This window comes from Oryza glaberrima, chromosome 11 (genome assembly GCF_000147395.1).
Source record: "Oryza glaberrima chromosome 11, OglaRS2, whole genome shotgun sequence".
Lineage (NCBI taxonomy): Eukaryota > Viridiplantae > Streptophyta > Magnoliopsida > Poales > Poaceae > Oryza > Oryza glaberrima.
In genome coordinates, this window is record NC_068336.1 from 13151923 (window position 1) to 13223254 (window position 71332).

General features: G+C 40.3%; 5 protein-coding genes and 1 pseudogene across 8 annotated transcripts in view; 4 read left to right on the forward strand and 2 right to left on the reverse strand.

Annotated features, from left to right (window-relative positions):
* The first annotated feature begins 10922 nt into the window (after positions 1-10922).
* Positions 10923-14822, forward strand: LOC127753716 (mitochondrial dicarboxylate/tricarboxylate transporter DTC-like). Its single transcript, XM_052279141.1, has 6 exons — positions 10923-11194; positions 12140-12223; positions 12486-12547; positions 13399-13760; positions 14181-14395; positions 14489-14822. The coding sequence occupies exons 1-6, from the start codon at positions 11042-11044 to the stop codon at positions 14543-14545; spliced, it is 933 nt and encodes a 310-aa protein (XP_052135101.1). The 5' UTR covers positions 10923-11041; the 3' UTR covers positions 14546-14822.
* Positions 14823-25545: 10723 nt separating this feature from the next.
* Positions 25546-33865, forward strand: LOC127755383 (very-long-chain 3-oxoacyl-CoA reductase-like protein At1g24470). The gene is made up of 3 exons (XM_052281051.1): positions 25546-26466; positions 31534-31603; positions 33171-33865. Exons 1-3 carry the CDS (start codon positions 25781-25783, stop codon positions 33432-33434), a joined length of 1020 nt encoding a protein of 339 aa, XP_052137011.1. The 5' UTR covers positions 25546-25780; the 3' UTR covers positions 33435-33865.
* Positions 33866-39073: 5208 nt separating this feature from the next.
* LOC127753945 (protein RETICULATA-RELATED 1, chloroplastic-like) lies at positions 39074-40905 on the reverse strand (annotated as a pseudogene).
* Positions 40906-41033: 128 nt separating this feature from the next.
* LOC127753943 (serine carboxypeptidase-like 7) lies at positions 41034-48949 on the reverse strand. Of its 2 annotated transcripts, XM_052279395.1 has the most exons (13): positions 48707-48949; positions 48458-48603; positions 48192-48391; positions 48003-48105; positions 47875-47912; positions 47700-47801; positions 47499-47582; positions 43872-44021; positions 42566-42637; positions 42341-42462; positions 41912-42025; positions 41740-41785; positions 41034-41315 (listed from the first exon to the last, which is right to left on the reverse strand). In XM_052279395.1, exons 1-13 carry the CDS (start codon positions 48883-48885, stop codon positions 41232-41234), a joined length of 1440 nt encoding a protein of 479 aa, XP_052135355.1. In that variant the 5' UTR covers positions 48886-48949; the 3' UTR covers positions 41034-41231. The 2 variants fall into 2 exon arrangements, with proteins under 2 accessions (XP_052135355.1, XP_052135356.1); XM_052279396.1 differs by lacking the exon at positions 42566-42637.
* A 6595-nt stretch (positions 48950-55544) lies between these two features.
* On the forward strand, positions 55545-60504 carry LOC127753940 (pentatricopeptide repeat-containing protein At2g35030, mitochondrial). 3 transcript variants are annotated; one of them, XM_052279392.1, is made up of 3 exons: positions 55545-57951; positions 59283-59670; positions 60350-60504. In XM_052279392.1, the coding sequence occupies exon 1, from the start codon at positions 55702-55704 to the stop codon at positions 57568-57570; it is 1869 nt and encodes a 622-aa protein (XP_052135352.1). In that variant the 5' UTR covers positions 55545-55701; the 3' UTR covers positions 57571-57951; positions 59283-59670; positions 60350-60504. The 3 variants fall into 3 exon arrangements, with proteins under 3 accessions (XP_052135352.1, XP_052135351.1, XP_052135353.1); XM_052279391.1 differs by having other exon boundaries at positions 59283-60504; XM_052279393.1 differs by having other exon boundaries at positions 55545-57765; positions 59283-60504.
* Positions 60505-65672: 5168 nt separating this feature from the next.
* LOC127753942 (signal peptide peptidase-like 2) overlaps positions 65673-71332 on the forward strand; it is a 15792-nt gene continuing 10132 nt past the window's right edge. The window contains exons 1-6 of the mRNA XM_052279394.1: positions 65673-65893; positions 68118-68276; positions 68374-68485; positions 68570-68689; positions 70290-70447; positions 71082-71258. Of these exons, the coding sequence (XP_052135354.1) occupies positions 65741-65893; positions 68118-68276; positions 68374-68485; positions 68570-68689; positions 70290-70447; positions 71082-71258 (879 nt within the window). The 5' untranslated portion in view covers positions 65673-65740. The remainder of the gene's footprint in view (positions 65894-68117; positions 68277-68373; positions 68486-68569; positions 68690-70289; positions 70448-71081; positions 71259-71332) is intronic.

Consider the following 71332-nt stretch of genomic DNA (forward strand, 5'->3'; position numbering starts at 1 on the left):
TATAACCCGACCCGATCAAAATCATCGTCATCCAATAAATTAATCTTTTAGGATTCACATAGCTTCGAGATATCACTGCCAAAAATCCGATTATTCTACGCCTCGATCGCCGGGGGAGGGGAAAAATCGGTCGCTCCCCCCCCCGATGCGCGCGCATGTGTGCCCTGGGCCCCACGATGTGTCCCTATCTACCTACTATGTGTCCCCACCACATACTCCGTTGCAACAAATCATCCACATATTTTGGAAACCCTCCACTAAGGGAATTCGTTTCATTTTTTGTTCCACCAATAATATTTCACCTAGTGTACTCACAATTTTTCACTATGTATAGGTCAAATGTTGCAGTGAACTGAAACATTCTTTTGCAACAAATACCGATATATTTTGGAAACCCTTTATTAAGGGAATTTGTTTTATTTTTTGTTCAACAAAAAAATGTTTCACCTAGTGTACTCACAATGTTTCACTATGTATAGATCTAATGTTACAGTGAACTGAAACATTCTTTTGCTATTTACTGAAACATTGTTTTTATAAAAGGTAAAACAACGACCGGTTTAAAGGATTGAAACATTTTCGATTTATTTAGTGAAACAATTCCGATATACTTGGTGAAACAGCGTGCAACATTTAAAAATAATTCAATAATAAGCTAAAAAAATTCATCGGAATATGTCCATGTGTGGTTTTGTTTTAAAAATTTAATTGTAACGAATTTAATGGTGTAATCGGATCATGATTTGGATAAATAATTTAAGAGAAAAAATAATTTGAAGTGTTTTTCCACATATGCATCATGCTGATATCAGCATATCAGCATGACATCAGCATGACATCAGCGCTCGATTTTTCCACTCCATCTGGCGCCCGACGCCTAGACCCCTCCCCCAAAATCCTCTAACGATAACCGGAGTGGACGGATTGTTGCCGGGAAAGACATCCGAGTTCGTTGCGCTACAGTGCAGAGAGTCATGATTCCCGCATAACGATGGGCCCAGCAGCACGATACGGATCGGGGTTGTCATCGCGTATGACATCCTTAACAAATCAAGTACCAGATACATATAAGCATGCTGGCTTAGAGCGGGTACAATAACCGGCGATAACAACACCCCGTAAGATTTTTTTGTGACGTGGAGGAGAGATAATTGAAGAGAGAGAACGAGCGGGCGCCCGGCTCCACGCGCGACTCGAGGTCGTGGGCCCGCTGCTCGCAGCCATGGCGCCCACATGCCCTCATCACATGAGTCCGTCCGCCCTCATCGGCGAGGTCGTCGCCTGCGGCTGCCGTCGGGGTCGTCGCCGTCTTCCGCGTCCGAATCGACCGTCGCCGTCTTCCGGCTTGGCCGCCCTGTCTTCGGCGTTCACCGTCGTCCAGATCGACCGCCGCCGTCTTCCGCGTCCGCCACACGGCCACCGGCTTCCGCGTCCGTTGCACAGCCACCGTCGTCTGCCTCGGCCGCCTCCGCCTTCCTCGTTAGCCGTCGCCTGAATCGGCCGCAGCCGTCTTCCGCGTCCGCCGCACGGCCACCGTCGTCCGCCGTCGCCCGAATCAGCCACTGCTGTCGTCCGGCTGGGCCGCCCCCGTCTTCCGCGTCCGTCGCACGGCCACCGTCGTCCGCCTCGGCCGTCTCCGTCTTCCTCGTCAACCGTCGCTCGAATCGGCCGCCGTCGTCTTCTGCGTCCGCCAACGCGGCCACCGCCTTCGTCTCGCTTGTCTCCCGTGTTATCTGCACGCCCGACGTCCGGCCCGACCAGGCGACCACCGCCATCTCTTGTGTCTGCGCATGGGCTTCCTCGTCATGCACGGCCGCCGGTGTCAACCGCATCCGCCGCATGGCCGCCGCCATTTCCTGCGTCCACACCGCCGCCGAGCATCACCTTCACTCAACCGGAGTCAGCCATGTAAAGAAGTGAAGACAGGCAAGGAAGGGGAAAGGAAGGAGAAAGCAAAAGGTTGGAGAAAATGATGGGTCCCACTAAAATAATAAAATATTTATGTACATATTAGCTACACTTTTACTATAGATATGACATGTCCAATTTTTTAAGTTAACAGCAGACTATATTATTGCCCTTGCTCTTACGCACGGGCACGGTACTGCTCCGAGTCTGTATCAGTAATAACAGAATAATCAACACGTCTCTACTATGCATGAAGCTTGGACAGACACGTGCACACACAGCCATGCACCAAGCTAGAGAGGACTACATTCGGAGTACATCAATTTCCAATGTCACATACAAATCGACAGATGTATTTCGAATCGGTAAATCTAATTAGATAGGTCTTCCCAATTAGTCCTAACCAGATATATTTACGTGCTAGTGTTTTAGTGTTTTAGAAGTTTTGGTTGCTATTAATTCATTGAGCAAGTAGGAGAAATAATCCTATCATCTATGCTTCAAATAATATTTTCTCTTAAATTACTCATCCGATTTACAATCCAATTACACCGTTGTGTTCGTAATAATTAAATCTTTACAACAAGATCTCACATGATTATATTTTGATGAAAAATCACAAAGTACTTTTTCTTAGACATATAAAAGTAAATTTAGTAAAATCTAAAAGTAATGTACATATATTATAGAAGTAACTTATAACAAAAGAGAGTAACTTTAATTAATGCCTTTTTTCATTGAACAAATTATCATATATATATATATGTGTGTGTGTATATATGAGTTATTTTTAGATTTGATTAAAATACTTCCTATACATTCATAAATGCTCTGAGGTGATTACTTTTATTATTTTTTTAGTTAATTCCATAATTTGTGCTGATTAATTTAATTTCTAGATAGAGTCGTGTTTTTATCTCTACAACGGATTTACTTCAAATGACATTCTAAAGTTACCTTCGTTTTGTTCTAAGTTACTTCTATAATATATGTAAATTAATTTTACGTTTTACTGAATTTACTTTTATATATCTAAGAAGTAACTTAGTGAAATCTAAAAGTAGTTTAGACATATCATAAAAGTAATTTATGATTTTTCATCAAAATATAATCATGTGAGATCTTGTTGTAAAGATTTAATTTTTACGAACACAACGGTGTAATCGAATCGTAGATCGGATGAGTAGTTTAAGAGAAAATTGTATTTGAAGTATAGTTGGATGGTGCCTCTTATAGATGGAGTGGTTAGCTGTGTAGTTACGTCCATTTCGTATTAGGTTTTTAAATTAATTAATCTATATCCGGCATATATCAATAAAGTTACACAACATATTAAATACAATTTAACGGAGCAGTAACTTAATTATTAAATTTACCTAAAGCATATTTCATACAAATATCTATTGTGCGAGCGTTTCATGTATTAGGCTAACTATGGTCTAATACTGGGGGCTCTCTATTTCTTCTATATAAATCATGCTTGTTGCTGGTATTTCTTATGGTCATAGATAAATCCACAAACGAACGGATGCCGCTTTAGCATTTTACTTAGGAGTATTCCGGGAGTATTATATTTTTTATATATTCGTAATTATGCTATAATTACTTTATCATAGTCTAAACAGGGGTTAAGATGATAATGGTAGTTTAGGTAGTGTGACACGTAGGAGATTCATCTCAAATAAAGATACACTAGACGGTGGAGAAGGACTAAAGAGACCTAAGATTCATACGTACTTCGTTATTACTAATATTTATTTACACTTAACACATACATGCTTACAAGGTTAGAATTTAGTTCTAAGTACCTAGGTACTACCGAGAGACCATTGGTAGTCTACTAGCATGGTTACGTCATACTTGGATGTGGAGGAATACAAAGGATGGATAGGGCTTTCATCACCTGCCACCTATCTCACTTTCCGTGGGGCATACCGCATCCAATGATATTTAACTAACCTGAGCACCATGCTTATATTAATAAATAATGTCACTAATTCCCCTGGAACTCCAACCCTTCAAATGAATAAGTTTGAACTACTGCAACCCGTTATGATCATTGGACCATTACTGTAGCATAAATTGACTAGCCTAATTAGATGAAGCATATAAATAAAGTATGAACTATTTATAAAACACATAACCAATAGGAAGTATATGAACTATGAACACTAATAGGTAAACAAAATAATTCCTTTATTTCAACTATAGTCTTACAAGAAGAGTGAAGTACTAAAGACATACCCGAATCTCCAAGAGAATCAGGTGAAGCATATAAATAAAGTATGAACTATTTATAAAACACATAACCAGTAAGAAGTATATGAACTATGAACACTAATAAGTCCTTTATTTCAACTATAGTCTTACAGAAGAGTAAAGTACTAAACACATACCCGAATCTCCGAGAGGACTAGAGTACCGAAGACTACTCTAAGGCTAACTCCACTATTACTCGAGAGAATACAAGATATGGAATGAGAGAATGGCTCTTTGATGTGTGTATTGTGAAGTGAGAAACTCTCATCATTAAATAGTCCTGTAATGATGGTTGTATGGTGGTTGGAAGGTGGAGATGTGGGGAGCTGATGGCGGTTCAGCCGAACAAGGGGTCCGGCCAACCCCTGGGCGCCACCTTTCTCCACTGCCTTTCACGAAAGGCTGCTAGGTGCGTCTCTGTAGCGATTGAGGATGGTTTGGCTCCACTTTAGATCAGTTTCATATGACTTGTGGGCCCATCAATCTGTGTACTCGCACATGATTCGCCAGAGGTGTGTTTATTTCCATGCTTGCTCTTTTCTCCTTCACTTTAGTGTATAATCTTTGCATACATAGTAATTCGCCAGGACAAATGAAACTACATTATTTATAACTAATATACGTGGATGAAGTGTTAGTTCTCCTTTTATTTATTGAAGTAGTTGATGGTCGAATCGGTACTTAATGGCCATCAACAATACCCCAAACTAAACCTTTGCTCGTACTCGAGTAAAGATAAACTAGGTTGTTGATCAGGAGTTTCTACCCTGTTTTATGTCACAATATTGCCATGACTAGAATATGTCTTTCTATATATAATTTGAATAAGTTGATAATAGTACTTTTACCTCTCTTACCTTATTTCCCATGGGGCTTTTAGCTTCTCCTTGTCTTACTCTTTATTCAACTTTCTTTCCGGAGGGTTTCACAAATTATGCAAATAAAACCCAAAGTTTCTCAAATGATTCTCGCATATCGTTCAATGCGTATAATTACTTACCAGGGCATAGTATTGCCTCCTTTTTTTTATTCTATCTCTAAAATGTTTATATGTGGAGCTCAAGGTGGGAGAAAATAACGAGACAATACTTGTATTACATATATTGCAAAATCAAAAATAGGATCTAATGAGAAAACAAATTATACAATCTTATTGAAAGTGCATCTAGGACCCCTCATTTATTTTGGTGTTAATGACAACACAATTAGAGGGTAACTAATGCTTTTTGTTGAGATGTATGCTAGGATGAAAAAGGAGTGGATGTCAACACAATAAGTATTGCGGCATCTTTTGTGGTAATTGTCTTCTAATCCATGTATATCTTGTGTTCTTGAGTATTAGGATGCCGTACTATTAAGAGGGATGCCATCTGCATATAATTGGTAGAACACTAGTGCTCAAAATCATTTATTTGAAGTGTTCCTGTTTTATGTCTGTCGGACTATCCGATGTTGATCAGACTATCCGATGCTCAAACTATCCGAAATTTCACAGAACTTTGCTCACTGTCTTCGGTCTGAGTGTTGGCTAAAAAAATATCGGACTATCCGATATAAGGTCGGACTATCCGATACGTCAGACTATCTGAAATTTCTCAGAACTTCACTCTCTGTTTTGAATTGCTTTTTATTCCTTTTGAGTGAGTTTTAAATCAGACTATCCGATGTGATCGGAGTATCCGATGATCCAGATACTCCGAAATTCAATGGAACTTGAGTCTCTGTGAGAGGATGAAATTCTTGGTTCAAAAATAACGGAATATCCGATATGACATCGGACTATCCGATCGATCGGATTGTCCGAAATTCTCCAGAATTTCGTTCTCTGTCTCTGGCCTGCTTGGGGGTCAAAAACATCGGACTATCCGATGTCACCTCGGACTTTCCGAGGTGGGATGAAAAGATTCTCTCCCAACGGCCACATTTTGGGGGCTTCTATAAATACCCCCCACCTAACCCTTTTCTAGGGTTACCCAACTCATTCATTCACATTCACTTTGGGTTGAGCTTGGTGCTAAAGTGCTTTGGATCTTTGAGCTCTCTCTCCCTCTCTCAAATCCCTCTTTGTTCTTTGTGTAGTGGATCTTGGTGGTTGCGGATTTGGTGTTTGAGGGCCTAGTGTGTGTTTCACTCGATCTTGAGCACTAGGGTTTGACCAAGAGTTGTATGGTGTTTGTTACTCTTGGAGGTTGAGGACTCCTAGACGGCTAGGTGTCACTCCCGAGCCACCGATCTACGTGTGGTTGGCTGGGAGAAGTTTGTGAAGGCCAGATCTCGCCTCCACAAGGAAAGAGATACCCCTTAGTGGAAGGAGGAGTGCTTAGTGCAACCTCTTGAGGAAAGGGTTAGCAAAGACCCGGCTCTTAGTGAGCTCCTCAATGGAGAGTAGAATCCCCTCAAGGATTTGAACTCCAGGAACAACTCGGTGAACTTCATTGTTGGTGATATCTCTTCTCCTATTATTTAGCTTTGCTTTTGTGCCGCTTTAGATCTAGTCGCTGTTTGCGCCATACTCTTGTTTGTGCACTAGATCTACTTGTAGTCTTCCTTTAGTGGATCAGACAGTCTGATCCGACATCAGACTATCTGATATTTTCGGATAGTCTGACTGTGGATCAGACTTTCCGACCCTAACTCAGTTTTATCTTCCGCATAAAGTTTTAAATTAGCCTATTCACCCCCCTCTAGGCCTAATTGACCCTTTCACTTATTAAGATGTACAAGTGTGGCTATATGGTGGAAGATGGTATGTGGTTAGCGTGAGCACAAATTTCCTGGAAACCGAACCGAGCCGAGCCAAACGGAGATAATGGTTTTTTGGGGGGTATCGTTCTCTTTTAGGTGTTGTTTTTTACATAGATCGGAGTTCGGTGTTCGGCTCGGTGTTTAGAAGGTGGAACCTGAACATACCGTATAATCCTAATCCAAACTAGGCTGCAATCTTCCTTGTTCTCTTTCTAATTCAAGCCCACACCACTATTAAGGTCCATCTACTACAATTTTTCACAGCCCACATATAGGAAGTCCACGGCTGCTAGCCCATCTAGCCGCAGTCGCTGAAGCCATTGCACCCAGGCCATCGCGATCCAACGCTAGCACGCTCCCCTCTGCACAGAAAGAGCTAATTGGCAACCAGTCGCGCGCACCCTCCCCGCGTGACTGAACACGTATCGCGCGCGGAGGGCGCTGTCGGCGCCCGTGCGAGTGAATTTTTTTTTTGGTTTTTCTGTTTTAGTTTTTTTTCGTTTCTCTTCCTTTCTGTTTTGGTTTTTCCGGTTTTTTTCTCTTCCTTTTTTTGGTTTTTTAAGATGTACGTATGCAAAGTTTATATTTGTATGTATACCAAATTTTGTATTTGTACGTATACCAAATTTTGTATTTGTACGCATACAAAGTTTGTATTCGTATTTTTTTTCTCTCGGTTTTTAATATATACATATACAAAGTTTGTATATGCATATGTAAAGTTTATATACACATATGCAAAGTTTGTATACATGTATATCTTTTATACGTTAATATTTTGGTACACATAAAAATTATATATACTTTGTATACACATGTAAAAAATTTATATTTTATCAATATAAAGTTTATATAAAGTATATACATATGTATATATACACGTATAGTATTGTTATAGTAGTAGTACTACTACTGTAGTAGTACTAGTAGCAGCAGCGCACGCCAGTAGTAGTAGCAGGAGCAGAGCAGCACTAGCGGCGGTAGGAGCAGTAGGAGTAGGAGTAGTAGTACTACTAGAAGAGCAGTATAGCACCAGCGGTAGTAGGAGCGAACTCAGGGGCGGAGCTAGAGAAAAGACGAGGGGTTCCTACTTTTCTTTACGTAATAATGACAACTACAGTTATAGAACGATATTATCCTAAATAGTTGTATATCAATAAATATAAGCATTATTTCTTCATTTGAAGATAATATACCATAAGAAATACATAAAAAAGAGTTAAAAAATACGTACCCTAATGAAGAAATCAACTAATAATATTTGTGAAGTTGATAATGGTTCAACCATTGACAAAGACCTCCATTAACAAAATCATATGAATATATCATGCGAATGTCAACGTCTTCATTCCTCCATAGGACAATGACTTTGAAAATATAGTTTAATTCTCAACAGAAAATAAGTTATGAAATGATTTGGTACAAAATAAAACAAATTTCTTCATATTGTTCGTACTATCCGGTGCTATATAGCAATCTATTAAGACCAAATAAAAATTTTCAAGTTTATTTTGGCACAAAACTATAAACTAAGGATAAGAAAAATTGAGAGAAAGAGTTCACTTATTCAGTTGCTCTCAGGGCAAGTACTATAATGCTCCATATACTACCCCTAAATGTACCACATTGGATTGAGTGATGAGGTGGAGGAGAGAAGTGAGGAGAGAGATAGTGAACCACCCCTAAATGAAAAGGCAACCTCTACACAAATTTCAAGAGGGATGTGAGAGTATAAGAGACATTGGTATTTGTGTACTAGAGGAGACATAGTGTATAGGTTGCCTCTTAATTTATGAGTGAATGATGTGGATAAATTTAAATGTGGTAGTCCTATCTACCATAACACTTGCCCTCAGCTAGTGCTGCTGGCTGCAATTTTTGTGGGGCTCAGAGTAGATCGGTAAGCTAGGGCGAGCCGGCAGCCGGCAAGCTCCAGCTATTGGCCGTTGCTAGCTTGCAGCTTGCTGCCGTCCTCCTCCAGTCCTCCTCCTCCTGCCCCTGTCATCTATCTCTATATGCCTCTATAGTTGCAAGCCCTAGCCTGATCAGTGCAAAAAATTGGAAAAAAGAGGCAACCTACCAGGGAGAGGCTTTACACATGAGAAATTTCCCCGATTGGGGCTGCCGGGCTAGGTCCCCGGCGAGGCAAGGGCGACCTCCAGGGAGAGGCGACAGGTCAGACCAGAGCGAGGAGAGAGATTGGGCGTTGAGGCGACTCAGGCGAGAAAATCGAAACTACCGCTTTGATATCACGCGAGGCTTCGATGGGAAGCGTCGCCGCATCAGCCGCGCCTATGCGCTAGGCGTTTCAGTGTCTCCCACTGCGTAATTTTTGGTTTTGGGGCTTTCTTCCGGTTGGGCCTTTCAAATTTGGGCCGGACGAGAGGAGAGGGGTTCCCTGTGTTGGGCTAGGGTGGTGCCTCCATGCTGTAGATATAAGGGTAACAAGGTATTTTAAATATTGGGCCGGGTTCCTGGGCACCCCCTGGTTCATTGGGCTCTGCCCCTGAGCGAACTGGTCGCGCGCCCACACTCCCGCGCGACCAGTTGCTCATTAGGAGCGCCCTGCAACCATCAGCCCTTCGCTCGGTTTTACCGAGAACCGAGCCGAAGTGGTTTGGCTTGTTTTGGTCGGTTTGTTTGTTAGGTAGGTACAATAACACACTATAAGCCAGCTATAAACACATATCGAGTAGATGAAATAAGAGAGATAAGCAGCGGGATACAGATTTGTAGCCAGCTGCAGCACGGGCTCTAAGACATAATGTGTGAATGACAGGTGGGACCGGGTATTAATAGTATAGTACATATTTATAGGTAACTATTGTATGAATTAGCTACTAAATTGGCTATAGACGATTTGGAACTAGTAATTGACTATACTACTAAACTTGCTCTTATATTTGAAAATTTCGGTTCGCAACTACCAAAAAGGAGACCACGACTACGAGGAGAGTGCGCACTCGATTGTCATATCAAGTGACCTCACTCTCCAAAGTCTAGATTGACTCATGTTTTTACCCCTAGAACGGATTTACTTCTAATATCGTGACAACTTAATTCCATTTGTGCTAAATTACTTTTATGACTTATGTAAATTACTTTTATGTTTTATTGAATTTTCTTTCATAAATGTCTAAAAAGTAATTTTAAAATGCATACATATTTTTTATTAGAATATAATCATTTGAGATCTTGTTATAAAGATTTTGTTGCAATGAATACAACAGTCCAACCAGATAGGGAATCGGATAAGTATTTTAACAGAAAATTCTATAAGAAGTAAAAAAGACATGTATGACCTGATAGCAAATTGTAGATGTATAGTACTAGTTCTCTCACATATGATCGGTGTTACTTGATAGGAAAAAAAAACGAGAGCGCTGTCGATTTAGATTTTACGTATCGAAAACTGACCTTTTTCAAACAAAAAACACCGAACTAAGAAAACTATAAAAACCGAACGCCCACTGGTACTACTTTGCCATAGATTCTTTTTATTCCTAATTGGACATATGACTATTTTTGTTCAAACTATATTTCTCTCATGCTGCATAAGAACATTGGTGAACATACACTCCTTTTCTCCTTTTTCTTTTTATTTTCTTCTCATAATGTTTGAGAATATTTTATATTTCTTTTTTTTATATCACAGCCATCTCATTTACTAAATATTAGGAGAGACATTTTGACTGACGTGAATGGTGTATTTAGTTGGTGGATATAATGTAGAGACAAAACATTAACCGTAAGTACGAACACACGTACCAACATCAAACTTTTATTTGAACAATAAAACACAAACTTTCTTCCTAAGATGACGAAACATTCAATGGTGTGTGGACGGCTGCACGCAGCACGCGGATGATACAGACCATGCAGAGAATGATCCTACCAAGAAAAATGAGAGACGAGAAAAACGTCGCGGAAAAAGATTAAAAAAAAAGAAGAATACTTTAATATTATTCGTGGCTCTCCTCGGCATTGCGAGCACAACGGTATCCCATGGATTGGACACGCGTCTCTCTCGCCTCCTTCCCACTCCCACCACCACCACTGCCTCTTCCTCTTCTCCGGGAGGCCCAAACTGCAGCAGCGCGCGGCACAGGAGAGCGAGGAGGAGGAGGAGATGGCGGAGGCGAAGCAGCAGCAGCAGCAGCAGCCGCAGGCGGCGACGGCGGCGGCGGCGAGCGGGGTGTGGAAGACGGTGAAGCCCTTCGCCAACGGCGGCGCCTCCGGGATGCTCGCCACCTGCGTCATCCAGCCCATCGACATGGTCAAGGTACGAACGCCGCCCCACGGGCTGGGGCTCCCTGCCTCCGCTGGAGGTTTGGTGTGAGGGTTCGCGGGGCTAGTTGGTGCGCTAGGCTTGTGCGGAATGGCTTCTAAGGGAAACATGAGCGGTGTGCGGATGAGCTGTTTGATGCATTGCCGACGTCTCCATCTGTTGAACATTTTTGTTTCATTGCTTGGTTAGAGACAGGATTCTTAACGATTTTCGTACTGGAATCGGGAGTGTGATATTGAGTTACTGATTGTCTCTCAGGTATTTTCTATTTGTTCCTGATGTACCCGCGACGAATGGCTGTCGATTTGAGGAATTTTATCGTTTGGGTTCAGTTTTTGCATTCGTTAGTATAGAAGGTTTTCCCTCTTCAAGATTTTAGTGCTGGCCCCGAATGCTAGTTCGACTGTTTAGCTCAACATCGAGAAGATGATGTCTTGTAATATTTTTCATGGCTGAGGAGTTAGCACAGTTGGAAAGGAGGTCCCTTGTAGTTGTACATCTCGTGGGAGATTCCTTACTCCCTCGAGGCCTCGATTCGGATAAGAATGTCATTTTGGAGTTTTTAAATTCAGTAAGACATAGCTTTGGCTGCTTAATTCTTTTTCATAAATCTAAAATAGTTACGCTAGTGTAATATTATAATGTTTCCTCATAACAAACTTGACCATGTCATTTTTTCAAACTTATGTTATAAACAAATTTTATGGTCAAAGTCAATTTATGTGGACTACACGGCCTCTAAAACAGCATTATTCCGTGGCCGGAGGGGGTACTATTATTACTGCCAAGACCTTCTAACCTTCATTGGTTGCTTTCGTTGAGACCTTCTTGCTCTGAATTAGCAGTTGAATCTGGGTTTGCAGCTGAGCTCACGTTTGTGGGACAATGTTTTTCTATTTTATGATCCAAGCAGTTACTGATTTGTTGATGCTTGTGCAGGTGAGGATCCAGTTGGGTGAGGGCTCGGCGGCTTCTGTCACCAAGAAAATGCTTGCAAATGAGGGAATTAGTGCCTTCTACAAGGTTCGTTGTCTTGAGGCCGTGGTTTAAAAATTCCAGTATTTGCGTTGTGCACTAACCCAGTACTGTAGCATGTTACACACGTACGGAACCTGCAGTTACATCATCTGGATGGAACCCCGTAGTCTTGTACCACTTGACTATTACATGGTCTCCATAATTGTCCTTTGACTGCTAATATCTATTGTAACATAGTTCTAAATTATTCTAAATCATCAGCTTTCTTGTCACTCAAACTGTTATTGCTTAAATTCTTTGTGTCCAGGGCTTGTCTGCTGGTTTGCTCAGGCAAGCAACATACACAACCGCTCGTCTCGGATCCTTTAGGTTTGTACGTACTACTTAGCCCATTATATCTTTTGCTAGTAAGTTAAAGTGACTGTCAAATAATTAACAGCTTTGACTTGACATCCTGTTCTTTTCAGCTGAATAATAAATCAGCAGTATGCAATATTATCTTGTATTGAAATGAAAACCTGTGGTTTTGGTTGATAAAATACAACAGCAAAGTGCAATACTATCTTGGATCTTATAACTGTCCTGTAGATGCATATATTTGTTTTTGAAGCAATGACACTTCATACCTAGCAAACTCAGCCTAAGTGCATTACCGCCCGATACCCCTACTAGCAGGTATTCAGCTAAAGAGTATCAAACAAACCAAGTGTAGTGCACCTCTGAAGGACTCCTCTTGTAGTAACCATTTAATCTATCGATGGTTTTGTTTCAGGATTATGTCATGTTGAACAGTTTGTCAAGCAGGGTCACTAATGTAGATAAAGTTACATTGCCTTAATTCTGTAAGTTGCAGCAAAATATAACTGTTGGATTCTTGAGAGAATCAATAATAGAACCTTCTGTCCTGTTGTCGGGAGGTGTTTAACCTCCTACCCAGCTGGATTCAATGTCCTAGTACAAGTGTCGGTGCCCATCAACTCTTGTTGTGAATAATAGAAGTAACCTTTGGCAAATTTTCAAGAAAGAATGCTGCAATAGTCAAGTTTTCTGACATTGCTCTATGCCAAGCAGGAAAGGTTAACTGTTAGGCTTTACCATAACCATGAATATCAATCTGGAAAGTCACTTATGCAATGTTTTCAGCTGTTTTGATCTGATCTTCCCTTCCTATACTTTGGTTGTGTTATTTGGTTGAGTTTCTTCACACTGTATTCCCTCAGGGTTCTAACAAACAAAGCGGTTGAAGCAAATGATGGGAAGCCACTGCCTCTAGTCCAGAAAGCTGGTATTGGTCTCACCGCAGGAGCAATTGGAGCCTGTGTTGGTAGTCCTGCGGATTTGGCACTCATTAGGATGCAGGCTGATTCAACGTTGCCAGCAGCCCAAAGTCGCAATTATAAGAATGCTTTTCATGCACTTTATCGTATTGCTGCTGATGAAGGTGTTCTAGCACTTTGGAAGGGCGCAGGTCCAACTGTAGTGAGAGCTATGTCGCTAAATATGGGCATGCTTGCCTCCTATGATCAGAGTGTGGAGTTATTTAGAGACACACTTGGTGCTGGAGAAGTCACTACTGTACTTGGTAAGATAATACTCATTTGAATTTCGGTTTCATGCAATCTTTCTGATTTACCTGTTCTCTATCAAGCATTTCTCAAGCGTTTGAGGATGTGGATCCAGAGTGACTTAATGCTTGCAACTTTCTATAGGTCGACTTCCAGACATATATATCAACTTGTGGGCACAAAAGAACAAAGTTGATCAATTAAAAATTTCAGATGTCTTCATATAGTTCCACTAATATTTTTATATTTTGTTCATGATCTCTACCTTTGTTATGCTCTTTGGACTTAAACTCTACTTACCTGTTGAAAATAAGCACATGATAGTAGGCCTGCTAAAAGTCTCCTATCATGTGCTTAGTGTGTGCAACAAATGTGTTGAGTAGTGCCAACCTAAATATTATTTGCATGTCAAAATTGATTTTATATTTTGATTGCAGGGGCCAGTGCTGTTTCAGGGTTATGTGCGTCTGCTTGCAGTTTACCCTTTGATTATGTGAAGACACAGATTCAAAAGATGCAGCCTGATGCCTCCGGGAAGTATCCATACACTGGGTCTCTTGATTGTGCCATGAAGACCTTGAAGAGTGGAGGCCCATTTAAGTTCTACACTGGCTTTCCTGTGTACTGTGTCAGGATTGCACCACATGCCATGGTAATGCAATTATCACACATTTCTTCCTTGCTTAGCAGAAAACATCACATCTGCATGTTCTACCATTCTTAACTAATGACATCTTTTGTGCAGATGACTTGGATATTCCTAAATGAGATCCAGAAGCTCGAGAAGCGTTTAGGCCTCTAAGAGCTGGTTGGTTCGGTCATGCTGTCCTTACCTAAGACATAACAACAGTCCAGGTGTACATAGTCGAGCAATTGCTTCTGATAAACAAAATCTTTAGCCTATATGCTTCCTTGGTGCTTTGAGCCATTGACACCAAATGATCACCTCATTTATTGTTCTTTGGATCATTTCTTGGTAAATTTTGGGCTTACATACTGTTGTCAGTTTAACACGACTACCAAGTACCATGAGAACAATACGTTGTTGAATGTTGATTACTGGTTTGCCATTTGTTTGACACTGTTATTACGTTGCTTTATCTAATCTTTTCTTTAGTTTTGTTGAGAGAGAGAGAGAGAGAGAGAGAGAGAGAGTTGCTTGATTTTGTTTTTTGTTCTGTCGTGCACTGAAAGGAAGCATGAATATAGCAGTAAATCCTTACAAAATATAATCATTTGTGATTTGATATGATCGGTCGTTCTTTGTCTCCACATATGTAGGTTTATTCTCCAATTCACCATGGACCTTATATGCCCATGAAAGCTTAACGCAACCCATCTATTGTGTTAGGTATTACATTTAGGTGCTATCTGAGAATTCCATTCGGTTCAGACACCCACATCCATAAATTTTGTGCTATTTCCATTTCCAAGCGCCCTCTAAATCATCATATCATTTTACTTTTAGGTACGTGAATTACCTAAAACTTAACAAATCACATGGATGAGGGTTGCGGCAAGGAGACCCGCTCTCGCCACTCCTCTTCATCCTTGCGATCGTCCCGTTGCAACGGCTGCTTGACAACGCCACGGATTTGAAGCTGCTTAGTAAGCTGGGAGGTCGATCTGCACGCCTTCGAATCTTGCTTTATGCAGACGGTGCAACAGTTTTCATCAAACCTGTCAAAAGTGAAGTGCAAGCTTTCTTCAACCTGCTATGCAAACTCGGCCAAGCAACTAGTCTCTCCACCAACATTCAGAAATCCCAGGTAAAAGTAATCAGATGTGAGAGCATAGATCTGAATAACGTGCTACAGAAAACACTAGTCTTGAGAGCATCCCTGCCAATGACATACCTAGGGCTACCTCTTGCTGTCGGTCGTTGCGTAAGTTGTACTTACAACCTCTTTTCGAAAAAAACCTCGGGTAGAATGGCAACTTGGCGCGGGAGAAACATGAGGCTAGCCGGACGCACTACGTTGGTCAAGTCAATGCTCTCCTCGCAGCCCGTTTACCTTTTGACATCAATAAAGGTCACTAAGGAATCTCTAGAAGTGCTTGACAAGCAGAGAAAGAGCTTCCTCTGGGTGGGTATGGGCAACATAACGGGTGGAAAATGCAAATCAAATGGAAAAGAACATGCTCGCCAACAACCTATGGTGGCCTTTCATTACCATTGGGGATGGGTCCACAACCCGATTCTGGGATTTAGTCGGGATGAATGGGCTATGACCAAAAGATGCCATGCCGCAAGCATATGCAATATCCAAACGAATAAACAGAACCTTGTGGGATGTGATCGCGGATAATACTTGGTGCACGGCCTAAACCTCACAACCAGACAACCTATGGAGCTCTGTTAGTCGAGCTACTGGTTTAGTTACTCATAGATATGATTGTACCATGTATTATGTTTAAATTAATAATAAAGTGTTCCTTGAAATAGATAATTCATTGTTGACCAATGAGTGTGTGACTTATTCCTGAGAATCTTTATGTGATATTACTTGTTATTTTCATAAGATCAATGAGTGTCTATCATATATGGAAAAATATGATTCCAACATCAGCATAGGTATTAATTGATAATCTTGTCTCATGTGTATAATATAGAGATGCCAAATCGTCCACAAGTTGTAGACCATATTATTGGATACACAGAACATAAGACATTCTAAGGATTATAAATTGTCATCGGTTGATCTCAAGTAGTTTTGGTGTAGAATCCTTGTAGCTCAAAGTAAGTCACTTCATGTGTAGTGACTTACTTTGGGGCTACCAAATGCACTCCGTAATTGGTAGTTAGGGTTTTTCATGAAGTATGTAGTGGGATGTGAATAAATGGCCCCTCGATTTTATAGACTTCGAAAATGCATGGTCATTGTCACGTCCTGATAAATTCATTCCAAATTAAAAATCATTTTCTAAAAGTAATAATATAATTTATTAAAATCCTAAAAGAAATTGGCAACATTAAAATGCGTACAAGAAACATGCGAATGTGGTCCGGAGTATTTTTCTTAAATTCTCCATGATCTAAAAAGAGCCCTCAATTTTTACTTGAATAATTTCTACCGTCAATATTACCCAATTAATGAAGACTGGAGCTCCGCGTTTTCTGGAAGGGTGGTGAGGTGATTGTGAGGCGATCTTGGTGATCGGGCTCCTCTCCGGTGATGGTGAGCCTAGGGCCGCTGGGAGGGTGGGACTTCTCCCTGGATGATCACATTGGGGATGAGGTCCTCTCCAGGTTCCATTCTCCGGTGCATTTTTCCCAGTTTTTCTCTCGTCGTCCGTTCATCCTAGTGGTGGATTTCCCTCGTTCTTCATTCCGTTTATGTTCTTCATCTGCTGCTCTTGCTTTGCGTGCTTGCATTGGTGGTTCTCCGGGTGATCTTCATGTTAATCACCTCTCTGGAAGGTGTTATAGTTTCTTATTGTGTTCAAAGAAAGTTGGGCTTTGGGTTTACACCCTCCAATCTTTCTCCTGCAAAGATTATGAAGCTCAGTTTTTCCTTTGGAGAGACAGTGATCCAAATTGGCGCAAAGAGTATGAGATTTGGTCAACTGATTTGGAGGCAAAGTGGACCGTAGTCCAACGAAAGAAAAAAAAGATGTCACAGGTTTTTAACCACAAATCAGGAATCTGTGTACTCAGCAACATTTTAGTAGCAAAAAAACTTTTTTTTTCAAATCAAATCAAAGTAAAGTTTCGTGAGCTCTGAGCGATGTTTGAAAAGATAATCAAAGTAATATCAAAGTAGAAAAATCATAAAAAAATAAGATGAAATATTGCCACCCATTGTAGGTGTAGTAGGTGCTGGTCCCCGCACGACCGAAGGATTTTCTTAGAGCTCACTCTAGTGTTCGAAAGGGCAATTCTCTTATTCCGGTTAAGTTTGTTTTTGATTGGCTTTCTTCTTCTTTTCCGGCGAGCACCGTCGGTGGTAAGGGTCTCAATCATTCTGCTGTCGACGGCGTGATTCATGCAGGCGGGGTTAATGCAGGATCATCAACTATTTCAATTTCAAAGTCTAATTTCAAGGGAGTGATTGCTGCTGGTTCTTCGGATAAGTCTAAAGGTAAGGGCATGGTTTTTGCTGACTCTGTTGATAATTCAAATTCAAAAGTGTTGAATCCGCCTTCCTCTGAAAAGAAAGCAAACCCCACTGGGCCTCCTTGTCCCAAGTGTTTAAAATTGGGCCACTTGGAGTCTGAATGTATTAGTAGAGTGTGTTGTGCCTCTTGCTACAAACTAGATCACCAGGCTTTGGTCTGTTGGAATAAAAAGAATAAGAGCCAATCTTGGGTCCACAAGGCCCAACCCAGTTCGCAGCCCAGTTTTTTGGAGATTGTCTCAGTGGCTCCGAAGTTATCTCATGTGGCCGTAAATAAAAATATTTTAATCAGCTCTTGTCCGATTACTTGCCTCGATTCTAAGCAGTTTCCGTCCACCGCTTCTTCTTCCTTGCTTCTTGCTCCCAATCCAATCTACAGTGCCCAAGATTCTCCAATGGCTAATCCAGACCCAACCCTGTTCGTGCCCCTGCAATAGCCATCAATGATGCTTGGATGCATCGCCTCCCTCGTGCGGATTTGATTATCACAGATGATCCCCCGAAGAGGCATGAAGATGCTTCTTGCCCCCTTCGCTGCTTGAACTCTATGCCCAGTTCATCCAGATGATAGTAGATTATGTTCAGAATACTCTTGGATTCCATGTTTTGGATACTAGTAGGCATTCTTCGGAGTTTGCTTATGTTCACTTAGCTTCTGTTGTTTTAAGAGATGCCCTAGTTCTTAGGGGGGCCTATTTGGTCAATGATCAGTTTGTACTAAGGTTCTCCTACCATGACAACACTTCTACTTGTCGTAATTCTCCTCCAATTAGTCAAAGTTGGGTGATGTTTCTGGATTTTCCTTTGGATCTTCAAACTGACCGCATTATAGACAAGGCAGTAGGCACATTTGGTCGATTGCTTAGATGGTCTAACGACCCGAGGTTCAGAGGCAGAGTTCTGGCTAAAGTCATCTTCTCCATGGTAGAAGAAGTCCCCTCCAAGATAGTGATTAAAAAGTACACTAGTTTTGGGGGAGTTGGGCGATCCTGGACTATTTCTATTTTTGTCCTGAATGGGGACTTTGCTAATGCTCAGCCGGCTGATGAAGACCTGCCCTAGTGAACCATATTCCAATTTTGGAGCCACAACAAGTTGATCAACAAGGAAATGCTAATTTGGAAAATGCTGATGAAGATATGGGGGAGAACATCAATAATGAAGCCCATGAAGAGCAGTCTCATAACATAAGTGTTGTTCCTCAACAATACTTAGGGGATTGGCAAATAATTCTAGTTTTGCAAAGTCATGCACCTATTGTTTCAATTCCTGGTAGATCCATTGTCAATAAAGTGCAGGATGTATCTGGAACTATTTTATCCTTGCTAGTTTACCCCCAATTCTGGAAATTGCTCAGTATCTATAGGTTTGTTCTGGGTGGGCCAAGGCTGAATGCTGCTAGTGGATGTATTCTGGGCCAGACCAATGCTTTAGCCCACTATCAGCTGGCAGTTCATCAGATGGTCCAGTTTGCTCTGCTGGCCTCTTCTTTGATCTGGGCCAAGGATAATTGGACTGCTCAATAGGCTTTGATAGTTCAGCCCATTCAAGCTATTTACCCTCATGCTGATCCTACCCCCTTGGAGCTCCCAGCTGATCCTTTTCAACAGGACATATCTCCAACCCTGCATCCCAAGCCTAGCAGGGGTAAAAGAAATTTGGGAAAAGTGGTTCTTATTGACTCTGGCAGAAGAAGGAGTGCAAGAATCAACAAGTTGACATATGGCTTCATGTCCCCTGATCCCAATCAGGGTGTGGGTAAGCCTAAGGAGAAAAACAAAGGCCAAGAGTTCTAAGAAGCTTAAAGCTTTGGCTGAAGAGAGTGGTATTTTATTCTCCCTTAATCCATTGCCCTTGGAATTCACTGATCCTCCTAATTCTGGTGATGACACTGACGCTGCCCCCTTTGATTGTTCTATTCAGCTTCTGCAGCAGATAGGGGTTGATCTTTGTGGTCTTGGCAAGGAGGAGGTGTCAGCTGAGGCCTTGACTTCCCAGACTAGAGCTGGGAAACATGTTGATGCTTCTCCATGATTTGCTTAATGGGTTGAATTGTTGTTTATTTTTGTGGGACTAGACTTGTAATTAAACCTGTGGGGTTGCTGTCATACTTTTCTTATTCAGTACCAGCTCCTCTCTTGTGTCTGCCTGGATATTTGGATTTTTTTGTGTCAGACATGGTCACTGTGGGTGTTATGCTATGCATGGACCTTTAGTTCTGTTCTTTAATCCTGGAATGTTCTTTGTTGGAATGTAAGGGGGTTAAATTCTCTAGCTCGTTGTCATGCTGTTAAGCAGAAAATAGATGAAAGCGCATGTTCAATTTTTTGCCTGCAAGAGACAAAGAAGGATCTCTTTGACCACAACTTCATTAGATCTTTAGCCCTAAAAAGATTTGATAGCTATCTTTTCTCCCCCTCAGTGGGTGCTTCAGGGCTGTCCTAGTTGGTTGGTGTAGTTATGTCTTTTCGGGTTCTCTTGTGGAGCAAACTCAACATGCCCTAGTGATAAGTTTTACCTCAAAGATGAATGGGTTAACTTGGGTTTTAGTAAATGTCTATGGTCCTTCCCATGGTCCTGGTAGAGATGACTTTGTAAATTGGTTGCAAGATCTACAGATTGATAATGACTATTGGATTGTCCTTGGGGACTTTAATTTCTACTGATCAGTCGAGAACAGAAATAAGCCAGGAGGTAATATGAACGATAATTTTATATTTAATGAAGTCATTAGCTCTCAAGGGCTTCTAGAAATTCCTTTGCAAGGCCATTCTTATACATGGAGCAACATGCAAGCTGATCCTCTTCTTGAGCAACTTGAGTAGGTTTTTACCTAATACTCATGCTTTGGTGATGGCTAGAAGTGCCTCTGATCATGCTCCGATTAAAGTCCAAATTGCTACTACAATCCCCAAATCAAATGTATTTCGCTTTGAAAACTTTTGGCTGAATTAGGCAGGTTTTCATGATCAGGTCAGAAATGTGTTGGAGGGCTTCAGAGTTACTCAAGATCAGGCAAACATAATTTCGGCCAATTTCAAAAGATTAAGAAGCTATCTTAAAAAGTGAAGTTCTTGTTTGGCTAAACTCTCCAGGACTATAGAGAATTGTAACAAGGTGATCTTGTTTCTTGATAAACTGGATGAATTCCGCTTATTGAATGTTCCAGAGCTAAGATTCAAAATGATTGTTAAAAGCCAAGTTGCTTCTCTTCTAAGTTGGCAGTAACAATATTGGAAGCAAATATTTAAACAGAAACTGGTTCTTCTTGGAGGGGAAAACACTTAGTTCTTTCATGCCATGGCCACTGAAAGATTTAGAAATAATGACATCTCCTTTCTTCAATATTCAAATGGCAATCAAGTGAGTGATCATGAAGGAAAGGGTGCCATCTTTTGGAAAGTTTCAAGGATAGAATGGGGCTTACTGATAATCCTGAAATGGTTTTTGATGTCTCTGAGTTGATAGAAGACAAAGGGGATCTCTCTTCTTTATGTGCCCAGATAACCACTAAGGAGATTGATGAGACTGTGAAAAAAATGCCTGGTGACAAAGCTCCTGAACCAGATGGCTTCGATGGGTGTTTTTTTAAATCTTGCTAGGGAATAATTGCTCAAGACTTCTGTAGACTTTGTGCTGATTTCTGGGGAAGTACCGTTAACTTATCTGCAATCAAATATTCTTACAAAACTTTGGTCCCAAAGAAGCCTAGTCCTTAATCCCCTAATGACTTCAGGCTGATCTCCCTCATGAATTTGTTTGTAAAAATTCTTTGTATAGTTTTTGCTGATAGACTGCAACCATTGATGACAACATTGTCATTTGTGTACCTGGCCGGTCACATTCTGCTTGAAATTCTATTCGGGAATTTCCGGGCGTGACACATGCGTGCCTCACGTGCCCCTCACGGGCGCTGCATGCACGCGCGCGGCAACGTGTGCGCTGGTAGGTGGGACCCACACGCTGATCGTCCCTGACCTCCAGCCGCCGGCCTCCTCTCTCTCCCGAAAACCTAGCTTCTTTCCCGACCAAATCCCCCCCAATCCGATGCCCAAATTCCAAATTAATTGGGGGCAATTAGAGCATGCCCATCAACTACCCAATATTTGATTCCCCAAAAATCTGAATTAGGAATACCAAAATAAAAATTGGGTCCAACAATCACCCCCTCCTCCAAAAACGAGGGGGTCCACGGGTAATAGCAAAGTGAGCTTGAAGCACTCCAAATGGTTGTTCAATGTCCTTAGCAGCTTCTTGTGCTTTGGTAAAATATTTCCTCTTATTTCCTTGTGGTAGCTTCATGCTCTTCACAAGTGTTGCCCATGAAGGATAAATACCATATGTAAGATAGTAACCCATAGTCATGCCCTTTGATACTAAAATTAACTTTAGGAGCGTGCTCTTAAGCTAGCTTTGCAAACAATGGCAACCGTGGAAGGACATTAATATCATTGTGAGAATTAGGTGAACCGAAGAACGCATACCAAATCCATCGGTCATGTGAGGCAACGGCTTCTAAAACTAAAGTAGGAACTTACTCTTTCTCTTTATATACTAGCCTTGCCATGCGGTCGAGTAGTTCTTCCACTACCAATGCAAACAATCTAAAGAACCCAACTTTCCTGGGAGCCCTCTTTCTCCCCCCTGAGCAAGTAATCTAGCTTTGTCATTCTCGTTTGGTGTTCTCATATACTTCTCTCCATAAACTTCGTCAACAGCCACCACAAACCTTTTAAAACTCTCAATAACGGTACTACCTCCAATACGAACATACTCATGAATTGCATCTGCTGCTATTTCATAACATAACATGCGTGATACTGTTGTTACCTTTTGTAAACATGACAGTCCAAGGATACCAGCCGCATTTCTCTTCTGCACAAAATATTCATTATGTGCTTCAATAGCATTCATTATGCGTAAAAAGAGAGGTTGTCTCATTCTAAACCTGCACAGTAATTAACAATAATAATTCTCGTCTATATCAATTTTGCAAACAAAGATTGACAAAACAAAAGGCACGGCTACAAACCTGCGTCTAAACTGAACATCAAGGTATGTAGGTTCCTTGGAAAAATAATCATTATACAATCTCCAATGACCAGTCAAATTTTCCCGATTAATTACTGTATGACCTAAAACATATCCACCACCTTTTGAACTTCACCATTGTTGAACTCACCGTGCACTATATCAACCGCTGAAGAAATAAATTCTTCGCCGCCATCCGATAAAGACTCCTCATCCAATAGCATTTGGATTGGTGATTCGGAATAAGATCCTCTGACCCAACTACAACCTGGCCCTTACATGGTGGACATTGGCATGTCGGTACATTCCACATATTTCCACGTACTCCCTCCGTTTCAAAAAAAAGAATTTGGGACGGGATGTAACACATTATAGTACAATAAATTATTACAATGAATCTGAACATATGTGTATCCAGATTTTTATAGGATGGAGATAGTATGAGCGACCATGTCACTCTAATTTTAGGTCAGATAATTAGTTCCATGTTGATTTTACAGCAATGATGGTTTCTAACAAGAATCATCATCTACCAGGGGAGATCCTTGGTAGTGTTTATTTTTAGCCGTAACAATTAGTCTGGTTTTCTGTACTAATTTAAATTGCTTTGCTATCCATGAACAAATATGAATAAAAGGAGTTTAGTATCTATTTGAAAAGATTCTGCACAGATACAATTTATTTAAACTCATATTCTATCATAGTAATGAAATATAATTGCTTTGCTTATGACTTGTACTTCATTATGGAATTTCTATCCCCAACGGAGTACTCTAGATGATCAATGGTGAAATGATAAATGAAATGATAAAGAGAATAATCAACTCTTCTCCAACAAATGAACTATCAACCTCCCAAAAAAATTAATTAATATATTAGATTAGCTATCTATTTTTCCATAACAAAATAACTATATATTAACTGAATAAACTATTGCAATGAAAAAATTCTTTAGTAATTATAGAATTCTTTAGTAGTTAGGGGATCTTTTTCTTCTATTGGTGTCTATTAGTTTGTGTTTGCTTAGCTTCGTTTATGCTATTGTGAACTTTCTGTGTGACTTATGTAATAATTGGGTGTAGCTCTTTGAGTAAACGCTAGGATGTTTCATTGAAAAAAGTAATTATAACCCGCAAAAAAAAGAAAAAAGTAATTATAGAATTCTTGTATTTCTTCTTCGACTTGAATACCAAATTAAATAAAGAAAAAAATGAAGTAAAGAATGCATTTTCAAATTAATTCTACATATGTTTTTATGGTAAGACTATATATTACCGTTTAGTACGCTGTCATTTTATTAGTCTCCGTAAACAACCAGTATTTATTCTCCAATAACCAATGGAGGGTGTGGTCATAGTGCACATCTGGGTTAAGGAGGACCACAAAATAATGTAGGTACTGTTTTCGTATATATGCTATAGCTCAGCTATAAATTCACAGCTAGTCCTTGCTTCACCTAGGACCAGTGTGATCACGCGATTACTCTTGTAGTAAGCTGATCATTTTTATAAAGTTTTATGTCAAAAAAAAATTGATCATTTATATTGTGTAGTAAGACGGATGATTAATCATCACACCGTTATATCTTCTGGAAGTGTACTATAATGTTTAATATATCTAACTGGGGATATATACTATGCACATAAACCTGTGCATGTACACACGTTATACATCCACTAAAAATATCATCGAAAATTATAAATCTTTTTGGTACATGTACCTTTAGTATTGCATCTATGTGTAATGTATCATCTTGAATTTCTTCACGCTTAGACCTTGTTCGGTTAATCCCCTTGAGGGAGGGATTAATTGGAAGGGATTTAGGGGGTGTTTGGATGGGGGTAAAAAATTTTAGTCCCTATCACATCGGATGTTTGTACATTAATTAGAAGTATTAAATATAGACCAATAAAAAAAACTCATTCCATAACCCTGGACGACGAATCTATTGAGTTTAATTAATCCATGATTAGCCTATGTGATGTTACAGTAAACATTCTCTAATTATGGATTAATTAGGCTTAAAAAATATCTCGTGAATTAGCTCTCATTTATATAATTAGTTTTGTAAGTAGTCTATATTTAAAGCTCTAAATTAGTGTCCAAATATCCTATATGACAAGGACTAAAGTTTAGTCACTGATCCAAACACCACCTTATTCCACACCTATTTTGGTGTGAAATTATTCCCTCTCAATCCCCTTCAAATCAAACAAGCTATTAGGGAAAAAATTCTTGGTTTAGTTCCTAACTTTTTCTCCAAACTTTCAACTTTTCCATCACATCAAAACTTTCCTACACACAAACTTCTAATTTTTTCTTCAAACTTCCAATTTCGGCATGGAACTAAACACAGCCAAAGACAATTATGATAGAATTATACTATTAAAGCTAAAAAAACCCCTATATATTCGTAGATCGAGACATTACTCTATTAAATTACTGTATCATATTACAAACATAATGGAGTAGTGATCGAAGATAAAAACGATAGAACAAACTCTCCCATTAAATAGGACACATTGTACAAAGTACTGATCATGCAACAATAGTAGTACTCTGTTGCGTGTTGATTACCCATGGACCAGAGTAGCCATCATCATCACCCATGCTGCCAATCTGCCATATGCGATGTCATATGCTTGCGCTTGCATATGTAGAGAGATTTCTCTCCACACGGCAAAGCTAGCCATCCACCACCTTTGCTTGCATTCACTCGCCATTACTGACGGACCTACCAACTGTAGGGCGTAGGCGCAAGCACCACTCCACTGTTGCAGTTCTCAAATGCTTGCACTTGGCTTCCGCTCATGCTCATAAAAAAGAACCGCTGCTAACGTTGCGAATGCCCTGATATAGCAAGCTGTTCGGCCGCCGGCGCGAAGAACATGGAGTCCGTGGTGGTGGCCGGAGATCTGGCCGCTGCACCGGCGCCGGCGACGCCGATGTGGTTCGTGGCGCTGGTCGCCGTCGGCCTGCACGCGGCGGTCGTGTGGGCGGGGACGTTCCTCGCGTGGCTCCGCCGCGCGTTCCTCCGGCCCGGGAAGGGCCTGTGCCGGCGGTACGGCGAGTGGGCGGTGGTCACCGGCGCCACCGACGGCATCGGACGCGCGGTGGCGCTGGAGCTGGCTCGCCGCGGGCTCCACCTCGTGCTCGTGGGGCGGAACCCCGGGAAGCTGTCGGGCGTCTGCATGGAGGTCCGCGCCGCGGCGCCGGCGTGCAAGGTTAGGACCGTGGTGTTCGACCTCGCCGCCCCAGGGGACGACGACGTCGGCGGCGGCGAGATGTCCCGCGGCGTGGCGAGGGTGGCGGCGGCCGTGGAGGGGCTCGACGTGGGGCTGCTCGTGAACAACGCCGGCGCGACGTACCCGTGCGCGGCGTACTTCCACGAGGTGCCCGACGCGGTCTGGGAGGCGGTGCTGCGGGTGAACGTGGTGGCGGCGACGAGGATCGCGCGCGCCCTCGTGCCGGCCATGGCGGCGAAGGGGAGGGGCGCCGTCGTCAACGTCGGCTCCGGCTCCTCCGTCGTCGTGCCGGCGTTCCCGCTCTACGCCGTGTACGCAGCGACCAAAGCGTAAGTCAATCCATCCTTCCAATCTTCAAAGCTATCGTGTCATGCTCATAAGTATTTTTTTTCTAGTTTAATCCTAAATTTATTTCTAAAGCTGACCAAAATTAGCGCAACTTAACAACTAACCTTCTTAAAACAAGTCTTAGAAAATTACTGATCGTTTCACGTTTGTTCTAAGTCAAACATTTTAAATCTTTAACCCATCTACTCCTATAAACAAATATAATTTAATGTAATAAGATTTATGAAAATACTTTAAATATATAATTCAATTATTGGTAAACTACATGGCCTGGATTTGAAAAAAGTGATAGTGAAAGATATATGTCTTACTTACAACAAACGACGAGTAATTAAAAGAAGGAAAAGTGTTACAAAACTTTCGCAAGTTTCTTTGCTCTAAGAACTTTCATATTTGTAACTATCGGATTGCCTCGAGATTTATATATGCATGAAGAAAAAAAGTAGCTACAAATTTCTTTTCACACGTCACGTGTAAGATCATGGTGCTAGCCAACTAAATATAAGTTATATCATAGTTATATATAGCTTGATTAAAAAAAGTTATAGTGTACTTACAATTATAATATATAGTTACCTTTCAAAGTTTTTCGACTTTTCAGTCAAAAAAAAAAACTTGTAGCAGTTTTTTAAGATACTCCCAACGTAATTTGACTTCGTTGATCCATGCAGAAACTTGACTCTAATTAAATGTTTTTCTATCATCGGAACAAATTGTGCAATTTGACATCTAGAAACAACCATCTACTGGCATGTATGGAGTACAGTTCTACATTAATAGCCCATCAATTGGCAGGATGGCATGACACCACCTTAAGTCAACACAAGTGTATCATGTAGTGGTGGCAGGCGCCAAAAGGCACGTTGCAGTGCTATCACTATTCATGCAATATGTGGAGTACTTCCTTCGTCTAAAATAATAACCAAAATAATAACCTAATACGATATGTGATGGTTCATATTACTATAAATATATATAAGAGCACTAGAATATATCATACTTTGTACTAGAGATATTTAATTATGTGCCACTCTTACAAGTGGCAATTAAATATTTGTCACTGAACCTACGTGTCATAGACTGCCAATGATAAATTCTTAATTGTCACATTTTAAAAGTAGCAAATAGTTAAATGCACACCTATCCTAGGTTTAATTATTTTGAAAGAGAGAGAGAGAGTATACATCCCAAACTTCACTGCATGCAATAAAAGGTTAAATTGATTTACTTTTTTCTTTATCAGTTGTTTTCAAAAAAGTAAATTTCAGATGATTGCAACTATATTTTTATTAAAAATTACCAATTTACAATAATTTTATATATACATTTTACAAATATTTGGAGAAATACAACAATAATGTACGGTTATATCTGAAAGCTATAAATTTTATTTGTTTGACAACTTTTGGGCCTACTTATCTTACACACACGCAATATTTATGTTGGTGTATGCAAGACCCATATATCATATAGATCAAGAGGGCTAAAGGTACGTAGCTGTGGCTCTGTGATAAAATTGCTTTGCTATTCTCTTAGTTCTGTGAGATACCGATGCAAAATTGTAGCAAATTTATACTTTTGAAAAGCCAAGTGATTGATTCTCAGAAAATTAAATGTTAATGCCAATTTGATTTAATTTTTTTATGTGAGAAGAATCAATGCTTAAAAAGACTGCATCATATGGGTGCATGCATATAAGCAATTAATTAATAGGAAGTTTCGATCTTAACAACAAAAAAAGTGAATTATATTTGCATGATCTTTTATTGTTGTAGTTTTACTTTGGACTGGTTATAGTTGAATTTAGGGTTGTTGCACTTCACTACTAGAAAAAAGGTTTTTTTAGGCGGCCCAAAACATGTGTCGCAGGTGGGGGGAAGGACCGCCGCTACCCTATCGCCTGCGAAAATAGACCATTTTCACAGGCGGGCCCGTGGCCCGCCAACGAAAATCATCTTAGAAAATTTTTTTTAAAAAAACCACCAACCTACCCACTAGCGCTGCCACCGGCCTCACCTTCCGGCCACGGCTCTCCTCCGTCCGCCATTGCCCCCACATAGGAGAGGGAGGAGCCGAGCCGCCGTGTCTCCTCCGTCCACCAGCCTCCACAGGCGACGTCATCATCATCGTCGCGTCAGCACCGTCAGTGTCGTCATCGCGTCGACGAGGAGGGGAGCCAGCGGCCGGATGCGAGCCGTCGTCATCACCCGTCGTGATCGGTGGCAGAGCCGGCGAGGAGGGAAGCCAGCGGTGGAGGAGGCGAGCCGTCGTCGTCGTTCGTCATGGCCGGCAGCGGAGGGGGCGAGGAGCGGAAGCGGCCGGCGGAGGCGGCGAGGAGGGAAGCCGGCAGCGGAGGAGGAGAGCCGTTGTCGTCGCTCCTAGTGGCCGGCAGCAGAGGGGGCGAGGAGGGAAGCGGCCAGCGGAGGCGGTGAGGAGACGAGCCTACGCCGCCGCTCGTCGCGCACACACCGCTCCTTCTCGGAGCCGCCACCGCTCGTTGGTGTCGACGCCGACGCTGCTGCTGACGCCCTGCCGCGGCCTTGCTGAGTTGAGTTGAAGATAAGATGCGAGATGGAGAGGAGAGGGTGAGTGGTGGGGCGGGGTTGAGTTGAAGATAAGATTGAGTACTTGAGTCTGTGACTTAGATATTTTTCGGTGGAGGTATGATTTTCTCAGGCGGACCACATAAGGTTCCGCTTGTGAAAATCGATTTTTCCAAGTGGGCCACTTAAGCATTCTGCCTGTAAAAGTAAAGGTATTTTCGCAGCCGGATCGCTTAAGTGGTCCACCTGGATAAATCGATTTTCGTAGGCGGATGATGAAAATTCACCTCAGTTTATATTTTTCTAGGCGGACATTTGGGTCTGATGGTCATACCCGCTTGGAAAAATAAAAGGCCAATGTTGCTAAAAATCGTTTTTCTAGTAGTGCTTCAGACCTCCCGAATCTTTTCTTAGTTATGTCCATCCTATACTCAGACAAATAACATGATATGTTCTGTTCATAGGTGAAGGATTTCGCTAGCGTACTAGAACCGAAGTGGTTTAGGCGGTACAAAGTAAAACCATGATAAATTTAGCTAGTGGAAAGTAGAAAGATTGAACTAGGGATGGTCTAACGTGAAACTAAGTGCAATTCACTCTTAAAAAAAGGCAAAATCTACAGTGAGAAGATTTGTTGAGCGGTTTGGTGCAACATTTTGATGCAGTTGTTTGTTTAGGTGTCACATGTATGTCGTCGTATATAGTTTTTTAAGCCACAAATTCTACTGGCTATTCTCATGCTATTTCTGTTTTAAATTAACTTTATTTTTTAATCTATGTTACAATTACCAATATAAGATTTAGAAGATTAAAATATCTTTTACTTTATTAATTTTCAGTACTTTTGTCTTTAACTTTATCAAGTCCAAGCCCACCACGTTTATCGCCAACTTTAACAAGTCCTAATATTTTGATTATTTAAAAATTAAGTCTTTATGAGTTAAATTGGTGAAGGAAGAGATGAAGTTATTTTGAGATAAAAAAGTACCTCGTATTATTTAGTCTCGTCATGTCTAAGATATGGCCGTGGTATGGCATATTTCAACGTTGAACCAAACTTCCCATTATAAGTGCAAGCCAACGATTGATCACCGTCCAAATGCACATGGCATATGAATGCTCGTTAATGTCGGTTCGTATATGACGGAAAAGTTCATGCTTTGTTCCCCCGGCGAATAACATGGAGGACCGGCCAATAATTATATATTGAGAAACGACATAAATAATAAATTAATATAGCAATCATGCATATATCCAGATGGTATATTCTCATTGATATTTCAGAGAAAACAATAATCATTTGAATATAATGCTGAAAACAAACAATTGAAGAAAAGCACATCTCAAAGTAACTTAAATATCATATTGGGTAAAGTGTATTGTCGGCCTTTAAACTTGTTTGTCCATATATATCATCAATGACTAACCATATAGTCGCGCTTTGCGCAAATTTTGATCATGTTTAAGAACTTTTATATATGCTTTATTAGTTTATCTTAGCTTCTAGAAGGTTTTAACATAAGTTAATTTATTTACAAAATATTCATTGGCCTAACTAATTATAGATTTAGCTAAGTTATACTATATGTTCACATGAGGAATCACTAGAAAGTCTTCTGGATTTTTTTTTCTTCGTTGTCTTTTGCCCCCTCTCTCTATTTGTATCATGTGTCCAAGATGAATCACCAGAAACATCCATAAATTCCCATATGCTTAGTCAGTTTGTGTTTTTTTATTAATTCCCATATGCTCTATTTGTATTAATGCATGCTTAGCCAATATGTTTTGATGTTGTGCCACATCATTGGGCAAGAAAGCTGATTCACTTCTTTCACTATATATATGAGATAAGATTTGTCTAAGTATATCATCCAGATCTATGAACTTTTAAAATATATTTTTAAAATTGTCATGACGCCTCGAGATCCTACATGATGCTCATTTGGAACATCGGTGTTGAGTCATTCTATTTTATCTTTTTTTCTCCTAATTTTCTTCTCTTCTTCCCTTCTGTTCGTGTGGAAAAAACAAAGAAAAAAATTTGGGACCGAAATATCCGTGTGGTATGCCACTTTAATGTGCATGTCACATACCAAATGAGCGTCACATAAGAGGGATCGTAACAATTTGGGAATGTTACTCAATACATAGTGGCAAACAAGATAATATAAGTTTAGGTACGTACTAATCTCTAGGTAATTAATATGACTGCTCTAACTTAAATTTCTTATGAGAGCAAGTTTAATAGTATAGCCCACTACTAGCTCCAATTCATCTGTAGCCGATTTAATAGCTAATTCATACAATATTGCTTACTATATTATTAATATATGTCCCACATGTCATACACACATTACGTCTTGGAGTCCGTGCTGTAGCTGACTACAGATTTGTAGCCCGCTGCTCTTCTCTCTCATCTTTTATCTCAAAATATGTTTGTAGCTAGCTAATAGTCTGTTATTGTACCTGCTCTGATACCATTTTTCTAATACCCTTTTTTTTTAGGTATGTTGACCAATTGTCTCGAAGTCTACATGTTGAATACAAGCATCACGGAGTGGATGTGCAATGCCAGGTAACATTTGTTCTCTTTTTACAACGTTTTTCACTAAAGGTTAATTGCCTGAACATTTATTTCAGCTTCAAAGTTTAATAAAACACCCCTTTATTTTCTTTTTGGACGGGCTAAAAGAAGCTATGTATTTCGAAGGTGCCTTGTAAAGAACTACGTGCGAAAATTCATTCTCATAGGCAGATCTGGAAGAGGCCTGCGTGAAAAATAAAAGGTTTATTTTTATAGACAGGACTGTTAAACGGCCTACGTATGAATTTTCTCACATGCCGGCTCCCTCTCCTATATTCTCCTCCTTGCGCTAAGTCCTTTTCTGTCATGTCTACTCCTCTCCTTAGTGCTCGTCCCTCTTCTGTTCTCCCCTCCTCCCTCTATCTACTCTCCTTGATGACCGACAAAAGGAGCAGCCAGCAGGCCCTAACAGAAGGGGCGGTTTGCCACAAGAGGTCTGCAGAGGAGTGCGGGGTCGGTGGACAGCGGTGGGAGCCACTGCAACAACGGGTGGATCCGCTATCGCCTGGCACCTTGATGGGCAGATCCGGCCCCAACGATCTTGTGTCGGCTAGACCTAATGGCGGCAGCAAAAGGGTAGGGAGGGGTGGGGCCAAAGGCATTACATCTGGCGAGGTGAGAAGGGGCGGATTTGGCACCACCAGTCGGATCCGGTAGCTTGGAGCAGTGTGGGGCTGTTAGCGGCGGATACACGAAGACGACGACGGTCGTGGCCATGGGTGATGTGGATCTATCACTACTGTCACTTTCCCCTCCTCTTAGCTCTCTACCTCCCGGCACGTGTGGTGGTGTAGGCGGCGGTGGATCCATCGGTAGCGGCCTCGGACGGGTGGATTTGCCGTCTGCGGCTACTGAGAGTGGAGGTGGAGGAGCCAAGTAGACGAAGACCATGGCCTTAACGGCATGACGACGACCTTGACATCAACTGCGTGATGATGACAGTGGTGCCCGGTAGTGGCGGTGACAGCGGCCCTAACTGGGGTGTCTGGATTCGTTTTGTTTTCTTTTAGTTGAACGTCCTAACTTGGTCGCTTAAAAATATTTTTTTACAGGCGGCCTATGAAAATGGGTTCTAACGTGCGGTTGTGTCGCACGGTTGAAAAGATACTGATTTTTTTTCATACAATAGTGGGAGGCCTTTGCAAAAATGGGTTTTCGACATTTATAAAGATCATTTCTAGAGCGAGGTGAAAATAAAAGGCAGTTATGAGCACATTATTTAGGCTTTGAAAATATTGCATAGCTCATTTTTAACATATTGTAAAATAAAATACTAAAATTGCTACAATATTATAAAAAGTATAAAATTAACCTACCGATATTCTTAATTTCTTTTAACTTCTAGAAAACTTATATCTTGTTTCCAAACATATATTACATAATGGATTGAGTGTTTTACTCTTCTTCAGAAGACATCGAAATGCACTACAAATTAACACCAGAAAATATGTGCCTCTCATTACCCCATCACGTAAAATAAAAAATCCACTACCCATATGTACATCACATATTTCTCCATTGTCATCTCAAGTGGTGCCCTAACCAATTTTTTGTGCAGATACCATTATATGTCGCCACAAAGATGTCACCTGTCCAGGGTAACTCGCCGTTTATACCATCACCCGAGGAGTACGCCAAGGCTGCTGTCCGCTGCATCGGTTATGAGCCAAGATGTGTCCCCTACTGGCGCCACTCGATCCAGTGGTTCTTTGCATCTCTACTGCCAGATTCTGTTCTGAATCTATGGCGTCTCCAGGTTGGAATCCGGAAGAGAAATCAGATGAAGGTTCTGCTTGGTGAGAGCGATCATGGATTCAGTTAAACTGCCATAAATGTTGGTTTTGTGAAGTGTGTGTTAATCTATTCGAACAAAATAGTATATACATCAATCTGGGATTTGGGTAGTAGTATATACTTCGATGAGTTATGTGCTGAATATAATGGAATGGCATTTAGTGTTTGTTTTGAACTTTGGGTAGTGGTTTTGTTTGCACCTCTAGCACTATTTTTTATTGGTTTGTGCGAGTTGGAATTATTAGTACTTTTCCATTCAGTGTAATCGAGAAATAAACAATGTAAAATATGATGATGAATCTTAGTATTCCCTCCATCCCACACGCCCTAGTGTGGATTTGGTCATCTGCGTCAGGTGGAAATCCACATCAGTGTCGGTGAGTGGCTTGGTCATAGATCATTGGTTAGTGATGTGAAAACTCATTTGTGTCGGGCTGGCAGCCGTCACCGATAACAGTCATCTTTGTCGGGTGTAAATAAAAGACCATCATGGATAACTCTCATCCGTAATGGGTGGTAGTTACGACCCGTCGTGGATGAGAGTTATTCGTGACAGTTCATAATTACAAACCTTCACGGATAAGAATTTATGTTTTTTGAATTTTAATGCATAGAAACCCCTAAAAATATCATTAGGATATTCCAACCATGGTCACACATCACTAGATAAAAATTCATGATTTTTCAAATGATATGCATGCATGTCTTAAGTGGGATTCAAACCCAAGACCTCTTAACACATGAAAATCAATCGTGCCATCTCACCTATAGGCCACATGTTGATCAGGCATCGATGCTATTTTTTTTAACTATTCTTATCCAAATCTGAAACAAAAATTTGAAACCCTAGATGAGTTCAAATGACAACGCTTTCAACTCTTTAATGTAGGATATGTCTCCATCCAAGGTTGTTTGGAAAATTCAAAAAATATTTTGGAAATAGATCACATCACTTATAAACATATTCGGGGATGAAAACAATCTTAAATGAAAATATTGTCAATTATATTTCATCAAACCCTTTGACTTTGATATAGGAAACGTCTCCATCCGAGATCAAGGTAAAAATTCAAAATTATGTCTTTTAAAAATATATCTTGCCACTTATAATGCATTCTTGGGCATATAAACTATCTCATATTAAAATATTGTCCGCTTTAAAGTTATAGATCTCATCGAGATCTATAACTTTTATATATGGTATGTCTCTATCTAAGGTTATTTGAAAATTTCAAAAATTTAAATTTTTCTTCATCCATGATGGTTAGTAACTACCATCCTTTACAAATAATGTTATCCGTGAAGGATGGTAATTAAGACCCATCACGGATGAGTGCTCTCATCTTTAATGGGTCATCCCATTACACTCGTCACGGATGACATTTTATCCGTGATGGGATATAATTGAGACCCGTTATAAGTCATATATGACGTGTTAGAACTACAAGCCAATAAAGATGACCTTATATCGGTGAGGGGTCATCCCCGATAGTCATATCTTAAACGGGATACTTTTTGAACTGTTAGGAATGACTCATCCGAGTGAAGGCATTAGGTAATGCACTAAAGTAAACGAGTCGCACTAGCCCGACACTTATGGCTCATCAAGGATGCCCGGATCTGTACTAGTGACGACTGCACTTATTTTGGATAGAAGGAGTATGAAGCTACTCATAGCAACTGCCATAGACAAATTAGTCACACAACATCTAAAAATAGGAGAAACTGACATGAGAAACTGGCAGGTCTATCTCATTTGCAAGAACAAGCAATAGCTTTTGATGCCAGAGTGAAGATAATACTCCCTTCGTTTTAAAATATAAGGGATTTTGGTTACCTGTCTAGATTCGTAGTGTTACGATATATCCCATCCAGCCAAAATGTCTTATGTTTCAGAACGGAGGGAGTATACCATAACTGCATGAGCAAGTGAAGCACTAGCAGAATTGTCCATAGCCTTTTATTAGTAGAGGTGTGTTCACTTGACAAAGATGAAGAGGGCGATGATATAAACCATTGTCTAGTGGTGTAATCTGTGGGGATAGAGATTACTCTAGAGTAATTTGGACGAGTGGTGTTGAAGACAGCCCGGGAATAACCCATGAAATGGAGCAGTGCTTGGCTTCAACTCTGACCTTGGAATCTTCATCTCATCCAGTGTTTTTGCAAACAAAATATAAAGTGCACTGCCTCCACCAATGAGGACCCTCTGAGTTTGATTTTCTTGATAACCGGGTCAAGGACTAAGGGATATCGCCCCGGGCGAGCCACTCGGTCAGAATGATCCGAGTGGTCAAACATGATTGCGAACATCAACCCTCGTATGTATTGGGGTACATTCGGCTGAACCATATTAATTTCACAGTCGGTTAGCTTTTGCTTCCCCTTCTACTCATGCCAAGGGGCCTCCAAAAATATGGTTTAGCTCGACTCGGTGATCCTGGAATCCACTCGGGTCCATGTGGTCCGGTTTGTCCTTGGCCTTATCCTTGTCGGAGCTACCCTCATCGGCTGGCGCCTGGAGTTGTTTGGCATGATCTTCAGCGAATTTCTTGTAGAGCCCATTTAGATCATATCATAATTGTTGTGAGGAGGGTGCTGCGGCTGGTAGTTCCCAATAGTCGCTGCCAATTATTCTGGCCTACGCTTCCGATCTCTCTCCGATTAAATTCTCTGTTATCTCTTCTCTCCTTTGGGCATGGAGCATCTGGTGGCTTATCGTCGTGAGCATCATTTGTTGCATCTGCTGACTTGGCATATGGATTGTATGTCTCAAATAGCTTCGTCACGGTGGTCGGAAACTTGCCAATAAGGTTCTCATCATGGAGTCGCTTTTGAAAGGTAGCGATAATAATGTCATCCGTGACCATTGGGTCTTTTTTTTTGTTTCAGGGAACCGCGTGATGTAATCTTTTAGGGATTAATTTTTCTTCTAATGGATGTGCTATAGATCGAACTGAGTATCAGGCCTCTCGTAAGTACCCTTGAAATTTGCAATGAATTGCTCCTGAAGCTCGCACCAGGAATCATTAGATCCCCATGGAATCCCCAAAGCCAGTTCCTCTGTGAGTCGGTGAATGTTGCCGGTAAGTAGTTTACCATGGCCTTGCTATCTCCTCCAGCTGCTCTGATTGCTAAAGTGTATACTGTCAACAAGGATTCTGGCTTGGTCTTACCATCATATTTCTCGATACTTGTAGGCTTGAATCCGGTTGCCAATCCACTCGGTGAAGGTTAGGAGTGAACGCAGGAATCCCTTCATCGGCATCATATCCTGTGATCCCTCATAGTGAGTGGGGAATTATGATAGCCATGGTGGTCATGATTTTCATGCTCCCAGTGCCATCAGTTGAGCTCATCTCTGAGGTCCTCATTGTTCCTATGATCGCGTATTTCTTCACAACGGCGTCCATCGTCGTGGTGGTTACCAATGCGATATCCTCCATCCTGACGATTAAAAGCCTGTCCGCTACTGAAGGAGCTGGTCGACGGTTTTCATCTTGACGTCACCTTAGGGATGAAGCGGTATGTCCTTTGTTGCCTGCCACCGAGTGGTTTTTCGCAGAGGGACGCCCAGACAGCTCTCGGTTAGGGTGATTGCCAGCTAGAGTTTTAGGTAACTCAGCGACGGATTGGAATGTAATTGGCTTGGACGGCGAAAAGTGCAACTTGATCCTCCTACTTGCTAGGAAGACGTCGTGGTCATCATGGCTTTGTCTTTGTTGAGGGTCGGAGTCACCTGGTGGTCAGGTATGGCTTCAAGTACAAGGTCCAACAGCATGACTATCGCAACAACATTGTGCCGTGGGGCGACGAACATTGTGGTCGTCGTGGCCCATTTGGATGATATTGTCGTGAGCCGTGCATCCTCAGGTTGTTAGATCACAATGCCAATCATGACGCAGACGATCTTCTACCTCCTTACGAAGGTATTCCTCTTCCGCTTCTCTCTAGATTCGAGCTTGTTCATCCTTGGCTCCTTTCAAAGCCATGAACACCTCACGGAGTGGGGTAGAGTCGTCGGAGCTATAGATAGTATTGTTATCGGAGAAATCAGAGCCATCCAATGAGTGAATCAGAACCTGCACCTCCCTAGGCCCATGTTCAGACATGGTAGAGCTATGCCCAAGCTGAACCCAAGGGTACAGAGTAGACTCAAATCCAAAAGTTGTGACAAGAAGTGGAGGAACCTGTGTAGCGATTGGTGACAACGATGTGTAGGGTGGTCGGACTAGAGCAACTCCAATCGGTCAGATCGATGGCAGTCAGGTGATCAGACCGGCGCATCTACACCAGTAAGACCTATCTCCAACTGGTTTGAGGGTAACTTTTAATTTTGTTAGAAGTTTTCAGATTTTTGTGTTCCTACCATTTACCCCTCTCTGGTAGGCCTAGTTCTTGTTTCAATCCTACAACACATACAACTCTCCAACGGATTGATTATTAAAACGTCTAATTAATTCAAAACGGTAAGCCAATGTCAGTTACTTATTATTCATGGCTATTTTTTTTTCTCTTCCTCTTGCTTGAGTCCAATAGAAGGCACTAAATATCTCCCATACAAGAGCGCGTGACAACACACAACTCTCTATTTTTCACGCTATTACTATATGGTTTTCCCATCCCGACGTCTGCGTCCATGGATGTTGGGACAGCGGTTCGGAACCCCCTCCCCCCACCTCCCTGATCTTGCACCGAGAAGATAAGGCGAATCAAGTTTTTAGAAAATGCATTGTGCGACTGTTGGCTGTTGTTCGTGAACGACTACATTCACTAATCACTATTTCCTCTTCATCATGGTTGGCAGCGAGAATGGGAACAACAACGGCAACGGCAATGACAACGATGGAAACGGTTCTCTTTCCATTACCATCGCAATCATTGAAAACTACTCCCGCAAGGGGAAGAAATGGACAAGCTGCAGTGTTTGCCTTGCCGAGAAATATTCGTTTGGAAACTAGAGGAAACCCCGTGCGTTGCTGCAGGACATACTCAATATTATGCAATTGGATAGGATGTGCATCCATCCTCAAGTTAGAAAATTAAAGAGATAAATAAATGGACTTTTTGATCAACATTTGAGCCAAAACTTCAAAAGGATACTACATACTTAGGTCATGAGTTAACATACAATTCATTAGTGTATTATTCATCAAATGCTGTCACGATGTAGCTTACATATAGAAGGTTGCAATGTATCCAGTGACAATTTATATTGTTCTATCAAAGGTAGCCAATTCATTTCATCGTCTTCTCATCCAACTATCCACATGTTATATATATATAGCTCTTGTGATGGGTGTTTGACTGATCTAAGTATAACCACGAACACAATAAATATTATTTAGAAATTCGCAGAAAAGAATAATCAGGTAATACAGGATCAGAATATATGCAACCTTCAGTAATAGATAAGACGATGTGCCAAACAACTAATGGTGATGATGTGCTACAGTGCTTAATCAGAATTATAAATTTGATCTTGTGTCAGGATTTCTGGAACACCTTGAAACGTAGTGATAATCTGCTACTACTTGATGTCTTGACTGTTCCAACTCTCTGCGTTTAATTCAGACCTAAAAGGCTGAGACAAAGGATTGATAAGATAAGTCACAATGGTAAGAACAAAATGAAAAATCCCTACAGTTTACGATTTCAGAATGTCGGTAAACTCGTAAACAACCAAAAATAGATTTTATGCAACCAATATTTACATGTAAAAGAAAGAACTGAAGTAAGAGTTAAGTGGACGCAAAGCAGATAAATTTTGACATTCGCATCAATTGCTGGAACACCTAAACACAAACCCTCTATTACTCTTTTGGAATCACAAATATGTCATCCAATGAACTGTGCAGGATAAGAGAATGGAAACTGGGGGTGATGGCTGTATCCATGAATCCCTACAAAGCAGATCAAACAAATTCACTTAGCCAGTGCAAAGTTAATTTCTGCACATAGTGATAACAAAACATCCTAACAATGTGAAAGAAACTTCGAGCGATCAGACGAAATTAAAGCATGCTTCAAAAAAAAAGGATTGGCCGAAGTATTAGTTAGAGTCTCAGAGATAAGACAAAAGCAGTGCTTCATGCATTAGGGATCTACTCCATGAAGTATAACTGATGAAGGAACATGGGCCAGCGAGCAAACCGTAGCGTGCATATCTGTCCATGGATCGTACAGCTCAAACACCTCCGCAAACGTAGCGCAGCACGAGTCAATCACAACCTGCATCGAATGCAAAATCCTCAAACCTCCGTAGGACGACAATCTGAACTCCTCAGCTTAAACAACAAATCAATCATGCACGCACCTTGGTTCCAAATTTGAAGAGGAATGATGGGTCCGCTAACATTCAGTTGCGGAGCATCAAGAATGCCCGGATCATCGCGGCTAGAGGCCATGGTGCTGCCTAAGAGATGAAAAGGGGACTGAAAATACCTTCTCACAAACATTTTTTTTTACCTTGTCACAAACAATTCTTCTGCAATTCGGATTACCTGCAGATCGAAGTGGTGGAGCAACATGACTTCCCGGATGCTAGCATCCTTGGCCGCCCCCATCATGTCGGCCGGGAGCGAGACACCGCATGCCGCGGTGAGGCGCAGCACCTCATCGAACCCGAGCAGGGGCCCGAACTCGGCCTCCTCATAGTCGTTGTCGCCGCCATCGCCGTCGCCGCCGCCACCCTTGCCGTTGTTTCCTCCGGAGCCGCTCCCGCGGTCCCCCACGGCCGATCCGTCGCCTGTGGTGGCACGTGGGGCTTGTGGCCCAGAGCAGGAGAGGGAATGGTGTTTGGGGGGGGCAGTGGGGAGAATAGCCTGGAGGAGAGCTGGTGGAGGGGTCTTTGCTCGTGAGAGGGGTTTTGATGGGGAGGAGGAGGAGATCACGGCGGCGGCAGCGGCGAGGGAGGAGAGGGGAGGGGAGGCAGCGAAGGCCATTGTAGGGGCGGTTGAGGCCAGCATGGCGCTAGGGCTCCCGGCGCATATCTCCATCTCGCGATACCTGCAGCCGACGCTACAGACGCGCGGCTCCGCGGCGTGGCTGGTGCGTGCGGGATGAGGAAGGCAGTGCGACGCGGGGAGGAGAAGCGAGCACATGCGCAGGGGAGAAGGAGAAGCGAGGGCGCCGGCTGGCGGGCCCGCTGCGCAGCTGGCACGCACGCATGCGGGCGGGGGAGGGGAAGCGACCGCGTCCGGCGGCGGCAGCGGCTGTGAGCGATGCGGATGGGGAGAAACCAGGAAAGAAATGTGGGCTGGGCTTCACGCTTAGATCTAACGGCTGACAATTAAACAGTTACGTGGCTTAACCACAGGGCAGCTTTGGGCCTTAATTATATAGAAAGAAGGGATATCGAGAGGTCATGTTCAAATATATACTACCTCTGTTTTTTTTCAATGGATGATGTTGTTGACTTTTTATTACTAGTTTAATCATTTGCCTTTCTCAAAAAAAACTATTTAATTATAGTTTATTTTATTATAACTTGTTTTATCACTTAAAATACTTTAAGCATGATTTATATCTTATACATTTACATATTTTTTTAAAAAAAAGACGAATGATCAAGCATGTGTTTAAAAGTTAATGGTGTCATCTATTAAAAAAATGAAGAGAGTATCACTGAGAGATCTCAGGATTATTTGTATCCTTTCATATTCACTTTAGTAATCATCTAAAGCTTGTTCTGGTCCTCTGTGGCATGTTCTACCATAATGCGCCTCACCTGAGCTACCTCCTTGCCCAATGAACTGGCCAAGGGATGTATCATTCATTAGATAATAATCAAAGCAGCTCTCATCATAACTGATATACACAATCGTCAAAGTGATTTCTCTGAAATCCATCTCCCAAACATTGCAAGACACCTCTCCGGCTGGTACTCTGGTGCAGTGTGTCCACCACCCTGGGTTAAATAGCGTTACAGCCGAGTTATTTGCAATTGTATACGTAATGCATAATCATCTATTCTTGTGCGTTATGTCACATTAGTACGTTTGTCCAGTAATTAACAAGGACACTATAATTAATACAATTCAGTCTTATCAGAAAGTCCCAGAGAGCAGTAAATTGACAAATTTTCCCTGCCAGCTCAACTAAAGTTCCTCTGTTTTTTTTAAAAAAAAGTTATTTGTTGTGAAGTTTCAACGCCTCATACTGGAAATAACACTAGAGCAGTAGAGCCCACCTTAAAAGCATCAAATACCCAACATGCATTTTCTTTTCTTGCATGTAGTTAGGGATGAGGGTATTTGTTTCTTGTTGAAAAAAAATTGCATGTTTCTCTTAGTTTTGAGAGAGGGAGAAGTAACTTGTAGTTATGTTGTTACCTTTACCGTAGCGAAGGTCAAGTCATTTGCATATGTGATTGTGAATCTGCAAATCAATAATACTTTAAAATGAAAGTGTAATTGTGGAAAAAAGTTTGCATACTCAGATAATTATTTCCTATGCCTTTTGTTACAGTAACAAACTATATATCTGCAAGTTATAAATTCTCACCCTGCAGACTGCCCATCGATATGCCAGGCTCTCCAGTCATCCACAATTGGGTAGTTGAGTGATCTTACCCAGGCTTGTGTACCCAAAAATGGAACCACGGAATCATGGTCGCCACTATATGAAAGACAAAAATAAGAAGTTGACAACACATAGAAAAAAAGAAAAGAAAACAACCAATAGTATAAATTCGAATGGTTATACGTTAGAGGATCTATAACGTTATAAACCGAGAAATGAGCTGAGAAATCCTTCCCAACAGTTGGACCTTTTAATCTACTACTATTGGTGCTTCTGTCTGTATTAGCGGAAGCACCAATAATAAGAGATCGGTTCTTAATTATTAATTGTTGTTAAGAGACATGCACATAATCTCTAGGCGTTTCATAATCATAAAACTTTTGAGATGTGAACATACAAGAACTTGGTTACCTGTATACCAAGACACGATAGCCTCTAGATGTAAGATTTTGATGGTACTTAATACTGCTCTCTATGTCCTGAGAATAAGGTAGTCCATCGTCATGGCACCTCACCCACTCATCCACAGTTCCCTATATATGTTATGAACATCAGGAGAAACAAGAAAAGTGTGATGTAAACTGCAAAAGTGAAACACTACCAGTCAATATGGAAAAATAATATTAATTTAAATACCTTTTTTATTCCAAGATTTTCCCGTGTGTTGTTGCTGTTAGCCCAGAAATATGACAAATAGTTGGGATAGGTCTGTTGATAGAAGAAGTAATGTATTGATTCAGGCAAAAGTTTTGATGGCGTAGCAAGATCTTATATATGCCACATCATCCTTCACTAATAATTATTACATTTAAACATCATGCAAGCAATGCTATATTATCTATAATTTTATAATTATTGAATTTTAGTTCTTTAAAATGCAAGAATGTTAAATCATCATCCCGCATAATTCTTATCTTACTATAAAGCTATAACCCACTAAATTCTAAAACTCTACATGCAATGATGACACATCATCTTTCACTAATAATTATTACATATAAACATCGTACAAGCATGCTATATTATCTATAATTTTATTTTATAATTATTGAACTTTAGAGCTTTAAAATGAACGAATGTTAAATCATCATCCCATACACCTATATAGTTCATCCTCACTTAGTTAATATTATTTCTCTCCTCTCATTTAGCTATATCATATCAATTGTTTTTGCCCTTAGATGATTAATCTATGATCCAAATTATCTCTCTTCTTTTCTTCTCTCACGAAGCCACATCATCTTTTACATTTGAATCATCATTCTATATATACTATTTAAATTTAAATTACCATAGACTACATCAACTTATGTAAGCTTATGTTATCTAGCTATCTTACACATTACTTATTGTTATTATACTAAACTTCCACAGCAACGCACGGAGTTTCACCTAGTATAGTATATACTACGTTCTATTTTTGGTACTGGGGGTTATCCACAAATAAGGTATATATATATATATATAATGTAAACAATATCTTTTTGAATGTAAGGTATCTCGTTAACTAACCAATAATGCTCTCTATATGTTTGTCACCTATCTTCATTTAACATAAATATTAGGAGCCTTCTCTCTAAAGGAAAAAATAGAGCAAGATGGCAGTTTGAATCAAAGCATTCCAAAGTATTTGGATGGATTATATATAATTTGGAAAGCAAGAGTATATTTTTAATTAATTAAATTGGTATAACTAAATTGGTTCTTTCTGAATTTAAATAATAATAATTTGACTCCGTAAAAAAAACTTTGAATTAATAGTCCCTAACAAATGCCAGTTAATTAAACTTATTTTAAATAAATATTAGCTAGAGAATTATCTTTAACATTACCAACCGATGCAAATGAATGAATGTTTGATAGCATGGATTATAGCACCTTGAGTGGAAAAAGGTAATTATATCACAGGAAAATTGTGTGCTGTTCATTAAGATCAACTTACACTACAATCCATTGGAGGACGTGGTGGCCGATGGTTTCCCACTACAATCTCCTCCAGAATCTTTCTTCCAATAGTACCATCATCTGGTTTGGGAGATACATAGATGCATTTTTTATACAAAATATGTGCCTCTGAAACTTCTCCCATGAGCTGCAGCGAAGCATCAATTCTAGTCACTTTATTAAAGCATAATCATTTTCTAAGAAAAAATAAAGCATAACTATACCAGGTCCCATAGTCATTTAAGAAAACTACAAAGGTAACGCGCGCATCTGTGCAAGCACTTTATTTGAAGTGTCATAAATCTGTTACCATCAAAATTTAAATATTTAATTTTCGTTGACTTTTAATTAAAATATCATTTAATTATATTTGATATATCCAACTGTGTACTATAGGGTGTGAAATTTATAAAGGCTGAGCATGTATTTATGTAATTTGTAGTATAGGTTTTAAGATTACATGTGCTTTAAAATAGTATATGTGAGTTGTAAAATTTTCTTCTTAATTGCTACACGATTTTTGTTCATATGCTTATATATTTTGTGCCTTCATCAATTATCCAAAGGTTATAAATAATTCGATTGCATGGTATGGATTTTGGGGGAGAAGAGATACAATTCGCACCCTTGATGAATCATCTAAAGGCTACAAACAATTTAGATAATGTGGTTTTATGATATGATAGAGAATTAGTATTAACATTTTTTTAGTGGGGGTGAACTTTACAGACATTTAGGTTTTTCATAGGCTTTCACAATTTAGGAGCTCATAGGACAGGAAGTGACTTGAGTGGTGTCCGAGCGGAAAAGGCCAATATAAGGGCCTGTTTAGTTCCCAAAAAGTTTTTCCCAAAAATATTAAATCGAATCTTTGAACACATGCATGAAGCATTAAATATTGATTTTTTTAAAAAAAAACTAATTGCACAGTTAGGGGTGAAATCGCGAGACAAATCTTTTGAGCCTAATTAGTCCATGATTAGCCATAAGTGCTACAGTAACCCACATGTGCTAATGACGGATTAATTAGGCTCAAAAGATTCATCTCGCGGTTTCCAGACGAGTTATGAAATTAGTTTTATTATTTGTGTCCGAAAACCCCTTCCGACATCCGGTCAAACGTCCGATATGACACCCAAAAATTTTCTTTTCGCGAACTAAACAGGCCGAAGTGGCAGCAGTGTCAGAGATCTGGAGTCCTCGTATTTAGAATTGTGCATATGACATGAAATTGCGGGGAGGCGGCTTGCTGCCGGTTGGTGCTGCGGTACGGCCATATTTGAAGCACACGTGACCTGGTATCTCAGATTAGTTAATTATTTTTGGGGGAAAATGTGTTTTGTAATTTTTTGAGCCATAGGATAAGGATTGAAGCCATCATCTGTTTTGCAAGAAATGAAGTGCATCTTTTTGAAAGTTTCACTTTGGGCTACCTTTTGTTACCGATGTTTCACTTTGAACCACCCTTTAGATAATATTTCACTATGAACTGAGTAATCTTACCTCTATTCCACTTTGGACAACCCTGACTCTCTTCTTAAGCATATGAATGATTACAAGTTGCATCGGCTTCTACTCATTAATGGACTCCCATAGCTATATTTAGACTATTGCTTTCGCATATGACAAGTTAATGTAGACAGATAAAAAAGTCGAGGGTGGTCCAAAGTGCCATAAAGCTAAATTTAACAGGTTTAAAGTTAAAACATTTATTAAAAGGTGATCCAAAATGAAACAACTCTCAATCAAGATTTAGATTTCATAAACTTATTTACCGTAAAAATTTGAAATTTTAATTTTAGGTGATTCTTTATGAAATATTGTTTAATTATATTTTATATATTGAATTGTCTGCTATAATGGGTTTGGAATTGAAGGGTTGAACATGTAGTCTATAATATATAGTGGAGGTCCCACATGCTATATTATTTTTAGCACTGTAACATGGGAACACCGATGTGATTGCTCATGTTGTTGATGCTATAGATGATTCTTTGTGTGTTTTTATGCATATGTGTTGTGGAAATCTTTAGTTCTCCTAGTTAGTTCGGCACTCTTCATTTAGCCTTGTTTTAGTTTTGATGGCACTTTTTAATTACACATCCACTATACGCGTCCACGAACAAATTATTTACATTACATTGACTGCAAATCTATTGTAGAGCTGATCAACTGAGCATAGTATCATCGATATCCCACCCTAGCAGTGAACCTCCACATCCTTCCCAGCGCAATCTTCCCTGACCAGACGTGCAACATCTATAGATATTTAAGATTTACCGAGTGCTGGTTGGGGCTTAATATTGTGGTTTGTTTAAATCAATCTAATCTAATCCAACGGTTTAGAATATTGGACTCACAAATTAAATGTGAAAATTAAAAGAAGGAAGTTTTCCTTTTTTTTTTCCTCAGATTTTTAAGATTTTCTCTAAATTATTAGACTTGTGGTTTAACAGCATTTGTAGTAGTCTCACATGATGGTTTGAGAGCGTTTGTAAGAGGTTTAATAAACTTTTAGTATATAATAGACAGCTTTCTTATTTACCTAAACATAACTATACCAAGTTTTGCCTTACATTCTCCTAAATTTTCGTTTAAACCCCCTTGTGTTGATTCCATTAGTTGGATAAACTATATTACCCCTTGTTTTTATAGAAATGCTAGCTTAATTAAAGCATATTTCACATAACGAAAACAATGTAGCTCTAAAACATCAAAAGGGACATCATTATTTAACCCAAATTTGAAAACCAAAATTTATATTTTGAAACAACCTTTAATTAAGTTTGACAAAATTTAAAATTGTAATTTCACCTCTCCCTCCCTCCCTCCCTCCCTCTCTCTCTCTCTCTCTCTCTCTCTCTCTCTCTCTCTCGCGAGATTTCTTCGAAATTGTTTGAAGTTGATTTGAAATGAAAGACAAAATGGTGACTTGTGTAATTTCTACATCTGAAATTTCATCAAATTTAATTACAATTCATTGGGAAATTTAAATTTCAGTTTTCAAAATTTGGTTCAAGCAACTTTGTTGTCTTCATTTTTTATAACCGATGAAGATAATAACAAGTTAGTACTCATACTCCAGGGAGGGATAATATAGTCATTTCATAAAAAGCTAACAAACAACTTAAACGTAATGTTAGTTAATGGAGTGAGTATAGTAGGGACTAACATTTAAGGGATAACACAAAACTTAAGCACATGTAAGGGTTTGAGTGAAAATACTCAAGGTACGCAAGGAATTTTCTTCCTTCCTTTAAACAAAGACCGGCTGGTGCTGTGGGATGTAGCTACTCCCTTTTTGACTTTAAACAGTTGAATTAAGTATTTTATCTCGTTTTCAAGATGTTCGTTTCTTCTTCTTTTTTCACAATACTCATACCATTATACTTCATGTTCTCTGTTTAGATATTCTTGTTCTTTTTGAATTTTAGTGCACAAACTGCAAACTGAGGAAAATGTGCAGCGACACCCGGGAAAAACAAATCTTTACACAAGAGAATTAGAGAATGGTGCGTTAGGGGCACTAGAATTTATTTCATGGTAAATAAAGCATATCTGACAAAACTCCTGAATAACTGCAGAGTATTCCTCAAAAACAGAGCATAAGTTCAAGCCTGCTTACCTCACTGAACCTGTTCAAAGCTTGAGCGCAGGTTGCATTCTTGGGATTGGCATAATCCTCTCTTCCGCAATGTTCCAGTATAGTCTTAATATCGATTAAGTGCATGCCAATGGAGACACAAAGAATTAAGCCCGTTCTATTGGCATTCCACATCTAGTTAACTGCTAGTTGCTACTGTTTGTAAATAAATTGAAGTAGTACCTCATATAGTTGATCTGAAATGATTCCAACTCCGTGAGCATAAGGCACTTTCGACTCGTAATCGATGCTTTCGCCGGTACCCGGGTTGCCAACCAGATAGCCCTGAACTTTTTCATTAGCAGAGCCAATCTCTTGAACACTGATCCTTTATAGGTACATGGTGCAAATGATTTACCTTGAGATTAAGCACAGGCTTGACTCCAGCCTCAACATCTGGTTTAAATACAGAGCATCAATTCATAAGCTATAAAATGCACATCTGATGAATCATAGCCATACAAGCAGGGGCTAGAACACTATTACCTTCTGAGATTTTCTGCACGAGAAATGGGACAAGCTTTCCAGCGTAGGATTCTCCACCAACGTACAACGGATTCGAGAGGAATTCGCGATGTTGAGAGAACCACTTGATTTGACAAGCAGAAAGAAAAGTACAGTTATTTAATTAGAGCGGACACACACACACTTGGTGTAAATTTGGTGATCGAGCACCTTGTTGACAAATTTGGTGAGCTGCAGCGTGGAGGAGACGTCGCCGACGTCGTACCCCCTGGGGTCCCGGGAGAAGGAGAAGCCGGCGCCGACCGGCGAGTCGACAAAGAGGACGCTGGCGACCTTGGTCCACGTGTAGGGGTTGTACCGCAGCCGCGGCACGCCGCCGTCGTACGGCTCTATCGCCAGCTTCACCGGACCTGCAGCACAGAGGCGGGTGAGCGGTGGCGCGCCGGCCGGTGAGCGGTGGTGGTTGAGGTTCTCACCGATCTCGAAGAAGAGCGCGCTGAGGACGGAGCAGCGGTTGCCGCCGTTGATCCAGAGGAGGACGGGGTCGGCGCCGGGGTCGCCCTCCGACTCGATGAAGTAGTAGAACAGCTCGCCGCCGTTCTCCTCGTCGACGGTCACGTACCTGATCGATCGATCGAGCACAATCCTCTCTCAGTCTCAGCTTCGGCTGATGCAGAGCAGGTCAAGAAAAGAATCGAAGCTTAGATTTGGTCGATTTTTTTTACCCGGTCTCGAAGCGGGAAGGGAGCGCGCCATCGAGGCCAGGGAGGCTGGCGACGTTCGTGCGTTCGGCGGCGGAGACGACGAGGAGGGGGAGGAGGCGGCGGGACGACGGATGAGCGGCGGCGAGGAGGAGGCAGTAGCAGAAGAGGAGACGGAAGGCGAGACGCAGTCGCAGGGACATGATAGACGTCGCCTTTGTCTCTGTCTGCACTCTGCAGGTGCGCTACCGCCCAAGAAGCTCCTCGTCGGTCCTCTGCTTTTTATGGGCCCGCTTCGTGTTTAATTTCTACTCCCTCCATTTCATTATAAGTTGTTTAACTTTTTTTTTCTAGCTAAATTTAATCAAGTTTATATAAAAATATATTAGTATTTTGAATATAAAACAAACATATTATCAATATATATTCAATCAATATATATTCAATGTTAGATTTTATGTAACTGGTTTAGTATTTTAGATGTTGGTAAATTTTACTATAAATTTAGTTAAACTTAAAAAAAAGTCAAACGACTTATAATAGAAAATGAAATAGAGTTATAATAATATAATCCTGAGGTATCTCTGCCTTTTGATTTATTCCGCACTGAGTAGAGTTATAATAAAATCCTTTTGGATAGACACGTAACATAACATCTCAGGCATGAAACTTTTGGATTAGGTGAACAAGTACGGTTGGTACATATTTAACTAATCTAGATGTCACATGTTTTGATTGTTTAAGGAACCTTTTAAAATATTTCAAATTAGAACTAAATTTTATAGATTTCTAAGTCTATTGCTTGGTATGTTCATATTATGATTTTGCATACGCAAGACTTTTATTTGGTGAAGAACTAAAAAGCAGCACTCTCCAGTTTTGGTGTCACCTAAAGCTTAGTGAACGCACAGGGCCTCATCATTATGTTATTCCACGATGCAGTTTTCTTAAAGAAGTTTGTTATTCTATTGTGGTGGTTGGGTGAGTCAGATGAGTTTCAAGTTTCAGTGGTCTGCTACTACATTTTTTTTTTTTTTGTAATTGTCACTCTTATATGCGTTTAATGTTGAAAGATATATTCTACGGTGTATCGGGCAGAAGGATCTCTTGGTTACATTTTACTAGGACTCGGGCCATAATCACCATTTTTTTTTAAATCCTTTCAAATTGCTTACCCAGATTTTAATTCATGTGCCATCCAAATTTCCAAATTTATGATGGTTGCTTAGGACTTGATCTTGAAAGGGAGGCGAAAGAACGCAGCAAAGCCATCAATTACCATCTTCAATGACTTGGGCGAAACAAGGTCTTATTTTCAATTATAAGAATTCATCCGTTTATTATCTTGGTTGCCTTGTCTTTATACCCACAGAACATTATTTTTCTTCGGTAACTTTGATGAAATGTATTACGATGTCAATGACGAAATTTTGTAATGATCTTTACATGCATTTTGACACAATATCGATATGATTTTCCTACTACCAATTTGGTTGATTTCTTTACCTGCTATGTCACATGAATTACTGCTTATCAATTTCTGGTTTTGATAGCGTTTTGATAGCTAGCCATTCAAGTGTTGTCGTAGCGTTAGCTATTAAATATGAAAAAAAAATTACTCCATCATTTTCATATTATAAGTTGCTTTTTTTCTAGTTAAACTTTTTTAAGTTTAGTTAAATTTATCAAAAAAAAATTGTATCATTTACAACAATAAATTAGTTTCATAATGTAACATTTAACATATTCGATTATACATTTGTTTTAAATTGAAAATATTGCTATTTTTTTATAAATTTAGTTAAATTCACTATAAAACAAGTTAAGTTTAACCTTATATATATGTGAAGGGATATATCTATTAATTTATTTTATTATTTTAAAATATTCTTATTTAGATGATATTCCCTCAGTTTTTCATAATATTTCTTATAGAAAATTTAATAACATCTAAAATATTAAATTAGTTTCATTAAATCTAATATTCGATATATTTTGATAATATGTTTGTTTTATGTTGAAAATAATATTATGTTTTTTATAAATTTGATCAAACCTAAAGAAATTTGATGAGGATAAAAGTCAAACGATTTTTAATATGAAACTGATGAAGTATATAAAATTTATTATTTAAAAAAATTCTTATTTAGATGATATATAAAAAAGTGGTGACGTCCAATCGACGATGAAAATGCATGTCCGTCATTTATTCGTTGCGCTACCGCTACCAAACTAGGCGTGCGTTTGCACTGTGTGCACATGAACGATGCTCATCTTTTCAGAAGCTATCTTCTTTGGCCCGGTTTTGTTACAGGGTTGAAAAGTTTCGGTATGTTCTTCTTTAAACAGAATATCTTTTTTTAATATAAATCATCGGCAACGGTCTGACGGTTAAAAAAAAAGTTTTAGCGTGTCACATCGGACAATGGACACACATTTGAAGTATTAAACGTAGTCTAATAACCAAAAAAAAATTACATATTCCGATTGTAAACAGCGAGATGAATTTATTAAACCTAATTAATCCATCATTAGCAAATATTTACTGTAACACCACATTGTCAAATCATGGAGCAATTAGACTTAAAAGATTCATCTCGTAATTTACACGTAATCTGTGCAATTAGTTTTTTTTCTATATTTAATACTCTATGTATGTATCCAAATAATTCGATGTGATAGGATGAAAAGTTTTTTGTGTGAGAACTGAAAATGGCCTTTGTTTGCTTTTTATTTTTCATGATATTTTCAGAAGCTAGCAGCCTAGCACAGCGCCGAACAACGCGAGGCCCCAGAACTTGGATTGGAGTCACCCCAGGACTTGGATTCGAGAGTCAAGGGGGATATATGCTGTGCATGCGTGCCACCGCGCGGCGGCGTACTCTATGCAATGCATGCATATATGCGGCCACCGCTTGGGCACTTGGGTGGTGGGTGTGGACGAGAGGGATGCGTGGCTGCGACGGCTTTAGCAACTGTGCATGGACAAAGACATGGCAGGGGCGATGGACGGACGTACTCGACGTTGGCACGCTCACATCAGGCATTGTTACAAGGCGATGGGGTTGTGTCGTTGTGATATCGTCGAAGCCTGACGGCGATCGACAAGGACAAGGCCAGGGCGGCGCGCGGTGGCGAGATGACCATACACAGGGGGTGGAGGTAGAGGATATTAGAGGGTGCCAAAGGAACCCGATAAAAAAAATTTTAGCTATATCTTATTTATTTTCATCATATATGTACCTTTTTTAATACAAACTTAGATACTCGCATCAGCTTAAACTTGATTAAAGTAGAGTAAATTAATCAAGTGGCACCACCCTCCATTTCGTTTTAGCTCCGCCCCTGACCATACATCTGAGAGTTGTTGAGGAGGTGGCGTAATAGTTGAAGATAAAACCCGACTGATGAAGATATTATAGTATGATAGAACACCAGCTCTCAAATCCTAATTTTAAATTTTAACATCGGTTGGAGCTCCTGTTGGATATATATATATATATATAAGAACATTTCCAGCATGAACCCTAAACCAAGCCCCCAAACAATTTTTAAGGGTTGAGGCCAAAAATCTAGATTCAGCAGAGATCTCATTTAAGACCTCAAAATAGGAAGGACCTCAAATCCCTCTCCATAGAGTCCCAGTCCTAGATGCTCTACCCACAACATCCATCTACTTTTTTTTGGTGCGTGCGGGAGGAAAATTCTCTTCGTGCGTTGCCTTCCATCCTACCGTGGGCGTTGTGCCGCCGCTTCTCTCCCCAAACACACCCACACAGCAAATCCAGTGAGAACCAGGTAGGCATTGCCATGTTGTCGGTTGTCCTATGACATGTTCCGCTTCGGCTTATTTTGTTGGTGCGCGGGGGAGGAAAATTCTCTTTGTGCGTTGCCTTTCATCCCTATGGTGGGCGCTGATGCGCCGCCACTGCTCTCCCCGAACACACCCATGCAGCATATCCAGTGAGAACCCAGGCGGGCATTGCCATGCCGTCGATTGTCTATGACATGTTCCACTTTGGCTAACCCAACCTGACATCCCCCAAGCACCTCCGCTGAGTCAAGCTTGGGCATCGCCAAGCCGCTAGCCGTCCTCTGGCAAGTTTCACTCTGTTCGCACCCTCCCAACCCGTGCGCTACGCCATCAGCCATGGTAGCCTCGCTCACGCAATCATGCACAAATACTAGCTTGTATTAAGATCTTCACCAACCACATGAGTAGGAGAGGAAGTAAGTTTTTGCAGTTCTTTACTTTCTGCATGGCGATGTCCACAAAGGGGCTGGCCGGTGTGGGTGGAGGTCGAAGAGGGTGGCGGCGTGGAGGTAGTTGGCGTTGTTGCTACTGATTCAACGACGCGAAGACAACGACATAGAATGCTTAGAATGCTCAGAGATTGATCTCTCTAGGACAACAACAACAACGGCGGAGAAAAAAAAGGATCACCGCCCCAGGAGATCAGAACCCTCCTGGGGATGATGGCAGTGGAAGCGTGAGAGAGGCGCTAGATCGCCCACTCTAATACCAAGTTGAATAGTACAAGAAAGGAGATATTCTGAATATTAGACACGTTGTATTAAGGCTCAGGGGCCGGTATATATAGAATAATACTTTGGTAGAAATAAAGAAAGATCAAAGATAAGGAAGGAGTTCACACAAATCAATCGTATCCTAATACATTTCTAACTATCATATATGTTAGATTAATGGGCTAGGCCCAATTAAATCCTAATAAATTCCATTGGCCCACATTAAATGCTATGGGTAATAATACCACCTTGGAAATCTATGTGAAGAGGCCTCAACTTAAATACGGAGCTAGTGGAGAGTCTCTGTTAATCGGTTGAGATGGTGCGCGGACAGCAGGCGGGGCGGGGCGAGGCGAGGCAGGTAGCTGCTCTCTCTCTCTCTCTCTCTCATTTTGTAACGGACCGTAATAAACACGGAGAATTGATTTCGTATTAATGAGGGCGTCAGTTACGGAATTAAACGCCGTGAATTGATTCCGTATTAACGAGCGCGTCGGTTACAAAATTAAACACCGCGGTTGACGTAACGGACCGTAATAAACACGGAGAATTGATTTCGTATTAATGAGCGCGTCGGTTACATAATTAAACGCCGTGAATTGATTCCGTATTAACGAGCGCATCGGTTACAAAATTAAACACCACGGTTGATGTAACGGACCATAATAAACATGGAGAATTGATTTCGTATTAATGAGCGCGTCGGTTACGGAATTAAACGCCGTGAATTGATTCCGTATTAACGAGCGCGTCGGTTACAAAATTAAACACCGCAGTTGATGACTCCGAATGTTACTCTCGCGCTCACATATATATACTCCGCAGCGACCAGAAGGATATGGAGAAGTTCTTCCCGACATCTCTTGTGCTTCGAGTTCCTCCTCCTCTGTTCTTGCGCTGCAGAATCCTTCCCTGGTTCTGTTCACCTGCGCGCACATGTGTACGGGATGAGCAGGTGCCTCCGGAACTCCGTCCGCTTGAGAACCTGCACGGGTAGGCGGGCGATCAAGTTTTTGGGTAGCGCTTCAAGCGTGACTGCTCCGGTTCTTCGACGACAACGTTGCATCTTCCTCTGCTTCTGCTTCACCATAGCTTCTACTGGAGAGAACAAAGGAGACAACATCAACGGAGGCAATATGAATTCCTCAACATCTTCTGCACCGTTCTCTGGGTATAAGATTGTAACTTTATTTGATTTTCTTCTTGTTATTTACATGTTCACAATGTTATCCATAGGATTTCAATCCTATGTGAATATCAACGATGTCTATACTTATTTTACCTTAAACATGCTCATGTTTATGTTTAATCTCATCACCAGATCGTTTCTCATTGTGTATGCCATGTTTATTGTCTTAATATTTTAGATTAAAATATACCGAATTATGACCAAATTTTCAACAATATACTCTAACAAAAACACCTCTAGCAGTTCTGGTTTCTCATTTGAAGGCCCAACTCTACCTACTACCCTTCAACAGGGCCCATATCCAAGCCAACAAACCCACTAACTTTTTTAAACTTTTAATTTTAAAAATCGATCATCTCAATACTTATTTTTAGGTCTAAACATTTTTTTTCTATTTCACTCCGCCTGATGTGGCGAACAACATTGTCACGTCATTAGTAATTCACGTCACGGTTTTATCGTGCCAGTTTTATCTTGTCACGCCAGTACAAATGACATGGTAAGATAATACTACCACGTCAGCCAAAATGACATGGTAAAATAACACTACCACGCCCTCCTCCTCCTGCGCGTGGTTCAACCACTCGAGCTGCGACATGACAGCGCCAGGGATCTTCACCTTATCAGCCTCACACCGTCAGTCCGCGGATCCAAGAATTTTCTTAAGCGTGAACAAGCTTAATAGTAGATAATTACTAATAACTACTAGCCCCTCTAGTTCTCAGCCCAGGTTTCCAGTGCTCCAAACAACTCCACCCAAATCACTCCAAAGGACGACGCGCCGCCCTCGCTCTCGTGTTTCATAGCCTCCGCACTCCTTGTCGCACATCCCCGCGGGCATGCCCGTTGCGGCGGGCGCAGCTCAATTCAAGGGTATTCAGGTGAATATCTAAGATTTTTGAAAAAAAATATATTTGTATGAGATATATGTCTCATATGAATATGAAAAATATAGAAAAGAGGCCTATTAATCGAAAGAAAAGCCCAATAAGAAAGCCTGGCCTCCTCTCCTCATTATGCAGGCCCAGTAGCCAAGAAGGCCCCAAAATTAAGTCACCCTAGACCACCTCCTGGTCCCAACTTCGCCCCGCTGAAACACCGCGGCCGCGCCGCCAATCGCCATCGCGGGGAGGTGTTGTATTTTTTTTTTTATCCCTTCCCATTTTGAATACCCAACCTAAAAATTCTAAGCGCGCCCCTAGCGGCGACGAGCACCGCAGGGCACAGCCGCGCAGGGTATAAGGATTCAGGACTCAATCAGGAGCTCTCAGGTTGCAGACTTGCAGAATCTCCTGGTTCTCTAATGGCAGCTTTGGCTGCGCCCGCGCTGCGCCGTCTCCGCTCGCCGCGGCTCTGCCTTGCCGCCACGGTCAATTGCATCAGCAACAATGCCGCCCCGGCCGCATCCGCTGGGGTCAACCATGTGCAGGACTCGAACTGGCGCGTCGCGGAGCTGGCCGCGGCCGGGCGAGTCTCGGACGCCCGCAGGCTGTTCGACGGAATGCCCGACCGGGACGTGGTGTCGTGGACGGCGATGGTCGCCGCGTACGCGCGCCGGGGCATGCTCCAGGAGGCGCGGGTGCTGTTCGACCGCCCTGATGCACGCCGGAACGTGGTCACCTGGACGGCGCTGCTCTCCGGCTACGCGCGCGCACGCCGCGTTGACGAGGCCGAGGCCCTCTTCGAGGGCATGCCGGAGAGGAACGTCGTCTCTTGGAACACGATGCTGGAGGCGTATACCGCAGTTGGCCGCGTTGAGGATGCGTCTGCCCTTTTCAATCGCATGCCGGTGAGGGATGCTGGCTCTTGGAACATTCTTCTGTGTGGACTTGTGCGGTCAGGGAGTTTGGAGAGGGCTCGTAAGATGTTTGAGAGAATGCCAGTGAGGGATGTCATGTCATGGACCACAATGATTTCTGGCCTTGCACGGAATGGAAGCGTTGACGACGCTTGGGTTCTGTTTGATGCCATGCCAGAGAGGAATGTTGTTTCTTGGAATGCCATGATCTCTGGGTATGCACGAAACCACAGGATTGAGGAAGCACTTGATTTGTTCACGAAGATGCCTATTAGGGATGTTGCTTCTTGGAACATTATGATCACTGGCTTTATCCAGAACAAAGACTTGAAGAGTGCACGGCAACTTTTTGATGAGATGCCTAAAAGGAATGTGATCACTTGGACCACCATGATGAATGGTTACTTGCAATGCATGCAGAGTGAAATGGCACTAAAATTATTTAACTGTATGCTTGTTCAAGGAATCCAACCAAATCAAGTGACATTTCTAGGTTCTCTTGATGCGTGCAGCAACCTTGCTGCACTCTGTGAAGGGCAGCAGGTTCATCAGATGATATGCAAAACACCATCTCAGTTTGATACTTTTGTGGAATCCACTCTAATGAACTTATATGCCAAGTGTGGTGAAATTAGGCTGGCAAGAAATGTGTTTGATTTCTCAATGGAGAAGGACTTAATCTCATGGAATGGGATAATCGCAGCATATGCACATCATGGGTTTGGCATAGAAGCAATGCATTTGTACAAAAATATGCAAGAAAATGGTTATAAGCCTAATGATGCTACCTATGTGGGATTGCTCTCAGCATGTAGCCACGCCGGTTTAGTGGATGAAGGGCTTAAGATCTTTGAATCCATGGTAAAGGATAACTCCATTGTAGTGCGTGATGAACATTACACTTGCTTGGTTGATCTTTGTAGCCGAGCTGGACAGCTTGAGGATGCTAAAAGATTAATTAGCTGGTTCAAGATTAAACCTACATCAAGTACCGTTTGGAGTGCCCTTCTAGGTGGATGCAATTCACATGGAAATGAAAGTATTGGTGATTTAGCGGCTAAACATCTCTTGGAAGCAGAACCTGATAATGCTGGAACTTATACTCTCTTGTGTAACATTTATGCTTCAGCTGGTAAATGGAAAGAAGCAGCAGAAATTAGGTCAGAGATGAATGTTCGAGGGCTAAAGAAACAGCCAGGGTGTAGTTGGATCGAGGTGGCAAATAAGGTTCATGTATTTGTTTCCCGTGATAAATCCCACAGTGAATCTGACTTGATCAATGATCTGCTGCAGGATATTCATCGCATTATGAGAATGGCTGGTACTGTTCCCAGGGACCATATGCTTATTGATGTGGAGCTAGTGGGGATTTAAAAGTAAATAAAATGATGAATGTCCGATTAATTTTCCAGCACAAGAATTAGCATAGCTTTTAGAGGAGTTTGGACCTGTGCGGACAGTGGTACCTTGACACCTCCCCTAGCACAGCCCAATCCTTTATTTGCATTCTTAGCAGCATGCGCATGTGCTCTGTTCTGGTTATTCATCAATCTGGGTGATATATGTGAGGTAGGTCTTTGCAGAAGCCTTAACCTTACCAATTTGTTATGTGTACCTTACCTCCTGGGACAAGGAATAATGCACTCACAAACGGAATATAGTGGTCTATATTCCGGCGTGACATAATTCTTGGATTCTACTTTGCTGATTCAGTGGTAGCTGTTTTTTGTTGTCTGACAGCACCTGCTTTCCCAAGTATGTTATTTACCAGAATACCAATTGAAAGTTTACTCCTGTAATATCATCTATTCTGTTTCTTTGTTTAGAATTATTTCATAGGTCTAAGTTTTGTCTATCCTGTTCCTTTCCCATTACTGCTTGGACGAATGGTTCAATCGCAGAATTAACTTCTTTTTTTTAAGGATCCTTCATATTTAAAACTGTAACTGCAACTAGATTCTTTAAATTGGCCACTGAACTAATATAAATGGCAATCAATCATTTTCATTGTGTGAATCAAAACAAGATTAAGGCAATGTATTGTTTATAGATATCAAGTGAGAAATTGTCAAAAATAACATTTCTGATGGAGAAATTCTATGATACATGGATAATCAATATGTATCAGATAGAGTAAATTCCCTATGTACCCATGAAAACTCACTCAATCCCTTTCATACCCCTGAAATTTACCCGATCCATTCTATGCCCCTGAAATTTTAGCTTGATCTCTTCCATGCCCCTGCTGTTACATTTTCCTTCTTTTCATTGTTATGTTTGGTTGCAAATGTCTGTTGTGCCCTTGATGATTAATTTAGATTTGAATATAAGCTTGAAAAACGATTAAAGTTTTTGTTTGAGTGCACAGTATGTGAATTTTATGAAACTAATGAGACTATATTATTAGAGCAAAAAATTTTGAAAATAAAACAAATGTAATAAATTAAAAATTGTGTTTGAAATTTTAATAGGATAATGGATTTTTTTATCGGGAGTATTCATAAAAACAATATCGTGAGCATTGGTAGTCATATCTCTGTATGAATGCTCCTTATTTTTTATTTTTTTTAAAAATAAATAAATAAATATTTTTTATTTCATTATCTAAAAATAAATTGTCATAAATAATGTATCGCACAGTAAACTCATAACTATAGTAATCTCATGTGGCAAACATTTACATTTTTAATAATGTAATTCGTAAACTTTTATGTTCATCCAAATGGTAAAATGAACATTTTTATAGAAATTAGACGGTTAACTGACGGGAGGGACATGGTAGGGATCAAAAATCAAATTTTGGAGTATACAAGAAAGTAAGCAAAATTTAGGGGCATAGAAGGGATTAGCTAAAATTTCGGAGGTATACAAGGGATTTTCTCTATCAGGTATTATGGTACATGGATCATCTACATGTATCTGTATTTATAAGCATGATTATCCTTGGCTTGTTAATAGGTCATGAATTTGTTTATTGCTCTTAAGGAGTCATCAATTATTTATGTATGGTAGATTTCGAATGCATGACTGCTTTTGTATGCTGATTTATTAAAATTTTGTCTTTCATGGGCAACGTGCATGTGCAGGAAAGTCGGATCATTTTAGTTTTACGACTTTGGAAGCCATGTGCTCCAGGACTCCGCCACCATTGAAAATCTGCACAGCAGCAGGTGTTGTGCTCTTTGAATTAAAATATGTTATTCTCAGCGCGGCAATGAGCTGTGCCGTGGAGGGAAACCTAAGGCTGGATCATGGTGAGACCCAACATGAAAGAGGAGTGCAATGGTGACTAGTGCATTTATCCAGATCTCAAATGGCTTAGTTGATTCCTTTATATTCTTGGCATTCCAGTTCGGGGGTGGTATGCGAATGGAGGACATTAGAAAGTAGAAACTGATGATTTTTGCCATAGGGTAATTTCGAAGTGTTTCTGGGGGCTAAACTCAGTATACCAATTGGACATCTCAACTCAAGGTTAGCTTTTTTCTCTTTCTTTACTGATCATTATTCTGTTAAGAAATATATTTTGCCATCTTATTGGAGGATCTGAGATTCAGGTGATTTCATTTCTTTGCATGGATTTAGAATATGGACGTAGGAAAAAATAATTATTTTTTGGGCTTATACAAGTTGCATAAGATTAAGGTTATGGTTTATGTTATCAGTTTTCCTTGATCTGTTCATGAAGAATCAAATGGGCTTACACAAGTTGTACAAGATTAAGCTGCATGTTTTCTGTGGTCGCTTTCCTTTTATCTGTTCCTGGAGAATCAAGACGATTTTTCTAGCAGTAGTTAAAAATATATGAGTCCTCTACCTCCTATTAACTCCTAAGTGATTGTATTTCATTTTGTTGGATGTTAATTTTATATACTATAGTGTGGTTCCTAACCTATATGGTTGTCCCTATGCTACTATACAGACCAAAATGGTGGATAATAAGTCCAAAGACATGTCACACTTGTATATGAAAAAAAATGCAAAAAAATGTAAGACGAAACAAGTTTAGCTATGATTTTTTTGTTAAGATTTTCAAGTTAAATGTGCTTAATTCTGTCCATATTGACATGTCCAAAGTATGCAGCTGTTATTTTTCACGGAAAGGCCGGAATCATAATAATCCTGAAATCTTGTAAGTATTCCTTTTTCACAGTTTGTTCTCTGGAACGGGTAATGAGTAATGACCACAAGGAAATGGCGCCGGTAATGCTGTACTCACCAGATATTTTTTTCCTTGGTGTCAAGGAAATTACTCCCAAAAACAATGGCACCTGTTGGGACCCAAGGTCATGAATAAAATAGGGATATGCGAGAAAATGTTTTCCCCTGCTACTCGATAAAGTGTTTGTCACAGTTACTGTTTCAGTAAAAATATAATACGTGTTGCTACAAAATCAGGCTGGGTTTTATCGCCACAGTATATTCATGCAAAATTACATTAATTGTAATTTTGCAAAATTATATCCTTGAAGAATTGGAAACGTTAGTCAGACAGTACAATCAGATGGCTCCATAAATCACTAGTGCGTGTAAGAGCGGTTGGAATGGTCTTCCAGCATCTTCTATGAGAGTATTCTTACCGGTAACATAGCCGCTAAGTTTCGCCTTCATCCTTCACGTACCATCCACTCTTCCGTTCCGTACAGTGGCAGATATACCGCCCAGCCAGCGCGGGCAACTGCCCGACTCCATGTACGCTACCCATGGATCGAGTGATTGCTTTGCGTTAAAATCCATCATTTTCCATCATTTTTCTGACTTCCTTATCAGCTAGTCATGCAGCTCTTTTGCATGATGCAATTAGGCCATAGCCACCAGTTACTGAGTGACTCTTTCACGATTCCTGTGTTTTTCCTGTGGTCTAATCAAACGATATTCCTGTGTTTTTCAATTATCTGTTTTACACTTCAATTCCTATCAGAATCCTGTATTTTTCCTATTCCTCTGTTTTTTCAACCCTGCAATTCAAAGGGGCTCTTAGATTACAAGGAAAGTCAACACTTGAGTTGATGTCTCTCAAGTCTTTTAGGCTGTGTTCGCAGGAGGCAATCTCCAACCCAAACACCGTGCACGGAAAACGGAGTGATCCATTAGCACGTGATTAATTAAGTATTTGCTAAAAAATTTCAAAAATGGATTAATTTGATTTTTTTAAGCAACTTTCGTGTAGAAACTTTTTTAAAAAATATACCGTTTAACGGTTTGAAAAGCGTGCGCGCGGAAAACGAATAGGAGGGGTTGGGAAAGGGGGCATCCGAACACAGCTATACAGGAGTGGTTGGAGATCCACCTTAAAAAAATGTCTAAAGTAGTCATCGTGGCTGTATGGTCTTTAAACATGACACCTTCTTGACATGTACCCCTGACCCCCCCCCCCCCCCCCCCGCCTTTCAATTTATTGTTCCTTTTGTAACCTCCTACCCTGAGGTTATTGTACAGTTTTTCCCCTACTTAATACAAATACACCATGTTGGGTTTCGTAAAAAAAATATGACACCATCTGCTTCCAAATGTGTCAGGGATGAATATAACACCTTGTCTACAAAGTTGGTGGTAATATAAGCCTGTTTAGCTGAGAAAAGCATGTTTATCTAACAACTAACCAACACATGCTACCCCTCCATTTCATTTCATTTTATATTATAATAATGAGACGTTTTGATTTATTTTTAAGTGAAATTTATTTAATTTTAATCAAATTTATAGAAAACATAGCAATATTTTTTTAAAAAAATATAGTATAATATACTCGGTTAGATATAATGAAACTAGTTTGTGTTATAGATATTGCTACGTATTCCTATAAATATGATCAAGAAAAAGTCAAAATATCTTATAATATAAAATAAAATATAGAGATTACATAATAATTCATGGCAACCCACGTTATTTGCCATTATGGTTTTTCGGACTCTTTGCTTCTTACCCATCGCATCCATAGCTATATAAGATACTACGGTAAATACCATCGGTTGCTATAGAAGATACGGTGAAAAACAGTAGTTTTGAGAGAGGTTGCGTCATCCATCTATCATGAGGTTGTATAAGTAAGCTTGAAACTTATACAAAGCTGGGCCTATTCTTTTCAACTTATTCATCGGATTATTAAAATAGATAATTCCACACTTTGAAAAACTTTTTTCTTAAAGATTATTTCTTATAATTTTAAATTTATCACTATAATTGAGTGATTTGTGGTAATAACTTGCTCAACAATAAATTATCAAAATCAAACTAGCCCGTTACTTACCGTGGCTTGTTTAAAATATATATGATTGAATTAAGATAAAAAAAAGTGAATATTAGGGAAGGACCTAATATCAAATAATTAGAAGGGGCGAGGCTTCGAATCTAGGTCTAGCCCACCACCTTGTGAAGTTAGCCAGAAAACCCCTGGACGTTTCTCTATGATTGAATTAAGATTAACGCGCGTCCTCTGCAAATTAAGATAGTGTGGTACAAGGGAAAAGTAGCTTTAGTTATAATCAACTAGTTGGGTGGCCCGCGCAATTGCGCAGCTAGCACCCAAACAAAATCATATATTTTTCAGTATAATTTTACTTAAAATTTATTAAATAGATATATTGTTGTCCTAAGACTTTGAAAGACCAAATCTTATCATCCCCATATTTCTAATTAAATAGTTTTTAAAAGTCACATCAGTTACTACCCCTTACTTATGTCATATCTTACTTCTGTCATATCATATCTTACTTCTGTCATATCCTTCTTTATTTGCTTTGCTCGATCTACCACTATTATTCATTCTTCTTGGAACCTTTAAAAATTAGATCTTATAGTTTTAGAGTTTATTGTCTCGTTGGGTTTCGTTTTTATAATTTCTAGAAGTCATGTCAAACGCTGCCATTATACTCCTCTACGGCCCGTCCACTGTCGTTTCTCTTTATTGTCATTGGGATTTTAAAAATCGAACATAATTATCGTTCGGGTTCTTTTATACTTTCTAGAAGTCCCGCCAAACCGTCAGCGGCTTTACCATTGTACTCCTTTATGGCATGCCCGCTGCCTCTCTTCTTTATTGTCATTAAGATTTTAAAATCAAATATGATTATCATCGGGTTTTTTTTTTTACTTTTTAGAAGTTTCGAACCTTTAAAAATTGGACCTTTTAGTTTTTAGAGTTTATTGTCTTGTTGGGTTTCTTTTTTTATAATTTTTAGAAGTCCCGTCAAACAATACCACTATACTCCTCTACGGCCCATCTGCCACCTACTCTTTATTGTCATTGGGATTCTAAAAATCGAACATAACTAATGTTGGAATTCAATTTTTTATTTTCTAGACGTCCCGCCAACCGTCGGCAGCTCTGCAACTATACTCCTATACACCCCGCCTGCTGCTTCTCCTTTTTATTGTCATTGAGATTTTAAAAATTGAATATTATTATCGATGTTTGTTTTACTTTCTAGAAGTCTCGGCAACCGCCTTGCTTGTTTGCTTCATGGCCTGCCTGTCTTCCCTCTTTTTAATAGTCATTAGGATTCTATTTAGTGTTTTATTAACAGTTTTTAATATGTCGTATCAACCGTCACCACTCTACTCCTTTACAGGCATGTTACTTAATTTTTCATTATGATATTTTCTATTTATAAATTATTTTCCTACTTGAACTCCTATAATTATTTTTCTGTTTTTCTAAATTTATTTTATTTGTTTTTCAAAATTTATTTTATTTTCGGAATTATTTTGTTGCTGTCTAGGGTAGGCAGTAACAGGCCGCATGTACGTTCCAACTTTGATGCCCTTTTATCAATCATCAATCAACTAAATTAATAATAGATATTCTCAGTCCACCATATATATATTTATCCATAAACGTGTATGCATATGAGGCCTTGTGTTACTATTGTATCCATGGTGTCCGTATACGTGTATTATATATATTATTAAGGAAAACGTATGCTATAGAAAGAAATACATGGAGTAGTAGTGAGACCTTGTCTGATTGGGTGGTTGGACATAATTCCAACATGATTTTTGTTTTGTTGTGTAGAGTAGCAATTGTTTTTTACCTAGTCTAGTAGGATTAATTTCTCTAGATAGTTTACTTTACTATAGATATCTAATCAATCTCGACCGTTATAATACGGGCTCATCATGATCTAAAGGTTCAGATTTTTCTATTTTTCTTCGATTAATGTGGGAATTTCTAGTCCCCACGGCGAATGTGGTGTCTCCTTTCAAAGCTGTTTTAATATACATACTAAGCTTAATCATCGTTAGTGATGAGGACAAAACTAGCTCGGATATAACCATGACTACCTTATGTATTAATCAACCAAAGGTGCATATGTTCTACATTAGATTTACTTGTTATATATTTGAACAAACATTGCTACACAATAAGTTTCATGTGTTTTTGTTTGTAGAGGTACTTGCTTGGGCGAAAGAAAAGAGACCGAGCGTAAATAATGCATGGATGATTGAAGAAGTTGATTGGGGACCAAACCAAGACCTTCTCCAAGTCTTCTTTCATCTCACCACGTCACTTTTGGTCCATAGAAGACAAGAGATAAAGTTCTACACGTTTTGGATTTAGATTCGGATCTCCTGACAGCATCAACTTCAAATAGATCTAGCCGCTGTTCTAGAAGGAATTTCGGGGCCCATGAGTACTTGTTGGAAAGCTTATGGAGTCTACTTTCAGATGGATTTGGTCCCACATCAAAATTCCTACCAAGCTGCCAGGAAACTGCAAAACAAGCCACGTATCTCATCCAGTCCGAATCTGATTTGCGTTTTGGGCCTTGTAACTGTGTCGTGGGCTTAGCCCAAGGGGGTGTGCGCCCTAGGGCAACTCTAGGACGTCCTTAATCATATTTATTCATTAGCCGTCATCGTTTAGAGTCGGGTTTTGCTTAGATTATTCTATCAAGAACAGTTTCACCGCTAGATCGGTTTGTGAAACCCCAAATCTGAGTGATTAATCATTCATATGCAATTTGGTTGCAATCTATCTTGTTCTTTCTTGTGTTCTTCGATTCGCATGCAGGGATTAGCCTTCTCGGCGAGGTCAACCGGGTTTCGGCACGGTTGATAACCAAAGGAGACGTGGTGCTGCGATTGCGGGGCTCAGTAGCGTGTTCGTTCAGAAGCCGGATCGAGTTGTATCGCGACTCCGCTCAAATCAACTGTTTATCAATACCTATCGGAAGATCGGGACCTAACTCCCTCATCAGTTAGTGGGTACCAGTTATAAAGCATACAACCTTTTGCTTATGTTATAAACCAAAATTTTAATTTCAAATTCTAATTTTTATTTTTTTTTCATACTAGTTTAATGTACAGTATTTTTATTTTAAAACCAATATAAGCACACATTATATTTTTCTTTCGCTAATAAACCGATCTTTACGAATATTGGATTGACGAAACATCACTCTCTCCCGGGCGCCGCCCCATCCCATCCCCCATCCATGTTCCACTGCCAGCCCGGGCCCACCGCGTCGGTGTTCTCCTCATTCCTCTCTGCCTCTGCCGTCCGAGCCACGGAAGGGCGAGCGGCGCGACGCGGCGACGCCCCATGGCGACCCACCACGCCCGCCGCCTCCCCGCCGCCGCCGCCGCCGTCCTCCTGCTCGTCCTCCTCGCCGGCGGCTCCGCGGCCGACGACGCCTCCAGCGACGACGACGCGGGCGTCCCGCCGTCGCCCGGCTGCTCCAACAAGTTCCAGCTGGTAACGCGCGCCCCACACCCCCCCGCCGCCCCCAATCCGTTCCCGTTTTTCTCTTCCTGATTTTGGTCAGGGTTTGGTGGTTGGTGGTGGTAGGGTGCTTAGCCTGCTGGTTGGCTTATGGGGGTGACCTAGTGGGGAAGGGATGGGGATCTCTCTTTGGTTGTGGAGGGGGGGATTTGTGGATCTGCTGCCTCCGTGAGTGCTGGTTAGTAATGGCAGAGGACCTTGAGAATTTGGTTGAGTTGTTCCCAGATGGATTGTGATGCTGGGTAAGGAGAGGAGGAATTTCCGAGCTGCACGCTTTAGTTGTGTACTGGAATTATGGATCCAGTTGGACTGTGATTTCGTTTCATTATGGAGTTCCATTTAGTTCATTTCTGATAGCTTGAACTAAAAATGATAGTTGATCATGTGCCCTGTAGAGATAGCATTGATTTCTTGCCACTTTTTGGTTGACTTAGCTGATTATCTCTAGAAATAGCCACTTTAGACCGAATTGGTCTATTTCTTTTTTTTTTCATTTTATATTTTTGGAAAAGCACCAAACGATGTACCTGTTTTGCGCCTGCTGTCCATGACGTATCATGTACTTGGTCCGGCTTGAACCATCGAACAGCTGAACCCGTTCCCCTCCTGCAGGAACCATTGAACAACTTTCTCAAATGATGAGAAAAAAACGAATAGATTTTACAAGAAGCAAGGAAGATAGTAACAGAACATGTTACCAGGCGGACAGTGGCATGACCCATGGCAACAACGGTTATGGTGGCGAAGGATACAAGGAGGCAGTACAGAAATAACAAGCGTTGGGCTGGGCTGCAGTGGTGTGTACCTGTCCTCGCTCTGGTCCTCCAGGCGGTCCTGCTTCGTTGACATGGTGCTGCCACTGAATCGCCTTGTAGATTAGAGAGATGAGATGGGCTCAGCTGCTTGATGGTTTGAGCCAGACAAGCATATGATGCATTGTGTCTAGCAAGACTGCAAGAGGATAACTGATGCACCACCTGGTGCTTAGCTTAGCAAAGAAAAGGGGGCAAAATGATGTATTTCGGATTTTCGGTGAAAAGTGGCAATGTGTTAAACCAACTAAGAAGTGGTAAGAAAACAATTGGCCTCCAGAGAATGGCAAATCCTAGAGTGCAATCTCTGAACAGTGGCATATGATCGATTATCCCAACTAAAATGTATTTTTCAGTTGCATGGTCACTTCTCACTTCAGGTGGCATTGGTACAGAGTAATGCAGTGGCATTGTCTGGAGGCAACACAGTGACTACATGTGGTACACAGAAGCAGGGGCAACTGCTGCATATAGACATCTTTGCACATGACTAGTCGTGAACCATGAACCAAGAAGATAAAACAAGATATTTTCTTGAACAATTTTTGTCACCATAGTAGTTATCTTGTCCCGGTGGATTGAACTGTGTAGGGCTTACCCTTTAACCTTTCACCCTTGTCATTTAAATGTTCCACAGTGTACTTGTGAAATTTCACCATGGGTCAAGCTCTCAGTTCTATTCCTGGTGTTTGCAAACAAAGACCCAAGTAAAATATTGAATTTAAAAACTAACAATATAGTTCTTATTTACTGTTGATGCCGTTCTGTCATATAAGGCTACCAAGTGCACATGCCAATCTCTTTCTAGTAATGGAATTTTGATAGGCTTGGATAGTTCAAGGGTGCCATTTAGGCCATCTCATTGTTTTGGGGGTTTAAGTAGACAGACAACCAACAATGTTGAGGGAGTTAAACAATCTTTTTCCTTCTAGTGATGTCTATGGTAGTCATTTTGCATGAGACTCATATACTTGCATGTACCCTGTTGGTGCGCAATAAAAGTTACAAAGAAAATTACCTATACTTTTAGGGCCCCTTTTATTTGAACGGAAAATGTAGGAATTTTGGAGGACTCCAATCCTATGGGAAAAAAAAAATCCTATGAAAGCCTTTGAAGTAAAGGATTGAATCCTATCCTATCCTTTAAAATTTTTATGGAATGGGTAGTCCTATAGAGATTTTGGAGGAAAGTTAGCAAGAGGTCCAACCTCTTGGAAAAAAAATCCTTTGAGTCTAACTCTCTCATCTGATTCCTACGTTTTTCTTGTGGTTCAATCAAACGGTCATTCCTGTGTTTTTTCTATTCCTCTGTTTTTCCATTCCTGTGATTCAAAGGGGTCCTTAAGTTTTTCCACAAGGGTTCTCATCCTTGAGATTTTATCCAGGTTAAGGTGAAGAATTGGGTAAATGGAACTGAAGGTACAATTGTTGTTGGGTTGAGTGCAAGATTTGGAGCCTCCGTGCCTCGAGATATTCATGAAGCTCAGAAAACATTTGCTGTCCTTGCAAATCCACTTGATTGTTGTTCCAATTCGACATCAAAGGTTTGATTTTAACATCAACTATAATAAACTTATTAGCAAGTTTGGTTCTTTGAACGACTGCTGTAAATATTTTCTAAACTAATTCTCGCTTTTGCAGCTAACAAATTATATTGCTATAGCACAACGTGGAGAATGCGCTTTCACTGCTAAAGCAAAGATTGCACAGACTGGAGGTGCAGTTGGTTTACTAGTTATCAATGATAATGAAGGTATGAAAAGGTTAATATGAAATATATTATTATATATATCCTGTTAATATAGTCGTATTTATCTGTTAAACTTCATTCTTTCAGAACTTTACAAGATGGTTTGCAGTGACAACGATACTTCCATTAATGTTACAATACCTGTTGTAATGATACCACAGTCAGCTGGAAAAAAGATGAAGGGCCTCTTGGATCAGGGAGCAAGGCGTAAGTCACTTAGTTACACATTCTTAATTATCCTCAGTAATGCTAAGCTTCCTTCATATTTCTTTTTTCCTGCTTATGTTGCCAATTGGTAGGGTTTAGTTACTTAAACATCTCAAGCCTTTTACTTCCATGGTTCCATCTACTGTGATGGCCAATTGCATTTTTCATCAGGTATATGTTGTCTGACTAAAAACAGAATTAATGTTGGTTTGAATTCATTCTAACTTATATTTTTATATTTATCCAGTATGGCAAAGAAACATGATGCAATAAACCATATTGTAAGAAAATCCTCTTGACAATACATCAATTAGAGTACTGAGCGCTTAATATTCCAATATTGTACTAAGTTATCAACTGTACAAGGCAATTATCTGTGTTGACTGTTGAAGTTTTAATCTCTCGAGCATGCCGTCCCGTGCTCTCTTGAGCGAGTTAGTGCCTGCAGATGAGCTGATCTTCAGGTGTATTGGAAAAAAAAAAGGAAAGGAAGAAATCGGCTTTAAGTTGAGTTTGCTGGGACCATTTTGCAGATTATAAATGGAAGAATTTTGGCATACTAGTTAAATGCCTGTGCTTTACTATGTATAAAGGAAAAAAAATATCATAATATTGCCTAAAATAAATAAAAACATATTTTTTATTAAATATGTTGCCCACCCTTTTGCTTTTGGGATACTCACCTTAATTTTGGGTATCCATTTAGATTTAGTTGTCATATAATATTAAGAAGTTCAAGGTGTATTATGTAAAAACTACAATGGGAGTAGGTGGGGTGGCATATTCACTGCCATCACCATTGGAGTACTTTTAAAGGAGTCTAGAGATATTCGCTCATCAGGTTCGTGAATCCTGACCCTGGATCTTTCTTTGAAGTTCTACTTTTAATGTCATCTAACTTATATCCCAAACTTCAAATATGTCAAAACCAACATTTTCTAAACAAAGATCATATGAAAAAGAAAGACAAATTGCTGATATGACAGCTTTTCACTGATAACTAAAACTGTGTGCATCCTGTTTTGCATTTGGTTCTGGGTTTTAAAACCTTTATCCATACCAATGGAGTGAACAATTTCTGCAGTCTAATTTATTGCTAGTAAAGGTTGACACCTAGTATCTAGGTAGGCGAGTAGCAAACATGGAAGGAGCAATGTGGAGGGATCTTGAAGCAAAGCAGCAGCTGGCTTGAAATAGAGCGACCTGCTTGAAGCAGAATAATCAGCATTCCAACAATATGGTGGACTGGCAGGCAGAGCTGGTGGTGGAGAAACTCATGGCTATGCTAGATCTCCAAGCTGGTGACGGTGCAGCTTCCTCTCTAGAAGTCCTGGTGCCTTATTTGCTCTCCAGAAATCCTGCACGCTACCTTTTGAGATAACAAAATGGGCAAGCTTCCCACCTGGACCTGTGTGGACACATGCATGCACGCTCACACAAGCAAAGTCGCTCAGTTGACTCCCTGTATAAATTGGAAATCTTTGTGTTGGGTGCTGTGATTGCATAAATGTTGACTAGTTGAAGTGAAATTGTACTTTTGAATTAGTAGTTTATGGTAATACAAAGTATGCATGCTAACAAGAATGTTCTTTTGCTGCAGTGGAGGTGCAGCTATATTCACCAAATCGACCAGTTGTAGACCTTTCAGCATGCTTCTTGTGGATAATGGCTATAGGAACCATAGTTTGTGCTTCACTCTGGACTGAATTTGTTGCATGCGAGCAAGTTGATGAGCGTTATAATCAGTTGGCACGGAAGGTTTTGACTTTTGTGCTTTACCTTTCTATCAAAATTATGTCATTTTAATTTTATATTTTCACACACATATGGTAGCACATTCATACCCATTTTCTCTTGGTACCACTCTACAATTTTTATTCTTACGATGTGAATAGTTTTTTTTACCACCTTAAGTCCTTAAGTGAAATGGCTTGAATACTTTGCACAAGTGGCAAAATATGTGATGCAGACTGCAGTGCCACTAAACAATGCATCACATATAGAAAATATATAAGTTATTGATAAAACATGCAATATATAATTGAAGCATATAAAGACCAATTTCAACTCTATGATGTCTTCGGAAAATTTTGCTGTGAGTTCACTATTTAATGGAATCATGTTACAATATGCCTTGTGTTCAATTTTGGTTTTCATGTATTCTTTTAAAAAATAAAATCACATGTCTTCCAAGTATATTCTTTTCAATCATTGGATGTTGTTTTTATGTAACCTGCCTTTCAGCATTTCAAAATACAACAACTTATCTTGTTGCCTTGCCAAGAACGTCCTTGCTGCTTAGAACATATCTAGGTTCTGTTATATCATATTTTTTTAGTTTGTCACTGGATTATGTTTTACTGACAGATTTGTTCCTTTTCGTGCTAAACAGGATGGGCCTAATTCTGGAACAACCAACAGAGAAGATAAAGAAATCTTCGAGATCAGTGCCAAGGGGGCTATTGTTTTTATTTTAGTAGCTTCAGTTTTCCTCCTCCTCCTCTTCTACTTCATGTCTTCTTGGTTCGTCTGGCTGCTAATTGTATTATTCTGCATTGGTGGTATTGAGGTATTTTCTCATACATTTGTTATGTGCATTGTGCTATTTCTTATTGGTACCATCTTAACACTTCTTTCCCTTTT

Coding starts and splice junctions, on each gene's coding strand:
- LOC127753940 (XM_052279391.1), top strand. CDS start 55,702: ATGGCAGCTTTGGCTGCGCCCGCGCTGCGCCGTCTCCGCTCGCCGCGG.
- LOC127753716 (XM_052279141.1), top strand. CDS start 11,042: ATGGCGGAGGCGAAGCAGCAGCAGCAGCAGCAGCCGCAGGCGGCGACG. Junction 12,548..13,398: donor GCTCGTCTCGGATCCTTTAG/GTTTGTACGTAC, acceptor GTATTCCCTCAG/GGTTCTAACAAACAAAGCGG. Junction 13,761..14,180: donor AGAAGTCACTACTGTACTTG/GTAAGATAATAC, acceptor TTTTGATTGCAG/GGGCCAGTGCTGTTTCAGGG.
- LOC127753943 (XM_052279395.1), bottom strand. CDS start 48,885: ATGTCCCTGCGACTGCGTCTCGCCTTCCGTCTCCTCTTCTGCTACTGC. Junction 47,583..47,699: donor TTTCAGATCAACTATATGAG/GTACTACTTCAA, acceptor ATCGATATTAAG/ACTATACTGGAACATTGCGG. Junction 42,463..42,565: donor AAAATCTTGGAATAAAAAAG/GTATTTAAATTA, acceptor TAACATATATAG/GGAACTGTGGATGAGTGGGT.
- LOC127755383 (XM_052281051.1), top strand. CDS start 25,781: ATGGAGTCCGTGGTGGTGGCCGGAGATCTGGCCGCTGCACCGGCGCCG. Junction 26,467..31,533: donor GTGTACGCAGCGACCAAAGC/GTAAGTCAATCC, acceptor CTTTTTTTTTAG/GTATGTTGACCAATTGTCTC. Junction 31,604..33,170: donor GAGTGGATGTGCAATGCCAG/GTAACATTTGTT, acceptor TTTTTTGTGCAG/ATACCATTATATGTCGCCAC.